The sequence below is a fragment of the Oncorhynchus gorbuscha genome, linkage group LG24 (genome assembly GCF_021184085.1).
Source record: "Oncorhynchus gorbuscha isolate QuinsamMale2020 ecotype Even-year linkage group LG24, OgorEven_v1.0, whole genome shotgun sequence".
NCBI lineage: Eukaryota > Metazoa > Chordata > Actinopteri > Salmoniformes > Salmonidae > Oncorhynchus > Oncorhynchus gorbuscha.
This window is the reverse complement of record NC_060196.1, coordinates 12,011,681-12,069,803: the sequence shown is the minus strand read 5'-3', so window position 1 is coordinate 12,069,803 and position 58,123 is coordinate 12,011,681. Positions and strand designations below refer to the sequence as shown.

General features: G+C 43.6%; 1 protein-coding gene across 3 annotated transcripts; it reads right to left on the bottom strand.

The window, feature by feature from the left end:
* Positions 1-1,808: 1,808 nt before the first annotated feature.
* On the bottom strand, positions 1,809-42,799 carry LOC124013200 (phospholipid-transporting ATPase ABCA1-like). Of its 3 annotated transcripts, none has more exons than XM_046327437.1 (48): positions 42,641-42,799; positions 40,483-40,588; positions 38,687-38,780; positions 35,017-35,158; positions 34,653-34,771; positions 29,153-29,274; positions 26,660-26,851; positions 25,042-25,131; positions 20,896-21,142; positions 20,423-20,562; positions 20,069-20,185; positions 18,558-18,752; positions 17,541-17,749; positions 17,113-17,289; positions 16,729-16,951; positions 16,387-16,608; positions 15,963-16,167; positions 15,633-15,740; positions 15,331-15,505; positions 14,866-14,997; positions 14,520-14,659; positions 14,272-14,409; positions 13,727-13,998; positions 13,370-13,442; positions 12,964-13,166; positions 12,764-12,821; positions 12,546-12,653; positions 11,990-12,138; positions 11,587-11,711; positions 11,228-11,314; positions 10,528-10,717; positions 10,315-10,409; positions 10,163-10,195; positions 9,922-10,027; positions 9,521-9,595; positions 8,802-8,971; positions 8,177-8,354; positions 7,353-7,468; positions 6,909-7,053; positions 6,431-6,554; positions 6,131-6,260; positions 5,775-5,958; positions 5,367-5,473; positions 4,958-5,099; positions 4,451-4,585; positions 3,906-4,102; positions 3,535-3,778; positions 1,809-3,274 (listed from the first exon to the last, which is right to left on the bottom strand). In XM_046327437.1, exons 2-48 carry the CDS (start codon positions 40,546-40,548, stop codon positions 3,131-3,133), a joined length of 6,843 nt encoding a protein of 2,280 aa, XP_046183393.1. In that variant the 5' UTR covers positions 40,549-40,588; positions 42,641-42,799; the 3' UTR covers positions 1,809-3,130. The 3 variants fall into 3 exon arrangements, with proteins under 3 accessions (XP_046183393.1, XP_046183395.1, XP_046183394.1); XM_046327439.1 differs by having other exon boundaries at positions 13,772-13,998; positions 42,641-42,798; XM_046327438.1 differs by having other exon boundaries at positions 40,483-40,653; positions 42,641-42,783.
* Positions 42,800-58,123: the final 15,324 nt, after the last annotated feature.

The following is a 58,123-nucleotide window of genomic DNA, read 5'->3' as shown; positions in this document are numbered from 1 at the left end:
ATTCAATATAGAGACTCCATGATACTAGCCTAATTTCATGAATATACATAAACATCTCTAGACAACGCCCACTTCAGTGTTTCCTCAAAGTTGCCGGGATGTCACTTGTCCTACTTATATCAGTAGAATCACAACAACTTTGGCATTATGAAACTTCTATTTGATCAAATAAACATCACGTAGCAAATTACAAATAAGCTATACATGTTTTGTTGACCGCATTTGATACTCATTGACTTCCATACAAAAACACCTTGCTTGGTGGGCGAAACACAACGAAAAAACACCTGCTGGAGGGAGACAGATTTTCCGTCGAGTTGGGCCTCTCTCTTCCTCTTCCGCTCTGCTATTACCTACCTGATGCAATCTATGACGTGTGATTGATAGGAGAAGATGTAAGGCAGGGTAATACGCCAGCAGATAGTCATGAAATGAAAAGCATGAAAAGCACACCCAGAAATATTTAGAGGTGCTGACTAACGGAAAGGTAAACTTGAGATACAAAAACGATCACAAGCTGGTGATTAGATGCAGCAGATTATCACTGTTTTGTTTGACTTCAGTGCAGCTTTTGACATTATCAATGTCTGCTGCCGAAACAATGTGTAGGTGTTGTGTCTTTACATCCTCTGCCGCAGCTAGACAGTCTGCTGTTAGGGTGAGACATGTATCTTGTCAGTATATCTATCATCTTTGGATAGAAGGGAAAAGTTGACATGTAAACAGCAGAAATGGTGCCACCTGTTAACATGAAGTTGTTTGACTTGAGTTATTGTAGAAATAAGGGCAAAATATAAGCGATGTATTTTTAGAAAGGATTTGGAAAACACTTTACCTTAAAGATATCCAGACTTGATCGTGATGAAGACAAGATCATTGTTAAGATTTAAAGAAAGCGGACAAACTACTATCTTCAAAATGTATCAATTTTTATTCATGTCAATAAGTACTGTACACAACAACAAAAACAGACACAAACATAATTTTTAATACTTCAAATGTAAACATATAATATTCAAACACAAGAAAATAACTACCACGGTACTGTCGGACACTTTCTCCTCAATTGTTTTTTCTTCTTTTTGTCGTGGAACAAACCAAATCCATTGTAGTTTCAGGTGTGTCTTCTGAAATCTGGGGCTATTCCAGTGTAAATCATGTACTGTGTAGATTAGATTACATAGAAAACTTCTATAAAGTGCTAGAAGGTGTCCACGTCACATCTTTGTGTCATCAGCTATTCTGTCCGCGTGAACGTAGTATTCATCGTAACGCAACCAAAACAGTGGCACTTTATTGGTCTGGTCCCTCTCAATTCGACTGTTGCCTTTTATCGTGTTTGTTTGGCCCTAAATCTGTATGTTAATATGGCAGACGGCTGGTGTAACTATGGCAGAAGTGTTGTGTGTCAGTAAATACAACACCGGGAGTTACAGAAGAGGGAGGTGTACATTTGGGGTTATGGTCAGGAATAATAATGCACAAGAAGGACCGTGGCAACGGCAACAGAAAGTACAATGATGATTGGATCGTTTGTGAGCAACACGTGAGACCCAGCCTCCATGTGTAGCCACGTGCTCGGCGAAAAACTCCAAAGATGGTGGCTGAACTACAGGAAGTCAGCTTTTCAAGGAAAAAGACAAGTAAAAGTGTACAAATAAGTCGCCCGCCATCCTGACTCAACCTCAACATAACGTTGACTCAACGTTTTGGCACTGGTGACAGTGTTATTATATATATATATATATTCTATATTGAAGATATATATATATTCTATATTGAAGATATATATATATTCTATATTGAAGATATATATATTCTATATTGAAGATATATATATATTCTATATTGAAGATATATCTCATCAACGTCTGTTCTCCTGTCACTTCACAATACATATATAAATGAACATGAAGAAAAAAAATGAATACGCAGTCCCATTTCTCCCGTGGTCATGTTAGTAATACTGCTTTTTAACACAGAATCTTGAAGCCTGCTGGGGGGAAAAACCCAGTAGGTTGTCCGCTATTAGAAAGCATGAAATGTAGTTCCATCCTCACACTTCAGAAAACCTGTCACAAATGTCAGACGGATGATTGTTAGCTCATAAACAACCTTTGTCATTATTAGACTGCACATTCACACACAGAGGTACAGAAATTGACACCTCACTGCCATAGGACAGTACATTTGAAGCAGTAATCTGACAAAAGAATCCCTTCAGAGTTCTAAAGAAGCTCTGGCCTTTTTGCTTCGTCATTCCAGAACATTCCATGGCCTCTCTTTTGGAGTGTTAACATTATCTCCACCATGATTGCAGGCACTGTGCTGGGCGTCATGACAACAACGACAAAACAGTCATCTTTAAAAAAAAATATAAAATAATACAACAAACACCATTAGGTTCCATTTTTTCAGATGCAAAACTAAATTGATCAATATACTGTATTCAAAATGTCTTTTATTTGGGATTGGACTGTCGTTGAAATTGATTCTTGTTCTTCCAGTTCATAAAAAAAGTACTTTTCCGTGGTAACAAAGCGAGGGAGAGAAAATAGACGTTGAATCAAAGTGACTGTCGGTTGGCAGTGAGCGAGTTGATTGGAACTACTTTTTACATTGTCGAGTGTGTCGAAGGTCCTGGTCGAGTGAGCACACAGAAACCGAGAACCCTTCATGCTCTGCCTGGGCTACAACTTTCAAAGTATATTCAAGTCTTTTCAATCTGGCTAGCGAGGGGCACAAGGCTGTTCCTTCGGAGAACACTTCATGAGGCTTGTATCATCTTTATTGATTTGCATTGATTTGCATTGATTTGCATTGAATTGCATCGATTTGCATTGAGTTTCAGTGTTGAACTTCTGCCGCTCGTTCTCGTGTCGCCCTACAAAGAACGCCAACGCTGGGCAGCCCACTGAGAAAGAATTAAAAGACCGCTACAATAAAGTAGAAAACCCTCCTCTCCAGAATGACCCGTCTACAGGGTCCTCAGCAGTTCATCTGGGAGAGGAACAGACACAGGGTTCGTCCATAACGGCACCCTATACCCTACATAGCGCACTTGTTTGACCAGGCTCTGGTCGAAGGTAGCGCACTACGCGGGGAATAGAGTTCCACTTCAGCCTTGGATTCACACACAGCTCTCCCTGGCCTTCTCGTCGGTGAGGAAAGACTTGAGCTGAGTAATGTCCACTGCCACCGCCTCTCGCTTGTGCACGGAAATGTCTTTTAAGTGGTCCTCGTCACTTTGGTCCTTGGCGAAATTGACAAACACCTGAAGACAAGAGAACACACACGGACCAGACTAATCAGTGTGCTATGCAAGCAACGTTGTTTAATTTGTACTTTGGTTTAAATGTTTATTTTTATTGTTCTGTTTTGTATTGGCAATGAAACACTCATTTCATCTAAACCTATGCAAGACCCCCCTCGAAAAACAACTTTATTTCAAAAAATATATATATAATAAAATAGTAATTGCTACGATAATCAAAATGGTTTACGACAACGTCTTCAACCAGCCTCAGTGCTTACTTGGTCTAGTGTTGTCTGGGAAACGGAGTAGTCCTCAATGTGCAGCCACTCCTTGTTCTTGGCCAGGATGCTGAAGATGCGTGCCAGGGAGGTTTTGGAGGAGGACAGCTGATACTGCAGCATGTTCCTGTGCTTCTCCTTCAGAGTGCTACCTGGAAGCTCCTTCTCAATAAACTCCATCACCGGCCTCAGGTCCGGGTCTGGTCCTGCCACCCGGAGGATGATGGTGTAGCCATCCCCAAATCTGAATGAGGAAACGCATAGGGATGATTAGCGTTAGCTCAATGTTGAACCAAAATGGCCACAGTGCTTCTTCAACAATGTAGTGATTCACTACTGAACATCCCATCTCTCCCCCTCTCTGTTCTTACCTGTTCTTTAAGTGCTGTACGCTGCCCAGGCAGCGGAACCTCCCATTGACCATGATGGCCATCCGCGTACACAGGGCCTCACACTCCTCCATACTGTGCGAGGTGAGAACCACCGATCGCCCCTCCTTGACGATACTGAGAATGCAGTTCCACAGAGCCCGTCTGGCCTTGGGGTCCATACCAGTGGTGGGCTCGTCCTGTCAGTCACAAAGAATAACAACACCACAGCCTGGTCAGACTAGGCCCAGGAACAAGTTGGTGTAGGAAACAACATCCTCTAGCGCCTGGTCTATTGTTGACATCCTCAATGGAGAGATTGGTTTCTAGGTTGGGCTGGGAGTTTTTCCAACTGACCATGACGTGATCAGGGAACACTCTGGGCCCTAGATACTGTAATAGGTATTGAACTTGAACTTAAAAGGTTGGTCCAGTTCACACACATTGCTATACTGTAACGTACCATGACTGAATAACATTATAACCACGTTTGGGTATATGAACAAATGATTAGTTAGTTAAAAGGCTCATAAAGTAGGCCTACTCACCAGGAAGACCACCGGGGGACCACCGATCAGTGCCATGGCCGTGGAGAGTTTCCTCATGTTCCCTCCACTGTAGCTCCCTGCTGCCTTGTCCACATACTTGATCAGGCCTAGTTTACGGATGCCCCACTCTGCCACCTGGACAGAGAGAGAGACAGAGAGACAGAGAGACAGAGAGACAGAGAGAGAGAGAGAGTGCCAAAGAAATGATTAGACAAACAAGATCACATACTATAGCCCACCAGGGCTGGGGTCAATCCCATCTTACTTCAGTAAATTCAGGAAGTAAACCGAAACAACCTGTCCTTAAAACAACAACCCGTCCTTAAAACAACAACCCGTCCCTTAAAACAACAACCCGTCCCTTAAAACAAAAACATGTCCTTAAAATGGACCAACAACAAGGTCTCCAAATAAAGAGCATAACATAAGTTACCTGTCCTTTGACAGGGCGCAAAATGTCACGGTTGTAAGAATGTTATTTTTTTGTCAAGAGGATAACACACTCACCTCACACACTTCCTTCTCGGGAACCCCCCTCAGGATGGCGTAGAACTCAAGGTGCTCCCTGCCAGTCAGCAGGTCATTGATAGCATCAAACTGAGGACAGTAGCCCATGTTCTGGTGCACCTCGTTTATCTCCGTCAACACACTGACAGGCCACACAGAGAACGCACACTGTCAGTCACAACAGCACACACCTCCAAACTATTTAAGACTCCGTTCACAGTACGCATTTCAAGACTATTGCGATGTACAACGGTCATGGAAGCTTCCGTGGGAACAAGGTCTTAGAGGCTATAATCAATCATGCATTTAACCATTAAGATATACTGTAAAATACGGCACCTGTGTACTGCATAAATCCCATAATAACGATTTGTTCAGCTTGTTTAATTGTCTTTACTATCCTTCTCACCTCTTTCCCGCCAGGTAAGCTTCTCCACTCGTGACTATTGAGTCTCCAGTCAGCATCTTGAAGGTGCTCGTCTTTCCTGCTCCGTTGACTCCAAGCAGACCAAAACACTAGAGAGAGGGAGAGAGAGGAGAGTTTCACTGGACTGAACCACCAACAGGATATGGAAAGGGGAGAATCTATGGGCAGGGCCAGCAACTTTTCCTGACCATCTGACCTGACCAGTAAAGCTAGTCTATTGAAGACCATTCAGGTGAAGTCATGTGACCAGGAAAACTAGTCTAGTGGAGTCTAATGATCATGTGACCAGGAAAACTAATCTAATGGAGGCTAATGAGCAGGTCAGGTCATGTGGCCAGGGAAAACTCCCGTCCCTATCTATGCTGTACAGTGGTGGCAGAGCCAGCTCACCTCTCCTGGAGGAATTCCCACACAAAGACGATCCACTGCTGGTTTCTGTTTTCTATTGTACACCTTGGTCAGCTGCTTGAGTTCCAGAATGTCAGACTGTCCCCCTCCTCCCAGAATCCTTTGCCTCTCTCTGGCCACGTCTTCATCCTCCTCACCGATAGGTTTCTGGTCGGTGCGCAAAGATCTGAGACAACCAATCAGATCAGGGAGGATATTTACAGCAGATCATTATGAATACAAAATATTTTACTGACTTGACAATTTTGATTTGTATTATTTTTTAAATAGAAAGTGGATAAAGGACACAACAAAAGAGTCCGATTAATCTGTCCAATGAAATGCAAGGCCACGCCTACCTGGCCTTGATACAGAAGCGGTATTGGATGAGCACGGTGATAGTGAAGAAGACCACGCCCTGCACAGCCATGGCGAACAGATTCTTGCCCACCATGTCCCACGCCAGAGGGGAACGGAACCGGTTCTCACCTTGAACCAATGGAAGGAACAGATGATTGTCAAGAAACAGAAGCACAGCATTGACAAATTAACAATAATAATAATTAAAAAAACATTAAATCACAAACTTGATTCATTGACATTACATTATTGTCCTAACGTAATAAACAACCTATGACCTATGACCTGAACCGACTTACCAAACCTCTCCAGAGCGTCGGCCATGGCCTGGTTCTTCACCATGTCGATGAGGCCTCGGCCCAGACAGAAGTGAGGGAAGATCAGGAACACGTTCTTCAGGATGTCGTTGATCCCTCCGATCTCCTGTTGTCACATAGTAGAACAACACCCAATCAGTCAAACTGTCACCTTAATTTCTAAAGTCCCCATTTAATTAAATTCCCTTTAAATGTTGTAATACATTTCGTGCTAAATTGAAACAGTATGTCACACGGATAAAAAGCATTTCCACTGAGATCTTTGATTTCTGCAGTATGGGTCCACCTAATGACTTTCGCAAGTTCTATGAAGCCTCATTAAGCCCTATAAGTCACTCTGAAGTCTAACGAAGCCATATGAAGCCCTATTAAGTCCCTATGACGTCTAACAAAGCCATATGAAGCCCTATTAAGTCCCCATGAAGTCTTAAGAAGCCCTATGAAGCCTTGTTGTACGCACGTTGCTGCCGAAGAGCTCGAGGACGAAGGTGGAGACGCTGCCGTTGATGCCGATGAGGATGTTGACGGAGGTGAGCACCACGTAGGCCGTGCTGGGGATCTTAAAGAAGAAGGACGCCGGGTACATCAGGGGTGTGATGGACCACCTAGGGACAGACATCAAAAAGGAAGTTAGAACAGGTACGCTGTGACTCCCAATCGTATATCGACGCAGCCTTGCATCGCTAGGACATATGGTGAGTGACGTGGTTTGTCTGCGACATATCTGAGTGTGCGACATATGTGCCTGCACGTTTTCTGCGTGTGTTTGTGTGTGTTTCTGCGTGTGGTGTGTGTTTCTGCATCTGTGTGCCTCTGTGTGTGGTGTGTGTTTCTGCGTGTGGTGTGTTTCTGCATGTGTGTACCTCTGTGTGTGTGTGTGTGTGTGTATGTGTGTGTCCCTCACCCATAGAGCAGCAGCAGCAGAGCCAGTACAGGCAGGTTGGTGGAGGAGACGTAGGCGTCTTGTTGGAAGCAGATGAAGATGATAATGACCAGAGTAGCAGGGACGATGTAGTTACACTGGAACATATACAGGAAGAGGGCAGGACATTCAGGACTTTCTCATACAGTCACGCACCCTTTCAGGGCAAAGGAACATGCTGCGTACAGTCCAGATACAGAGCTTTTCCAATGAGTTGACTTCAAACAACGGAGAAGATGGTGTCTCAAGTCATTTGCATTAAGTCTAATATACAGGTTATTGAAAGTGTACAGTCTTCACATTATGCTGATGTCAAATGACATCTAAATGGGGTGTACGTTCACTAGTCACTGTAAACTAATGTATATGGTATACTGTACATCCACACTGACCTCTCTACACTCTTAGAACTTACAATTCTCTGGCTGTTGTCGTAGGAGAAGCCTTTTTGGTTCCGGGTAGAACCCTTTTTGGTTCTAGGCCAGTGGAGGCTGCTGAGAGGACGTCTCATAATAATGTCTGGAAGGGAGTCAATGGAATGGCATCAACCACATGGAAACAACATTTTTGATACCATTCCATTGACTCCATTCCAGCCATTATTATGAGCCGTCCTCCGCTCAGCAGCCTCCACTGTTCTAGGTAGAAACATTTTGGGTTCCATGTAGAACCCTCTGTGGAAAGGGTTCTACATGGAACCAAAAAGGGTTCTTTAAATGGTTTTCCTATGGGGACAGCCGAAGAACCCTTAAAGGTTCTTTTTTTTTTTTCTTCCTAAGAGTGCAGGATGAGATGAGAAGCCTTACCATGTCCCAGATGAAGTTGGACAGCCAATAGAGGAAGGGCTGCACCCCACTGATGAATTGCATGTGTTTGGCCTTGTTGACTCTCTCCTGAATGAGGAAGACTACGAAGCTGGCCGGGACGAAAGACATGGCGAAGATCACGCAGATGGACACCAGCACGTCCACAGAGGTGGTCATCCTGGAAGGGAGCGCGCAGAGGGAAAAGATGCTTCTGAGTCATACATAGAACAGGTTAGAAAGCAGTATGCCTGGATGCTTTAAGTAAAGTGCTGCCATGCTTTTTTAATACAAAATAAAATAATGAATTAGTAATTAGGTAGGTATTTATATTTGTTCTATTTCACACACAGTGTGTATTATATGCATGTGTGATTTGGAAATGTGTTTTTTTGCGTATCCCAACTCTCTCTGATTCACCCCTCCATTGAGCGATTAGGATCAAGTGCCTTTGCTCAAGGGCCCACCAACAGATTTTTCACCTTGACGGCTCTGCGATTCGAACTAGCGACCTTTCAATTACTATAAGGAGGTGCAAGGTCATACTGTAGATTTCTTGCAATCGATGTTATTGATAGATGGGAAATGTATTTCATGGAAGAATTTGAGTTGTCGGCTAGGTACTTACAGTGCGACCTGGGACAGTTGCTCCTTGGTGAGGTTGAGTGGGTGGTTGAAGGCACGGATGCCGTACTTGCTGGAGTCCTGGCCGGCGGGCAGGCTGGCGCGCAGGATTCCGTTGTTCATCACGTTCAGGAAAGACCCGATGCTGTGCCACCCCTTGTTGTTGAACCAGATCTGGATGGGGTCAGAGGTTACAGGACAGAGGTTAGGAGGGAGGAGCTATTGAAACAAGAGGAAGGAAGAAGTGTTTTTGTGAGGTCTTAAAAATGGCGGAAGCGATAAATGCGAAAACTGACTAAGCGCAAAGGCCTCATCTTCTTCTTGGTAGAATAACGGAAGTGATGATGAGTGACTTTAGGTTCTAGAACAAAAGATCTTTGGTCTGGATATAATCAACATCGTTCAAGTTCCCTGAAAAACAGTGTGAGCGTTTCCTCTTCGTTCCTCAAGTCTCATTTCCTGGTCATGGCATTTCCGTCGGTCTGAACCTGCTTATTAAAGGTCAAAGTGCAGCCGTAGCAATTTTAAAAGCTTTTCAGCTGTGTAAGCATAGAAACCTACTGTGTTGGGTCTCAAACAATGTTCCCACAGTACAAGCAGGAACGAAGTTCAACATGTGATTAAATGAATCACTGTGCAATCTAAATTGTGCAACAAAAGACCTGCAGTTGAACCCTACATTTATACGAGTGTGGAAAATTTGCACCAAAGCACTAAACTAACCTTGACGTTGTTCTTAGTGTCCAGTCCCTGGATAAAACTGGATAAGCTGGCAAGGAAACGGTCAGCAGCAGTGCCCTATACAGAGAAAGACCGCAAGAACCAGTTAATTACGCAACCTAACCCTAACAACATTAAATGCCAACATTTAAACAAATAGCAAGTATTGGTAATCATAGAAATTGAATTGTTAGAAGGGACAAAGCCCCTCAGACCCTGATAATTTCAGTGGCACAGCCGTGAGTACACTCAAAATGGCCGCCGTTACACGCAAAACAGAACCTGGACTTGAACGTCCATTCTAGCAATTCTATTTCTATGTTGATAATACTGTACAGTACATTACAGTGGCATTGTTCCAGGGTAAGTATAGGGGATATTTAGTATGTAATGGTAAGGCTTACTCTTTCCAGGTGGAAGCGTCGTCTGATCTCAGAGATGGCCTGATCAATATCATCACCTGGTGGGAGGAGCTGAGTGTTCCTAGCGCCCAATGAGAATCCACCATATCTGCATAAAAAAACAAAATGGCATATTATTGAATAACGTGGTACAGAATGTTCTCAGACCACTACTGATGCCTATGGCACGTTCTAAAGACCTACAGTGTATTTAGCATTGAGAGATTGACGCCTGCCAGTTTACCTGAATTCATTGACCGAGATTTTGTTCTTCAAACTGTGAAAAGACAACATGTACAGTATTAACATAATGTTCCACCTCCTTTTTCATTGAAATCAAATGGAGCATTAAAATAAACATCTACATTTGTAATAAAATAATACTACCAATTATACCTTTTCCCGATAATCTGAGCATAGGTTTTGACCAGGTAATCTGAGATGTTTCTGCCAGTCAGATTTTGCAGGGTACCTTGGTCACTGATTTTCACCTGAAGAGAAAGAAAGAACGAGATTAAACTTTTGTGTATACTACATTATCTGCATTTCTGTGTGTTTTTTGTGTGCGTGTGTGTGTGTGCGCGCGTGTGTTTTCTTATGTGTGTGTACCTGTGGAGGAGGAAGACCACCAGCTCCCGCTGGGCATTCAGGTAGCATCTTCTTGCGTCCTTCACAGCTGCACTCACACAGAGGAGAGGGGTTTTCCATACTCCAGTTGCCATTCATAAAGATGTCCCTCACACTCTCCGGTACCTCAGGAATGGCCCACTCCTCATCCAACGTGTTACAAGGAGCGTGACTGTTGAGAGAGGTAGAGAGAGAGAGAGAGAGAGAGAGAGAGAGAGAGAGAGAGAGAGAGAGAGAGAGAGAGAGAGAGAGAGAGAGAGAGAGAGAGAGAGAGAGAGAGAGAGAGAGAGAGAGAGAGAGAGAGAGAGAGAGAGAGAGAGAGAGAGAGAGAGAGAGAGTAGAGAGAGAGAGAGAGAGAGAGAGAGAGTAGAGAGAGAGAGAGAGAGAGAGAGAGAGAGAGAGAGAGAGAGAGAGAGAGAGAGAGAGAGAGGTAGAGAGAGAGGTAGAGAGAGAGAGAGGTAGAGAGAGAGAGAGAGAGAGGTAGAGGGAGTTAGAGAGAAAGAGAGAGGTAGAGAGAGAGAGAGAGAGAGAGAAGGGTGCGGGGGAAAGCAAGAGAGAAAGAGTTATAATCACTCTTCAAAGCGACAAGTATTTAACTATCAACTCTTTTACAACCAGTGAATATCGATACTGTAGTTTAGCCTCACTGTACTTGGTTAGCAGGGGGGGGGGTCAGACTTACGGTGAGTTACAGAGTGAACCAAAGCCATCGTAGTTTGTCAGGGCACCCAGCAGCTTGTTAGTGTCTGCATCCTCAGGGGCGTCGTTGCTGCAACGAGATAATATTGTACAGTCGTCACGGAAACAGACACGGCACTACTTCTTTCAACCCAATGGGTGACCTTCATTGTATAGGTTTACATAACATAATTTCTCTATGTAAGAAACACTACACTTTGATTTTTGATTTCCAGGCTTTCTAACCTCGGTTCAAATAACTGAGTGAATGCGAGAAGTATCTACATATTCAAAGATGTATGAAAACAAAATAAACATTCTGTTGGCACTAACATCGCTCCATAAAGTTAGCGTTGGTCGTACCTGATGAAGGTGAACTGTTCTTCATACATGCCAGGCTCCAGCTCCAGACTGGGGTACTTTCCAAACGGAGGGACGATGAGACTGAAGACGAGGGCGATGCACACAAACACAGCAGGAAGCACGATCTGAAACCAACACAGGACAAGGCTCCGTTTACAACAGGAACTGATATTTGACGTTGAAGATCTACTTCACGACCAAATGAGAAGGTTCCAAGGTAAACAATTACCCACAATGCCAGTAAAAATATGGTATAAACTTGCACAGTACAATAGATGCAGAGAGGTCAATGTACCTGCTGCACCATTGCTAGATCATGTAATGATAATGAATTAAAATGTAACACTTAACAACTTTGATCAACTTTGATGTTATCTGTAATGCCCGAATGAGTCCAGTTTACCTGAGCGAAGAAGCCTTTCCTGGAGCGCCGGGCATACAGGAAGCGTTTCCATATCAATGCCACAAACTGCTGTCTAATCAGACGCCAGCCTTTGACCTGATACGAGCCTTTACCATCCGAGCCTCCCAGCCAGTCCGTCTCACGAGATTCTGGGGCAGGAAGAGTAGAAAGGGAATGAGCCTCAAGTGTTTGAGTGGTTTCCACTAGTTACCACAGCCACAAAGTCGAAATATCGTGAAAATTGCCAAATTGTAAAAATGAATAACATCTTTCATTTAAGGTTAGGGTTAGGCATAAGGTGTGTTTGTGTGATTAAAGTGAGGGTTAGGTTTAAAATCATATTTTAAGAAGAAAAATTGTAGAAATAGAATTGTAGAAATGTGGCTGTGGGAAATAGCTACGACAGTGTTCAAGGACAAAATGCACAAATATGATGCTTTAAAATGAGATGAGATCCTTTTAGTGAATTAACGGCGAAACGAAGAGCGCTTTGTTCCAATGGAATGTGAGAGGAGTGAAGTGATGGTTCATGGGTAATAAATGGTACATGGGTCACCTTCTGAGTCGTTGAAGTCGAAAGCGTCGTCCTCGGTGAAGGGTTTCAGGCAGCTCTGGTGGTCTCCGAACGCGTGTCTGCGGTGCCTACGAGCCGGGATGGTGCCATCTGAATGAAAGGCGACACAGAGGAGGTTGAGTCACGGACTAATAACGAGTAACGGAAATTAAGTATTTGCTATAAATGGGTTTCAATGGGGTAGTATGATAATGTCTCACCAGAGTTGGGAAGTTCAGCAGCGTCCACTCCACTGTCCTCTGCTACTTTCAGGAAAATCTGCAAAAATGTATTATAAATACGTTTTTTTTTTAAATAAAAGAACCAAAATCAACATACATGCACAATAACTCAATTACAAGAATATAGCATATTTGAATAACAAATGTGGAAAATCCAACTGCTTGGTTATTTGCCGCACCTCTTCCAGGGTGGTGTCTGAGATGCCGTAGCTGGAGATGCCGAGGTCAGACAGGCGGTCGTCGATCTCGTGGAAGAGCTCCACGAAGGCTCCACCTTTGGCCGCCTCGTAGGGCAGAACGTAGGTGAGTTCATGGCCCAGGTCCTCAACCAGCCTGGCGGCGGGGACGTGCTTGAAGATCACATTGGAGATCATGGTTACGTCTGCGAGGAGGAGATGAGGATCAAAAGGATTATCGTCAGCATCATTATCGTCAGCATCATGTTATTGTCATCCAAAAAAGGACGAGTACCAAACGGTTTAAATGATCGTTTATTGTTCCTTTCTGATCAAATTGAAAAGGTTACAATAAAACAACCCTTTTGTAGGGATCAGGGTGTGCTCGGAAGGCATTTTTATGACTTACCAATAGTGGTGGCTTCACTCTCAGGTTCACTACCCAGTCCAGCATCAGAGCTGCTCTCAGAAACACTGTCCCCCTGCAGAGAGAAAAACAACACTGGTTAGTCTAACTGAGATAAACAAAATCTCTTTAGCAAAAGGTGCATTTATCTTTGTCTGGCACAGGGCGTTTGACTTGGTTATTATGTGACTTAAAGATCAGGGCAGTCTAGCTGTGAGAAGAGTTCAATTTCTGCCATTTCTCACAACTGTGATGTCTTTAAATCTACCATTAAAAGTGAGCACCGCAGTTTATATGTGTCGGGAGGTGTCGGGATCTGGGGGATTTTCGTCCCTTCATCCCGGATGTGTTTCAATCTACCTTTAGGACTGTGAGGGCCTGAGGTTGCGGCTGAGGGAGGCCCACCTTCTTGCTGTAGGAGACAGAGCTGCTGCTGGAGGAGTTCCTGCAGGAGCTGAGGGTCAGGTCGAAGTCTCTCTTCACCAGGGTCAGGTAGTAGCCCGTCCCCAGCTGGGTCTTCAGGAACAGGGAGGAGCCCACGCAGCACAGCTTGCCGTGGGAGATGATGGCGATGCGGTCGCCCAAGATGTCCGCCTCGTCCATGTGGTGAGTTGAGAGGATGATGGTGCGGCCTGAGGGGGTGAGGAGAGAGAGGGGAGAGGGGGGGCAAGAGAGAGGGGGGCAAGAGGTGGGGAGAGAGTGCGATTGAGGGGGCAGAGAGAACCAGGGGAGGGTGTGAAGAACCAAGAGGAGGACATTAGATTGGATATAAAGCTAGCCTTTAGCCTATTTACACAATCATTTGCCTGTTTTCCATACATGTTTCAGAGCAATTGTTTGCATAATGACAGTCTCACTCCTCCAGCACAGGGGAAATAGTAAAAATGAAATGTACAGTTTGTTACCTGCACGATACTTCAGAAGCAGGTCCCAAATTCCCCGGCGTGCGTAGGGGTCGACTCCAGCAGTGGGTTCATCCAGGATCACGACCTTTGACCCTCCAACGAACGCCAACGCCACTGACAGTTTCCTCTGCATGCCCCCTGAGACCAAAACAAACAGGGTCGATCAGCTTCAATTATTCTCAGCAATACTACTATTCTTAACAACAGCTGATATAGTTGTTATATCGACAGGAAGGAGAGCCACTTACCGGACAGCGTGTTGCTACGACACTGGCGTTTGTGAGGCAGGCCGATGTCGTTGACGATCTGCTCCATCTCAGCCTTCACCTTCTCCTCAGACAGACCCTTCAGACGGGCATAGAACCAGATGTGCTCCTCCACCGTCAGCCTGGGACAGAGGAGGAGGAGGAAGAGGAGGAAGACACGAGGGCAAGAAACAGATACAGTCAGTCATAAACAGCTACAATCGTATCATGCAAATGAACTTGAGTTTGAAACTACTAGTCATTATGTTTTACTTGAACTAGTGAAGGACTAAAACGGTCAACCCCTGTCAGCATGTGTAACAGTCACGGTACAGTAGCGATGACTTACATGCTGAAGAGAACGTTGTGCTGCGGGCAGACGCCCAGGTTCTGTCTGATGGCGCTGAGCTCCGAACGGATGTCCTTGCCCAGGATGTAGGCGGTGCCAGAGGTGGGCGGGAACAGACCCGTCAGGATGGACCTATCAGAACACACAGCCATACCTGTCAATTAACACAATTTATACTCAACACAGTGTAGTCTCACACATTTCCGATGTACTCATATTGCATCGGACTGTTGTATTTTCAACGTGTCAATATGTTTTATTTGTATCTGTCCCGACGTTAAAAACGATCCAAACAAATTCATTTCAGCTGTTTAAAATGTCTAGATTGATAAAAGGTGTATAAACCCCATTAGCCGTCCTGCCACAGCTCTGTGAACCGTGGCACATTGAAGCATATGATTGGTTTAGTTATGTAAGGGATCGTAAGGGACCCCCCAAGACTACGCTCTTTGATCCTAGCCTTACATGGTGGTGGTCTTGCCGGCTCCGTTGTGCCCCAGGAAGGAGGTGATCTGCCCCTCGTAGAAACCCAGGGTCAACCCGTCCACAGCCAGCTTGTTGCCATGGCTATATACCTTCACTAGGTTCTTGATGTAAACACCAGGCTCGATGTGAGACGGCTCCTCTTCGATGCACACAGCTGAGGACGAAACCAGACACAATTAGCATCTGAAATATCTCAAATCAAAATCAGCCAATAAAAAAAAAAAAAGTTAAATCCATTTAAAGAAGAAGAGCAGTAAGCAGATTTTCTTTTTTAAATCTACCTTCTGCGTTTCCTTCCTTTCTTTCTTGTATATTCTTCCCTTGTTTCTCTCCACACCAGTAGGACTTGGTGAAGGGGAAGTACCAGGGTCTGGGGATCCCATATTGGCCTAAAGGGGAGTACCAGGCATCATACATGATGAGTACAAATACACACTCATTTATGTACAATATAATATGACATTTTATAATATGACATTTCTTTTCTGGTCTAATTTATTTGCCTAATACCTTTGGTAGACATAAGAAAACGTGTGTAGGTATGCTTGGGAACACATTCAAAAACAATACAGGTTCATCAAACGACATGACTTCCTCTGGCTGCTGCTTACCAGGGAAGACAGCCTCGATGTACCAGGTCATGACCCCATAGAGGAAGGAGTCAAACAGCATGAGACAGATGGAGGTGGTGAGGGAGTAGCTGTCCTCCTCCAAGGGGCTGGACAACAGGTTGGACCACTGGATTCCCACTCCCTGCTCCTCAAACAGGGCAAAGTACTCACAGCCGAACCCAAACGCCACTGGGGACAACAGGCTCTGGAGAAAGATGGGAGAATAGAACACAAGTTAGAAAAGAGGACTTGGTTTATGACAAAGAACAAACAGAAAAGTGACAAGGTAGATTCGAACAGTCTTCAGGTCTCGGGCAAGGTAACTCGTCATCACGTGAGAGGGTTTCACAAAGCCACCTCCATTACAATCCCCATTCCAACATTACCACGACAACAAAAGAGTGTATTAGCGATCTGAACTCACCACAATGACTTTAGCCCCGAAGCCCACGTAGTCCTGCCAGGCCACACAGAGGACGTAGGGCAGGTAGAGGGTGAAGTAGATAATTCCTCCGCAGGCCGCCGCCAGGTTGGCACGGGAGAAGATGGTACTGATCAGGAAGCACTGCATGATGGTTACCACAGCGAAGGAAGCCAGGAACAGGAAGACAACACAAGGGTTGCTGTAGGGAAGCAGGTTCCCCATCTGATCGGACCAGAGGAGATGGATGAGATTGTGAAACATGGTGAATTGTGTGTGTATGTGATTGCGTAAGGGTTCTGTGCGCGCGCGTGTGTGTGTGTGTGTGCTTGCTTCCACACACACCTTGAGTATGACCACCAGCAGCGAGGCGGAGATGAGCAGGGGGATGAGGCTGCTGATGAACCAGCTGAGCCACAGGATGCCGTTGTCCAATCCCATGATCCTCATGGTCTCTTTGAGCCGCGCCTCCTTCTCATAGACCACGCCCTTGATGATGAGGGCCACAGAGTACATCCAGGCCAGGGTCATGAAGAGAGGCATGGAGCGACTCATCACCCGCAGGAACCTGGAGAGGAGGGAGCACAGAGAAATCCCGAAACGCTGAAAATGATTAAAGATACAGCGTACTTTCGCAGGCAGTGTTAACAACTAACTGGAGCTTGTAGCCTCATCTCTATGCTCAAAAATGTCTACTTCTCATCTCCAAGTCTCCGCAGGGCTACTTACATATCGTCCACGTAACAGGGGTAAGGCATCTGTTGGATGTAGACTCCCGTCTTCTCCTTACTGCCTGTCACCGCCCTGACGATGCCCTGTTCTATAACGTCCTGCAGGTAGGAGAAACCGCCCCAGATGTAGCGCAGGTCCTCAAAGGGGTCCGCCCGAGGACCAGGGTCCCAGTAACTACAGAGAGACCAGGGTAGAGGGTTAGGAAGACGTGTTTATATACTCTATGTTCACGATTGGCTTCTACTACCTTGTTAAAACATACGGGACTCTTTCAATGACTAGAATAACTAAAAGCATAAAATACATTAGAGTCTACAGCAGGGGTTGGCAACAGGTGGCCCACGGGCCAAATACAACCTGCGAGCCAATTTGATTTGGCCAGCGAGAGTTGTCGCGGTAAACATTTTTATGAAATGGGATTTTACCCGTCCTTGATCTTGTTGGTGCGCTCCACGTTGTCGATGTCCATGCGGATCTTGTAGTTGACGTTACCCGGCAGGTCAGAACTGTTGCTACGGGCGATGTCCGGGAACACTATCCCAGCCCAGAACTTCTGGTTGTCCAGGAGACCCATGGATTTGTTGACCAGTCTTTCCTCATTGGCCACTGGCTCGAGTTTATCCAGGTTCACACACTGTGGAGGATTACAAAAAGGGTTATCAGGCTTTTAACACACTGTGGAGGGATACGAGAAGGGTTGTCAGGCTAATAACTGCTCACTTGATTTCCTTGTTTTGTTCATTTATTTATTACCTGTATTCACTCCCTGAACTCGCGTCCCGACTCGCAGCGTACAGCGTTGCCGGAGGAAATGTGTTAAAGTAATGAGCTGCACTAATACCGGAAAAAATCCTGATTGCGTTACAGGAGCCGCAAATACCCTTACAAAAAGCGTAAGCTATTCAGCATGACTCTTAAAGGTTTTGGGCTCCAGCTTTTTGGGACTCGTATACTTTGAAGGGACCAGAGTCACCAAGCCACGGCCTATATGGTCACCCTAAACTCTTTTCAACCCCTACAGTATGTGTCATGTACGATGATCTGGAATGGAAAAACCATTCGTCATGGCAACAACAGTTTCCCTTTCATTGGAGCCATTCCAATGGATCGGCATTCAGCTACAGAAAGCAGGGTTACGTAAGACACTGACAAACGGACCCAAAGTCTTAAACTGTATTGAATTGATTCGATTTGCAAAGGCATGGTAACTGTGATGTTCACGGGGAAGCCCAAGGCTTAGAATTACCACGATCGATTGGTGTTCAGTGTCAACAGAAACCAACCACGGGCTTATTCGTTACCTTACGTCCTTTACCTTGAACTGAGCTGACAGAATTAGATAGGAGTGTAGACTATAGAATGGGGCCAATTCCACCGGCGGTCTGTAAATGAGCTTGTTAGTGTCATCTAAGCGTGTAAATGCCCTTGAGAACGGCGCTCACCTCCATAAAGCGGGAGATGGTCCTGATAGCGTCGTCGGTCTCGTTGAACACCTCTCTCCAGGTGTAGGCCGAGCCGGCGGGGCGTTTGTCCTCGGCAGTCTTGGTCAGGAAGCGGGCCACGTCCTCCGCCTTCCACTCTGTGCCAGCCAGGCGGTCGTTGAAGAAGCGGGCGCTGGCGTTGTTCTGAAGCAGCGTCTAAACAGGAAGGAGGTAACAGACGGATATAGATTCAGGTATAGACGTCGTGTTGGCTGCCTGTAGTTGTTTGTGTAGTGTGGAGCTCTCTTATAAGCATTTCCACCAGTTCAAAGGCAAGAAATGGTCTGTGTTTGTATTTTGTTTCCTTCAAATCGTTCATCCATCCTATCCATTAGCCTGTATCTATTATCAGGTGTCTCCTACCAATAGCACTCACACCACAAAGTATTATGTAATGATAATTCAATTACAAGCCATTGTGGTTAATGGAAACATTAGCTGGAGAAAATGGAGAAAATGCCTCTGGGAGTTCATTTTTGTCATATATTTTCGACCACTGTGTGGCAGTATTGGACTGGTGATATACATGACTGGTAGGACCATGGCCTTTCTCATAGCACGAGGAGGAGCCATGTTAGGTGGTTACCTCCATAAGAAATGTAAAGATCCTATCACCTACGGTTACCTTAAATTAACGTGAATCAAATAATGTCATTTCATCGTTGATTGTCCCTTTCCTTTCAACTGCTTGTCAGATTCTCAAAACGATAAACCTGCTGTGTGTACACTGAAAACAATGTCCCCTCTTTTCTAACCCCTTACAAAAAAATATTACAGTTTTGAAACTGCAGTAAAAGTGCAGCAACTGCAGTCGGCTGTGGTATTTTGGACACCGTAATTGCAGAATATACTGCACTGCAAAATTACTGCAGTAAAAAATGTATTTTTATTTTGGACACAGTATTTGCAGCATACTGCAGTTATACGGCACTCTAACCGTAATTTTGTTTCCGTAAGGGACACCATAGACCACGTTAGTTACGGTGATCAAAATCTTGAACAACATCTTGTCCATAAATAATTATAAACCACACAGCAAATGATATATCGCTTGGACTGCCTGGGGGTTCTTTCACTTCAAATACTTTCCCCACTTTCCTAGCTCTGACTTTGCTGATAGCTACTTCATTGAGGACAAATGTACTTACCATGACTGTGATATGTGGTCATCCCACCTAGCTATCTTAAGATGAATGCACTGACTGTAAGTGGCTTTGGATAAGACAGTCTGCTAAATGACTCAAACGGCAATGTAAAAGGTCTTCTTTTAGGCTAATAGGAACCATGATAACAGTAGCAGACTCAAACGCTATCGACACCAAACCTATGCGTGGAACCTTATCTGGTTCTCTGTTTTCTGTTCTTCTAAAGTGCCCGATACGATTGGTATCATGACAACCGATCTGTAGCTACTGTATACTGTAGTTACAACTGTGAATACCATGAGATCAGATGAGAGAGTAGAAACTCACCCGAACCAGGTGCATCTCATCACTGCTCTCCATGAAGGTCCAGACGTTAGGCCTCATCTCCTCCCACATCCCACCCAGGTCCCTCAGGAGACCCAGCTCCTGGAACGTCTTGTTCATCTGGGGAGGTGGGGTGGGAAGGGAGAGAGAGAGATTGGAGAGAAAGAGAGAAAAGTTGATATGAGGGAGAGAGAGGAGAGAAAGAGCGAGTCGCGAAAGAGATCAGAGAGAGGTACAGGAGAGCGAGAGAGAACGGAGAGAGATGGTTCAAATGGCTGCCTTGTCCCCGATGCCGAGTTAGCGGAGAAACATTTATATGTAGGTTCCTTTGGTGTTCCTTCCGTTAGAGTCTCTCACCTCGTGTATGATCCTCTGTGTGGCAGGAGTGTCGGGGGTGTAGAGGATCTTTCCCATGAGGAGAGGCTTCAGGGCCCTCCAGATCATCCTGGAGACGGGGCTGGCTTCCAGACTCCTCATCATGCTGTTACAGTACGGAGCTGAGGGGCGGAGGACAGACGGACACAGGTTAGTATCACACCACCGTAGGCGGAGTGTTCCGTAGCCTATACGCTTTGAAGAGGGTTACTGTGGCTATCTCTGTCATGACACCAGGAAGGAATAGACTGGTGTCCATACATCCTGTACCCCCCCCCCAAACTGTTAAAATGTTACAAAAAATTACAAAACAGAATTTGCATCAGATTGAAGTGCATGGAGACTCCCCTTTTCTACTATTAAAATGACAAACAAATTGATCCACGTTTGATATCAGTAAAAACTATGAATTAATAATGTAAGAGTTCAGATCAGGGAGTTGACCAAGGACTCACTTGAGGTGTTGTCGTAGGCGGACACGGGTTGGTCGTCGCTGCCGTTGCCGCCGTGGTTACCGAACAGGGCCTTGTAGTTGTTGTCCTCGTACCAGTTGAGCGACTTGATCTTCAGTCCGCCGCCCTCGGGGTGGCCACAGACGATACGGGACACGGCCTGGTACATGTGGCTGGGGGAGCCCGTGGCGTTGGCCGTCAGGTAATGGATCTCGTTACGCATCTCCTTCCAACTCTTCATACTGGCCAGCTGGGGGAAGAGGAGTGGGGTGTGTACGTTTAAGACACCACGGAATACATCTTATGAATCGTATTATTGAGTTTTTTCGTTTTTATTTGATGCTTTTGTCTGGTACCGATTTATTGTACTCTTGTATTAATGTATTGTGTTCTATTGTGTTTTGTGTATGCGTAAATTAAAGTATTTTCAGAGTACAGTAATATGTGTCAAGTCAACACATGATTACACCATGTGCCAAAGACATGTTTTTTTTTTTTTTACCTTTATTTAACCAGGCAAGTCAGTTAAGAACATATTCTTATTTTCAATGACGGCCTGGGAACAGTGGGTTAACTGCCTGTTCAGTGGCAGAACGACAGATTTGTACCTTGTCAGCTCGGGGGTTTGAACTCGCAACCTCCCGGTTACTAGTCCAATGCTCTAACCACAAGGCTACGCTGCCGCCCTAACATGTTGAGACATGTTCTAGAACTGATGTACTGTGTGAGTTCAGAGAGTTAATGAAAGCTATTCCAGGTAGGAGCCTTTGGCTGCAACGGGCCCTGGTCAAAAGTAGTGCACTATATAGGGAATAGGGTGCCATTTGGGAAACAGACTTTGTTAGACTTAAGGTGAAAAACACTTGTCCTAACTGACTGCGTAACAGCCTGGGACAAATACAGCGACCGTTCTTGGTCGCACTCACTCAACATGACACGGTAGCCTGAAAATGTTGAAAACATGTGGCTTGTGTGATCTATTGTGCAACCACCCCTCCCATATTTTCAATAAACGATTTTTTAAAAACAGTTTGAATACTCAAATCCTTATTCTTTTTAAGTCCTCACTACTTGTGAGAATTGTGTGTCCGGTAATAAATTAGAATAGCAACGGGTTCACTGTGCACTCTAGGTCAGAAATGCTGACAATGCACAAACATTTAAGACCCTAAAAAACTTCTATGAGAGTATAACTTTTTGTTGTTGTTGTTGTTGTTGTTGTTGTTGTTGTTGTTGCTGTGTGGACCCATCACACCTTTTTGCTTATCTGAATTCCCAGGTTTTGGGAGAGCGTGATGCTCCCCTTTTAATTGAGTCTATTTAGCTATTCTGGGCCTGTAGGTGTGTAATGTAACGTTACGAAAACCAGGCCGACCTGTGTGCTTGAGAGTGCGACAGGCCCTGTGCGTGTGTGTCAGTGTTTGCACAATGGAGAAAAAGAAAAATGGCCGAGAGTAACCTAAGAAAGGAGCCACAGTGGACTCACCGCACAAGTGGCTGGTTATCTTAGAAAAACACTTTGAAGACGGTGGACGGAGCCAAAATGAAGGCACCGATGCATAACAAGGTCTTTTGTCATTTAAGACGGAGAATAGAACAGGTAGGTCGGTGATTATAACCCAACTCAGCATCTTTCTGGAACTATGAAATATATATTGGTTTTATTACCTAACCTTGTTGCATAATATCTTGTGATACGCGATGAAATGCAACAGACTGGATATTGTTGCACGGTTCCAGTAGTTTTCTTCCACAAGGAGACGACTTCAGACCCTCCGACACGTAACATATCTTCATTGACACTGACCCTTTAATCAACAACCCTAGTTTTCCTAGAGCTGCCCCCTTTTTGACAAAGATGACAACACGTTCTTAGCATTTAGAATGTTGTCATCGTTTAGAATGGTGTAATCGTTTAGAATGGTGTCATCGTTTACAATGTCATCGTTTAGAATGGTGTAATCGTTTAGAATGGTGTCATCGTTTACAATGGTGTCATCGTTTAGAATGTTGTCGTCGTTTAGAATGGTGTCATCGTTTAGAATGGTGTAATCCTTTAGAATTGTGTAATCATTTATACAGCCAAGTTTCTCATAACAAAGACAAAGAAATTCCAGCAAACTCCGAGATCCGCCCTCAGTGTTCTGTGGTTGCGGCTGATTTCGGGAGCCGCCTCAGCAAGTCACATGCTTCCTCACCGTCCAAAAACACACAAAGATAGAACAGGGCAGCCAGTGGGAGGACGAGAGGAAGAGAAGTCTTTTTCTCCTCTTCCACCACCTTTCTGTCTGTGCCTGTCTATCTGCCTCATGCCCCGCGGGCCAGACATATAGCACGCAAACAAGCCGAGTCATTTGAGGAAGGCTGCGTCTGTTCCAACACCTCGTGCCTCCAGCCTGAAGAGAGGTTACTAGAGGTTACGTCTCCGTGCCAAGGCAGGTCAGTTAGCTCCGAGACTAACTAAACGTCTTCCCTCTCACACCAGGGAACAAAAGCAGCTAACGGCAAAAAGCTGTGGTTGAGGTTAACTAAAGGTGGAAAAAGGCGTATTTTTCTGTTTATGAGGCATTTATACCGGGAGCTTCTCTTGTCTTGTAACATTGCTGCTTGTTTGACTTGAGTAGGGAGGGGATCATTCCATCATTCGTTTAAGGGACTTATCTTTGTCCATGGATTTCCTCTGATGACACATACAGTATGCCAGGTGGATATACAGGGACATACAGTTCTGCCAGAGAGCGTATGCTGAACACATCAGTGGGAACGACCTCTCTTTCCCACAGCTGACGGCTTCCTTATGTTCCGCCAACTCAGCAGTGCTGTGGCTGGAGAGAGGGGAGGTGGTAGGGAGAGGGGGCGGAGGTGGAAGGAGGAGAGAAGGGGGGAGGACAGGGAGTTGAGAGTCTCGTGACAAGGTGATCTATTGTAGTCTTTTTCCCCTAGTACATCCTGCTAAGTCTCTCAGCGTTTCCCAGCCATGTACTGTATTGGACATTACTTTTATTTTTGTACTTTTATGTCTTTGTACTTTTTACCCCTTTGTCTCCCCCGATTGGTACGTACAGTCTTGTCCCATCGGTGCAACTCCCGTACTGGCTTTGGAGAGGCGAAGGTCGAGAGCCGCGCGTCCTCCGAAACACAACCCCAACCAAGCCGCACTGCTTCTTGACACACTGCTCGCCTAACCCCGGAAGCCACCCGCGCCAATAAGTCGGAGAAAACACCGTACAACTGGCGACAGTGTCAGCGTGCACAGCGCCCGGCCCGCCACAAGGAGTCGCTAGAGTGCGATAGGAAAAGGAAATCCCGGTGCTGTCTGCCCGGCCAGCCACAAGGAGTGCGATGTGCGATGGGAAAAGGAAATCCCAGCCGGCCAAACCCTCCCCTAACAACGCTGGGCCAATTGTGCGTCGCCTCATTGGTCTCCAGGGCGCGGCCCGGCTGCGACACAGCCCGGGATTGAACCAGGATCTGTAGTGGTGCCTCAAGCGCCACTCGGGAGGCCCCCATAGTGGACATTTCTATTGTAGCTAGCACAGATTTGGTTACTCCAGAACTGGGTCTGATATGTTGGGGGCAGTTAGCTATGTTGACAGTGCAGATGCCACAGAGGGATAGCATTACAGTTTGGCCATTTCCTGACCTGGACTGGTACCAACTGGACTGCTGACACTAAACAGTCGATTTGTTGGGAAAGACTAACCTTGTGTACAAAATTGCAGGGTTACAGCCATTTGAGGTGGCCATTTTGTGAGGGCCAGAGCACCAAGCTAGCTTTTTTATTATTGAGGGGACAGATGGGTTTTGTTTGCACATTGCGGTCCAGAGATGTGCAGCGGGAGGACCTGTTTTTGTCAGACCACTGCTACAACTGATGGCTTTCTCTTTGTGGTTGTTTTCGGCCTACATTCAAATGAGTTCACGGATAAGGCAGGTTGATTCAAGGGTTATTTAAGACTATCCAAAACAGATGCAGACCCAGAAATGTACGTTGAAACATACATGTAAGTGTGTGTGTGTGTGTGTGTGTGTGTGTGTGTGTGTGTGTGTGTGTGTGTGTGTGTGTGTGTGTGTGTGTGTGTGTGTGTGTGTGTGTGTGTGTGTGTGTGTCGCGCGTGTGCGTGTGTGTGCCTGACAGACAGCACCTACCTCTACAGCCAGCGCTCCCAAGCTCTCTAGCAGACCGTCGGTTGCCGCGGATACCTTCTGGACGACCTCAGGGTCGGACTTCACGTCCTTCTGTTGTGGGTGAGGAGGAGGAGGGAGAAAGGGGAGAGAGGGGGAGGGGGGATAAAAGACATGAGAACAAACACTCTCCAGGGACACTTCAGAGAGGGGTTCCTGTTCAACCTCATCTGTTATTGACTGTCAGAAGAGGGCCGCTGAAATGTGAGCTGCTGCACTCTCACAGCTGACCCCAGACCTGTACTTAGTGGCTAAGGTCCATCTGAAATGGAACCGGATTCCTTATATGTTGCACTACATAGGGAAAAGAGTGCCATTTCAGACGCACCTTAGCCACTAAGTACAGGTCTGGGGTCAGCTTTCCTTATAGGTCCAATATTGCTGCGTTCCATTGTCCATATTAGTGTACCACTTAGAACACAAGCCTAATGCAAGGCTTAATTTGATGTGCAGTTGTAGGATGTGGATATTGGATCAGGGCCTATATCAGTACTCAAGAGCGGTCGGTTACTTTATACTGTATTCAGAACATGGGGTATTTATTCAAACCCGAGTCTAATATCCCTGATCTGTTTTGTTAGGGAGGGAAACCTATTGGTCTTTTTCAGAACAAATAGTATCACCATAACACCGGTTTGAAATTACGGCTGATTCAGCAGCATGATATTTCAACAAATATTTACTACATTTTCTCCCGTGTTAGTTGACCATTGCGACAGCATTTTCATTGGCAGACTGTTCTGTACACTTTGGCACCTTCCAAAAGCTTGTCCCAACAAGACTGAGAGTTCTGACTGAGCCAACGCAACTGGGTCAGCTAAAATGGATCAATCCTCCATTTGCATCCAAGTGTGATGGTTATCTGAAGTGTACAGTGATTATATTCACTGAGTCCTATTATTGTTGAAATTAACACACTGTATTTTTCTGTGTGTGTGTGTGTGTGTGCGCGTGCGTGTGTGTGTGTGTGTGTGTGTGTGTGTGTGTGTGTGTGTGTGTGTGTGTGTGTGTGTGTGTGTGTGTGTGTGTGTGTGTGTGTGTGCGTGCGTGCGTGCGTGCGTGCGTGCGTGCGTGCGTGCGTGCGTGCGTGCGTGCGTGTGTGTGTGTGTCAAAAGTCTATATTCAGACATCTGCCACAACAGGGTTCACGGCCTCTCCAACTCCCATTACGAGAAAGAGACAAAGGGACGCGTTCATTGTCAAGCTAATGTTTTGTGACAGGAACAGGATTTCTAAATCTTGTACAGAAATATGGTTTGATAATTCCTGACCTAACTAGTAATCATGCCAGGGAACATGATGCTCTCTTTATCAGAAGAAGGAAGGCTTGGTGTCAGCAGGTTAAATTATCCCGCCATAAAGTGTGCTTTGTGTGAAAGTGAGTGCAAAGGGAATAGCTTATTCAGTTTGTCTGACTGACTAAAAGTGTAATAATACATTCATTGAACAAATGACGATTGGCTAGGACTATGGAATTGTGTTATTAGGCGTTCACTGTTAAAGCCCCCAGTGTTAAAGCCCCCAGTGTTAAAGTGTTCGGTGTTAAGTTTTAAAAAGTGTTAGTATTTTAAGTGTTTCTTACCCGTATGGGTTTTAGGAAGTCCAGGTTGGACAGGAAGTGGTCCTGTGCCTTGTTCAGCCAATCAGGGGAGGCCTTGCAGATGATGTCTTGAGTGAGCCGTGACACATTCTTGTCGGAGATGGTCACAAACTCCTCCAGAGAAGTGGTGTTACACATATCTCTAAGATGGACGCCGAAACCTCCAATCAGGACCTGGTAGATAATGTGAAATTGTATTTCAGGGATCAAGTTCTCGCAGTCGAGAAACAAACAAATAAATGTGTTGCGAGGATGTCGGGGATAATTGTGATGTCGTGTTTTAACTGTAACAACTTTTGCAATGAATGCCTAGTCAGGAATGATTTATGCAAATATTAGAAACAGATGTTTTGAATCATATATCATCACAGAAAAGCTGTTGTCATATCTCTGCTGTCAGTACTACTGCCTCCAAGGCAGCGTTTCCCAACACTCAGTCCTGGTGACGCGTTTTGTTTTTTTCCCTACATACACAGCTGATTCAAATAAATGAACTCATCATCAGGCTTTGATTATTTTAATCAGCTGTGTAGCGCCAGGGCAACAAAAACAGAACGTGCTCCAGAGGCATTACCAAATGTTCCTATGACTCAACACAAACAAAGATGTTTGGGGAATGTTATTTCTAACCTATCAGTACCACTCTGGAATCCCAGTTTTAAAAAATATATATATTCCAGGGAGGTATTTGCTTGCGGAATGACCCATATTTGTTTTTATTTTTATTTTAGAATTCTACATTTCCACATGGTCATAGCTATCTCACTACATGGTCAACATCTAAACATGTGAAAAATGTGCATTGTGCAGCTTTTCAGTCATGCATGGGAGAGACTTGTTTTTCCCACTTAGGGAGGCATAGCTCGAAGGTCCCACCGGTCTGAGGCGCATACAGTGCACATGTGTCCAGACTGGCTGACTGAGGGAGGGAGGCAGAGGTAGGGAGGGAGGCAGAGGTAGGGAGGGAGGCAGAGGTAGGGAGGGAGGCAGAGGTAGGGAGGGAGGCAGAGGAAGGGAGGGAGGCAGAGGAAGGGAGGGAGGCAGAGGAAGGGAGGGAGGCAGAGGAAGGGAGGGAGGCAGAGGAAGGGATGGAGGCAGAGGTAGGGAGGGAGGCAGAGGAAGGGAGGGAGGCAGAGGAAGGGAGGGAGGCAGAGGTAGGGAGGGAGGCAGAGGAAGGGAGGGAGGCAGAGGAAGGGAGGGAGGCAGAGGAAGGGAGGGAGGCAGAGGAAGGGAGGGAGGCAGAGGATGGGAGGGAGGCAGAGGAAGGGAGGGAGGCAGAGGAAGGGAGGGAGGCAGAGGAAGGGAGGGAGGCAGAGGTAGGGAGGGAGGCAGAGGAAGGGAGGGAGGCAGAGGATGGGAGGGAGGCAGAGGTAGGGAGGGAGGCAGAGGAAGGGAGGGAGGCAGAGGATGGGAGGGAGGCAGAGGATGGGAGGGAGGCAGAGGAAGGGAGGGAGGCAGAGGATGGGAGGGAGGCAGAGGATGGGAGGGAGGCAGAGGGAAGCTGCTGCGGTGAATAACAGTGCGTCCTGTATTACCACATCCAAGCTGGGATGAACTAAATAATAGCCTGGCTGAGACAGCTTCAGGACATTCTTTCTGTGTAACTGTAGAGTGGAGTGGAGGAGTAAAGAGTTGACTCCCTTAATGACCTTGACCCTCAGCATCACAGGTTACTTTTGAACCAGAGACAAACTGTTAGATAACTGCACTACTTGGTACCTATGGGTATTAAAGGTGTCACTGTTTTTTTGTGTGTGGATAATACTGCTAAATCCTTTACCAAACCAAATATCCCTTACGCAAATTGATTTCCTTGATTATTTTTTTTTCTCATGTCAGAAGAAGAAATGTATCTCAACAGAAAGCCGGACTAAAATCCCCTGAACATTTCTACAATGTACTGTAGGACCTTCCCAGACTATCTGTGGAAAAAGGCCAGAGAGAGAAGGGGCTGATGGGTAATAAAACATCCCGGGGGGGGGGATACAGTTAATAGACCCACCGCGTGTGAGTGAGCCCCCAAAAAAGCCAGAGAGAGAAGGGGCTGATGGGTAATAAAACATCTCCGGGGGGGGGGGATACAGTTAATAGACCCACCGCGTGTGAGTGAGCCCCTCTCTGCACATGCTCACTTTGAGGCAGACAGAAGATGGAGGAGAGACGGAGGAGAGACGGAGGGCGGAGCTAAATCATGTGACTACTGCCCTCCAACTACAGACAGTGATGAATTGTGCTGAAACTGAGCCAAATTATTTTCCATGAGAAAGAGGATGATATGAGCCACAGACTTGGTTCTCTCCGCAACAGCACCCCCCTTATGATATATATATATATATATATATATAGTTACAGCGTGTTAGATGCCAGCAAACCAAGGTCATGGCATGCATGACTGCCTTTAAAAAGGTACATGATGTGGTGACAAACAGAAAGGAGAAGCCTTCTCTTTTCTCCTCACACAGTGAATATGTTTACCTTCTCTAGGTTGAGGTCAGCCTCCACAATCTGCTGGACGGCGTGATGGGATAGGGAGGCGTTGCGATGCAGGAACGACGACAAGGTCTCCTTATCGCGGAGAAAGTCCTTCAGCTTGAAACCTTGAATGGGATGATGGAATGCACATTCAACAGACTGACTAGGAACACCGCGCTGCATACTTAGAAACGGATCTATTTAAAAGACAGAAATGTGTTTTTATGGATACAATTGTGATTTAGCATCGAAACTCATCGTCTTGAATAAAGAAATGATAGTCTATTATCTGGGGAAACTCCAAATACACAGTGTTCTTTGGATGAAAACTGTAAAGTTCTCAATAATATGGTATTGTAGATATATTATACTAATATACTGGCATGGACAGAATGGAGTGATACAGTGAAGGGAGAGATATCATGGACCCAGTTTACCCTGAGGGCTATTGTGTTCACTGGGTCAAAACATTCCAGAGAAGTCATCTCCGCTTAAAAACCAGTTGAAGTCAGCTCAGCACTCTGCTGCTTCGCTCTCCGTAGCCGGGGTTACTCTAGGGCGTTCCACTTTGGCCCAAATACTAAGCTAGAGTCCTGGGCTCCTCACTTTTCACTCTGTTCCGTCCCTCCCTGCCCAGCTTGAATTTGTAATCTTCTTACTTAAACATTAACGTCTCTGTGTTTGTGTTGCGTTAGTTAGTTAGCACAGTGACAAGAGTAGCTACCGGATACATGGTAAAGTAGCAACATTACCCCTTGGAGGGGAAGGGGGGGGGGTACTAGAAGGTAGTTTCACCCATAACTAGGGCCATAACCCTGTACTATTTGAAGACAACTTATACCTACAACTTTGTCTGTCCCTGTAGGAGAACCCTTTTGGGTTCCAGGTAAAACTCAACTGGTAACATTAACTAGACAGGAAACACTTAGCTGCCCCAGAGGCTCCTGGGAGCAGGTCAGGGGGGACGTGGTATGTGTTGAAGAGACGTCCCCACAGCATAGAGACCACCCCAGTGCATAGAGACGACCCCAGAGCAAATAACCAAGGAGTGGTGACGAGCTCTAATCATCCTGACTTCAGGAAACAAGAGACTGGAGATGTGCCTTAGCAACAGTACTGAGTGAGAGTACTGCCATGAAAGACCAGAAGGATAGCCCCTAAAGGTACTGTCTGTCTGCACTTGGCCCCTAACTACTGAGTGAGAGTACTGCCATGAAAGACCAGAAGGATAGCCCCTAAAGGTACTGTCTGTCTGCACTTGGCCCCTAACTACTGAGTGAGAGTACTGCCATGAAAGACCAGAAGGATAGCCCCTAAAGGTACTGTCTGTCTGCACTTGGCCCCTAACTACTGAGTGAGAGTACTGCCATGAAAGACCAGAGGGATAGCCCCTAAAGGTACTGTCTGTCTGCACTTGGCCCCTAACTACTGAGTGAGAGTACTGCCATGAAAGACCAGAGGGATAGCCCCTAAAGGTACTGTCTGTCTGCACTTGGCCCCTAACTACTTAGTGAGAGTACAGCCATGCAAGAAAGAGGGATAGCCCCTAAAGGTACTGTCTGTCTGCACTTGGCCCCTAACTACTGAGTGAGAGTACTGCCATGCAAGAAAGAGGGATAGCCCCTAAAGGTACTGTATGTCTGCACTTGGCCCCTAACTACTGAGTGAGAGTACTGCCATGAAAGACCAGAGGGATAGCCCCTAAAGGTACTGTCTGTCTGCACTTGGCCCCTAACTACTGAGTGAGAGTACTGCCATGAAAGACCAGAGAGATAGCCCCTAAAGGTACTGTCTGTCTGCACTTGGCCCCTAACTACTGAGTGAGAGTACTGCCATGAAAGACCAGAGGGATAGCCCCTAAAGGTACTGTCTGTCTGCACTTGGCCCCTAACTACTGAGTGAGAGTACTGCCATGAAAGACCAGAAGGATAGCCCCTAAAGGTACTGTCTGTCTGCACTTGGCCCCTAACTACTGAGTGAGAGTACAGCCATGCAAGAAAGAGGGATAGCCCCTAAAGGTACTGTCTGTCTGCACTTGGCCCCTAACTACTGAGTGAGAGTACTGCCATGAAAGACCAGAGGGATAGCCCCTAAAGGTACTGTCTGTCTGCACTTGGCCCCTAACTACTTAGTGAGAGTACAGCCATGCAAGAAAGAGGGATAGCCCCTAAAGGTACTGTCTGTCTGCACTTGGCTTAGGTGGTGACTATGCTTACTTCTCTGACCTACCAAAACAATAACAAGTAGGCTACAACAATACGAGGCAGACTGGCATCCAGGCTTGTCACTACTGGCCCTGGCTTCTGGTGAGTAATACTTGATAGACCTGAGGAGACTGATGGTTCACCTGTTCCCAAACCTCACTGACTCAACAAACAACCTACAATCAGACAAACAAAATGGCTGCCTTTTTCCAAGACTTACAAAAGACAGTTGGCTACAGATAACTTCAGGTTGATAGAAGACGACGTGGAACAAAGGTACTGCACTGCGTCGGGAATAGGACGCAATTTGGGACACGGAGGACGACTGTCCTGACTGACTGAGTCTAATAACCTGAGAGAAGGAAGCTGCCTGTGGTGTTATTCAACAGAACCAAAACGGGAAATGAGAGTCTGGCTGATCTGGAACTTGACCGACCGACGGGGAAAACAACAAAGAATGTGGGAGACGAGGCGAGCCAGACCACTTTGAGAAGGAGAATTGTGCGTGCGTGCATCCGCGCGTCAGTGTGAAGAGAATAGTTCTAGCGACCTTCGACAGAACAAACGACCCACCTAGGAAACCCGTCAGTCAGTCAGTCTGGCTGACACATCAACCCATTACATTAAAGCTAGTTTTTGTTACAAACCCGAAAAGAGAAACGCAATCGGCATCATATCGATATAGAACATACAGTGAGAGAAGAGAAAAAGTCTGTGGATTTCGTGAGATTAAAGAGAAGTGGATATGTTTCATGAATAAGATTAAAGTGCTTCTGCTGTGACACGAGGCACTAATTCTAACAAAATGAACTTTCTCCCCTTTGACATAATGGCACTCCACTGTAAGGCTTTATATAAGGGAAGGTTTTTATAGAGGGTCAATGCAGAGCTGTGATCTTCTCCGAGACTCCTTTTACACACTGACGTAACCAATTTTAAGACTGGTATTTTTAACACTGACACCTTTCTCCTCGTTTGGCCAGACTGCTCACGTGACTCGTTTTAATTTGCCCACAACATAATTCTGCTGGAAGGAGCTGTTACGCAACAGTGTTGACACGGTCTTTGTGACCTGAATTTCTCAGGTAATATCTTAACTGTGCTCGAGTCCTCTGGAAGGAAGCCTAGGTGGGAAGTTATACCGCAAGAAGTAGATAGACGATAAATGCATGTTGGAGTGGAAATGTGAAATACTTTTTCACACCTTTTCTCTATCCCGGCCATAGTGGGGTCAGTGAGCTCTGTTCTGAAGCGATTCATCTTTTAGTGGTAGGCCTATGTCAGTCTCGGAACTACTCTTTGGTTAGATATAGAATCGCGATAGCATGGTTACCACAGATACAGTTCATTTATGCTCCTTTATGTAATAACGAATGACATTTGTTATCTTCAAAATGCGTCAGCTCGATGGTTTAACAGCGGTCTTAGCGTTAACCTCGATGAGGTGCCATGAGGCTCATCCAGCAGTTGATGTGACATAATAAGCCAATTCAACCAAAAAAAAAAGTCAATTAATAGTCAATGTCAGTTGAACGTTGAAATATGACATTTTGCCCGGTGGGTAGACAATATGTATGGTAAATATGTAGGTGTGTGGGGACTGGGACACCTCAAGACTCATGCAAGGGAAAGATACTATCATCAACCTGATATCCTCGAAGACCTTTCCCCCCTCTTCCTGGGCCAAGGTCATGACATCCCCATGTACCTTCCACTCTGAAAATGGCCGCTCAGCAAGAGCCAAAAGCGAACATACAGTACCCATTAAATCTGTGGAGCAGTGTGCAGGAGGTTCTTTTCCATGGTATTCAGTTTTATCATGCAGTTAATACGATTACTTATTCACCATCTAACATGAGATGGACAGTAACGCGAGGGGAGACGAGAGCACATAATGATCCTCAAACAGGATGTAGTAGACACATTCCAAGCCCAGGGTTGGTCCAGTTCAGACACAGACACAGTAGTCAAAACATTAAAGGGCCACTTAGTTTAAATCTGTATCCTGTTGTGATGGGTGGGTCCAGGGAGGTCTTCCTGACATTTAAAGAGATAGGACAGGACATGGGCGCTGCCCCCCCCCGTTGGTTCAGCAGCAACCTCCCCACCCCAGGACTGGCATGGACTGATTACACCAGTGCTATGCCAACCATAGAAATCTAATTACTAGAAGGGACAAAGCCTGGTCCCATATTTGTTTGTGCCGTCAAGCCAACTCCCAGCAGATCTGTGACCAGGCTAACAAAGCCCCTCAGACCACCACGTGTTTTGACTGGATCACTCATGGGTACACTGAATCATAGGACATTTACTGGAATGAGAACGTCCATTCTAGTCATTCTATTTCTATGCTGCCAACCTGCACCCATTGCCCTCCATTATGAGCCAAAAGGCCCCATTTTGATTAGGGGCTGTATGGTCCCCAGTAATCTGCTTTTCTTCGCATTAGGAATTTGGGTTTTCATGGAGGCCATTAAAATCTAAGCATGGCATTTGCTCTGAACTCTCTGCACCGTACGGCCCCAGGAAATCGAGGACTGAAACCGTCAAACAAGTCTCAAGTTCAGTACTATGTGCTTCAAGTGTACAGCGTGTGTCCTACGTCTATTGCTAGAAGGGATGTACAGATAGGTGATCATACCTACCTACTGAAAAACCAGGCTAACCAAACTCAGATCAGTATGCGTGCAATACGTCTATGGCCCAGGGCCTATGTATGCAGGTGGGTACAGGCTTAGGATCAGATTCAGTCACATCAATGTACATGCAGAAACATACATAAAATGTGATGTCATGCAGTACTTTAAACAATACGTACAAATATATACATCAGCGTAATTTTTTCTTATTTTTTATTTATTTTATTTTTTACCTTTATTTTACTAGGCAAGTCAGTTAAGAACAAATTCTTATTTTCAATGACGGCCTAGGAACAGTGGGTTAACTGCCTGTTCAGGGGCAGAACGGCCGTCCAAATATATGGACGGTGCATCAATATCCATGTACATCCCACTGGGCACCGATGTCATTTCAACGTCTAGTTACCATTTACATTTGGTTAAGTTGTAAACTAGCGAGAATTCAATGTGAAATCAACAACAAAAGAAAAAGACAAAAATTCCCGTATGTTGTTGACATTTTGCAAATCCAATCAGTTTTCCACATTGATTCAATGTCATCGCATTGCATTTACTTTGTTGAAATGACATGAAAACAAAGTGGATTCAACCAGTTTTTGGCCCAGTGGGATGCATCTTTACGTCTGTAGCTCAGGGTCTATGTACTGTGATCTGTCCTACCTGCCGTGTTGCCCTGTAGTTTCCTCAGAGCCCGCACCAGAACCTTGTAGCCCTCGAAGCTCTTGTCATTCTGGCTGTAGAGGAGGATCTTCTTGGCATCGATGAACAGACGGGAGATTCTGTGTTTCATAGAGAGGCGAATAGACGATGTGAGGAACAACGGTGGTAAAAGACACATGCGGATCCTCTGGGGTTGAGGATCTGAAAGCAGGAACAATGCTCCTTGTGGCATGGTCCATTATTTACATGTTTTAATGTCTTAGCTTACACTGTTTACTTGGTTGTTTGTCATAGACATGACTAATCAAATCATTCTATCAACTCGGGCAATGATAAAGGGTTAGTTTACCCGGCATGAACTCACATAGAATCGTTGAAGTTGCCCACCAGCCCTGGGGTCTCTCCTGGTGTGGGGTGGCGGAAGCAGGGGTTGTTGGCGTTGCAGATGATCCCTTGTACCCAGGGCAAGGTGCCCGCCGAGGGCATGGCCTTGTTAGGGAAATGGCCTGGAGGGGGTGGGGGATGAGGGGGGGAATAGAGAAGTTCAATGATCGACACCACTCTATGTCACAATATCTCCCTATGAAACTGCCCAGACGGGCACTGAAGTCAAATGATTAGGTTGGGTAATTGTGGAACTTCAGTCAGTCACCCAACATTTCACAATGGCAGAGCAAGGAGGACTGAGTGAAACTCCATTTCAGCTTGGCTCAATTCAGCAGATCGAAAGAACAGCCAGGCGTGGACATCTTGTTTAGCAAGAGCACAGTACAACGGGGGAACCTGGAGTGGGCACAGGTTCCTCGTGTTCTCGGAGGAACTGTGTTATCTAGCAGAGAGACCAAGGTTGCGTCCCAAATGGCCCCCTATTCCGCAGGTGCTCTGGTCAAAAGCAGTGCACTATGTAGGGAATAGGGGGCCATCTGGGACGGAGACCAAGAGAGACCGCCATTGTCCGCAACCCCAAACTCCGTACCATAGACAACAGTCAGACCCCCCGTGGGGGTATCTGGTGAATAATTGCCTCGGTGAACCACATGACTCATGTGACCTTTGGATCAGCATTCACTTTCAGTGACGAGTCAGAAGAGGTTGTCAGTAAACCGTTATCTGCTACTGTAAAGCCCGGCAGATCGTGAAGCAATCACCTAGAGTGGGACGATACAGTGTGACCCAGTCCTGAGGTCAATACTGTTGAGTTGAGTGGGTGAAGTCAAGTATTGCTATCTACGGCCGAGTTGACTAGTGACAAGTTTGACAGTCAACAAAATGGTGACGTGCACATTCTGCAAAACAAGATGTTATAGAAGTATTCACACTTTACTTTTTTGTCAATGTGTGTGTGTGTGTGTGTGTGTGTGAGTGTGTGTGTGTGTGTCTGACAAGCCTACTGGATTTTTTAAAAGCAGTGCCATTGTAGTGACACTTGAATTGTCCTTTCACAGTCCACAGTCAACGTATCATACACAGAGTTTAATAGTCCAGCCTACTGGCCTGCTGTACAACCTACACTGAGTGTACAGAACATTTTGAACACCTGCTTTTTCCATGACATAGACTGCCCAGGTGAAAGCTATGATCCCTTATTGATGTCACTTGCTAAATCCATTTAAAATCAATGTAGATGAAAGGGAGGAGACAGGTTAAAGAAGGATTTTTATGCCTTGAGACAATTGAGACGTGGATTGTGTATGTGTGCCATTCAGAGGGTGAATGGGCAAGACAAAAGATTTAAGTGTCTTCGAACGGGATATGGTAGGCACCAGGCGTATTGGTTTGAGTGTGTCAAGAACTGCAACGCTGCTGGGATTTTCACGTTCAACAAGAATGTGTATCAAGAATGGTCCACCACCAAAAGGATATCCAGCCAACTTGACACAACTGTGGGAAGCATTGGAGTCAAGATGGGCCAGCCTCCCTGTGGAACGCTTTCGACACCTTGCAGAGTCCATGCCCAATGAATTTAAAGGGGGTGCAACTCAATATTAGGCAGGTGTTCCTAATGTTTTGTACACTCAGTGTATTATATATTTATTTTTATTTTTTTATTTCACCTTTATTTAACCAGGTAGGGAAGTTGAGAACAAGTTCTCATTTACAATTGCGACCTGGCCAAGATAAAGCAAAGCAGTTCGACAGGTACAACGACACAGAGTTACACATGGAGTAAAACAAACATACAGTCAATAATACAGTAGAAAAATAAGTCTATATACAATGTGAGCAAATGAGGTGGGATAAGGGAGGTAAAGGCAAAAAAGGCCATAGTGGTGAAGTAAATACAATATAGCAAGTAAAAAATAAAAATAAATAAACATTAGAATGGTAGATTTGCAGTGGAAGAATGTGCAAAATAGAGATAGAAATAATGGGGGTGCAAAGGAGCAAAATAATTAAATAAATAAATACAGTAGGGGGAGAGGTAGTTGTTTGGGCTAAATTATAGATGGGCTATGTACAGGTGCAGTAATCTGTGAGCTGCTCTGACAGCTGGTGCTTAAAGCTAGTGAGGGGGATATATGAGGGCAAAGGTATAGCTTTCTGACCTGGTGAAATACAGTATGTACATCCCAAATAGCACCATATTCCCTATGGGCCCTGGTCAAAAGTACTGCACTATATAGGGAATAGGATGCCAATTGGGATGGAACCAAGATCTTTACTGGAGACCTGTATTGACAAGATAGAGATAAGGGGGGCAATAGACAGTATAGTAGCTATACATCCTTCCACTCACGTCCATACTGTATTGATGTAAACAAACATACTACACAGTCCAGTGTTGTTGGAGTCCTACTGGTATACATTTGAATTCAGGAAGTTAATTTAATGGAGATTAATTTACTATTGCTTTCAGGTGAATTTCGCAATGATTCAATTTCATTGCACTCTCTGACTTTACGGAAATATACAATTCTATTTTAGCTTCTAACTTTGTCAAAACAGCTTTAAAATGTCAACAACGGGTTTCTCGGAGTTGACGTTTTCTAAGAATTACGATCATGTTCTCCTTAACATTCTTTGACCGCGTTAATCAATGTGAGTTTGCCCAGATACAACAGGTACACGTTGAACACTGGTCGTTCCAGGAAAACGGCTTTTCTTGACCGACTCCATTGAATCAATGATCAATGGGTCTTTCACAATGTGCAATTCAACGGAAGTAGAATTGCACTATAAATTAAGTACCCTCAAAGTTGAGAATATATTATCTGTGTAAGTAACAAACTCTTCCCAGCGCTGTTATGGTGTACTACAGGAGTTTTAAAGGCCAGTGGGTCAATATATCAAATATTGACCAACTGAGTGGGATATTGACCAACCGAGTGGGATGTTTTTAAGAAAACAGTATAGAGGGAGGACCTTGGCTTGGGATGAGGAATGGCAGACAAGGCCATTAACGTACTCTTCTCTGCGTTGACATTTCTTGGACCATAAAAATATATATATTCCTTTCCAGGTATTTGTAACATTTCCACAAGTGTTCACTAAGTCTTCCCTTATCCATTGTTCTAGATTCTAGAAAAATGAAATCCATTGAGACACATTTCTTGTGGGAATCTCCTGCCTTCCACTGTTCTGTTGTGACTAACTGTCTTTGATACGAACAGTAATGTCCTTTAAACACGGTGAGCTCTCTGTTTCCCTGAAGTATCTTTTGTCTGTATTGCTTTGCTTTCCAATGAGTCTTGGACTCAATAAACAATAGTGGCTGATGATATAAAGGACAACTGCCTGGAATCCTGTTGTCCTCCATCTTGTGATCTCTGACTCATCTGACTACAAAGAATGGAAAATGGGAACAAATGATTACGGGCAACAGTATTCGGACCAAATGTCATGAGGCCTCTAGTACGTCACTACTTACCCAGTCGAGACACTAACATTATTCTTGAATTGCCTCATTATAACTGTGCAAATACACAAAGCTTGATTTGAGCTCAATTCAAATTCTAAAAGCTTTATTTAAATTGACATAAGACAGAAAATAACACACTGTGAATCCAGGCACTCTGTATGTGTGGGCTACTCACACTCATGTTGCTCGTAGGGCGGGTAATGCATCCTCACAGATATGAGGATGAAGAAGATGAAGAGCGGCCATATTATCTCGATAACTAGCTGGAGCTGAAAGGGAAGTTCAGAAGGTCGATGAGAGACTGACAAATTCAGTCAGGACAAACAGCATTCAAACAGTGAAACCAATGCCATAGTAAGGAAGTCTGGTCTCCCTACAGAACAACCCATTTGGAGATTTCAATCATACAATCATGTGGAGTTTATCCGGGGCAAAACGACAGATGAGGAGGAATCTTTGAACCTGACATTGTTTGCAAAGTAGGGTGGCCAATGGATGTAAAAACAATTTGACGCAAAAAAATACTGAATGTTTCAGTGTCTTAAAGCAGTGGCTCCCAACCAGGGGTACTAGGAGAGGTACTTGATTAGACTCATGAGACCATAGGCCTACTGGTAAAGGGGGTACTTCAAGGGTACTCCGGGCAGAGCAAAATGTACTTGGTGGTACAATAACTGAAAAGGGTTGGAAACCACTGTCCTAGAGTAGACAACCCACCTCTAAGCTTCTTTGTGTACAATCCAGGTTACCAATTTCTTGACTATGTTGGATGGGTCATTTTGATTCTAAGAGGCATTTCATCAATTACTTTTAACTTATTATTTTAAAACCTAGGATCCCCTTTAGAATGGACTGGTCCAGCTTTTCAGTGGAAGTGGGTCATTCCACAAACCCTTATTGGGGTGTCAGAGGCAGCCATTAAGGGGTTTATCAGCTGTTGTTGGTAAATATATTATAATCTTTATCCTAGCTAGGACTGGGAGTGGGAAGGGAGAGGTGTTGGTTGGGTGGACATATGTTCACAGCAGCTGCTGTCCTCCCAGCCCCAGACTCACAGAGCATCGGGATGGGGGATGAAAGGATGATTGGTCAAATGGAGGCCGGGGATATGTTCTATAAATGTATCTGGTTCTTAGATTCTTCTGAGAGATGTTGAGGTTTAACAGTTGGATGACATTATAAGACAAGGTGACAGTGTTGTTTAAAATGTTCCAGAATCCAAACCCTTTGTGTGGAAAACGTGCACTTGAGAGAGCACTTAAAACTCCTCCACGCTACGAATCACCATCACTACTCTCTGCTACATTGACATCCTCTACGGTTTGAACATCCTCAATGAGTCAAAGGATCAAGTTCATTCAAGTGTTTTTTTTAACAATCTCACCCTTTTTACCAATACATAGACTATGCTATTATTTCTGTGTGCATTGGCCACACAGACGACAATAAATCAAATCAAATCAAATTTTATTTGTCACATACACACGGTTAGCAGATGTTAATGCGAGTGTAGCGAAATGCTTGTGCTTCTAGTTCCGACAATGCAGTAATAACCAACAAGTAATCTAGCTAACAATTCCAAAACTACTACCTTATAGACACAAGTGTAAGGGGATAAAGAATATGTACATAAAGATATATGAATGAGTGATGGTACAGAGCGGCATAGGCAAGATACAGTAGATGGTATTGAGTGCAGTATATACATATGAGATGAGTATGTAAACAAAGTGGCATAGTTAAAGTGGCTAGTGATACATGTATTACATAAGGATGCAGTAGATGATATAGAGTAGAGTATATACGTATACATATGAGATGAATGAGCAATAGTAACACATTGTATATTCTACCAAACTTCGTAGCCAATAAACCTTGTTTTTCCCCACGGCAACTTTCCTTGACATGCTCCCCTTATCTCACAGAATCTACGTGGGGTTGGTGGACTTTTCTTTTGTAGTAGCTACTTACTGTCTGTCTCCGTCTGTAGGTGAAGTTCTTCCACAGCAGTAAGCCCAGTTGAGTAGAGACGGCCATCTCGCCTCAGGGACCTATCCTACAGCCGTCCAGCTCCCAACTGCAGAGCACAGTGACAACACAGTGAGACTCGGGGACCTTTTCTACAACTCTTGAGCTCCGCATCTGCAGACAACACAGCACAGTGAGACCAGAGAACAAGGCTGTTTGAGTCCACTGGACACCACGCCACTCATAGGTCAAAGTCTAACCAAATATAACCATCAGATCTCCAATGGATACTGGACTGTATTAACCAATCAGAGCAGTTTCCAGGATTGGGAGATTCAGTGTCTGTTACAAAAAAACACACTGGGACTTTTGGATCTACAAACAGTCACTGGATACTTGGATACTTGGCAAGTGAAAGTGTGCCACCCACACAATTGCACAAAAAAAGACTTTAATATCTAAAGTACCAAATGTCCTCATGACATTTCAATTTAATCCAGCTATTGCAATGCAGAAATTAGCAATCACTCAAATAGCAAAAGGCAAATGCTGTTACTATCTATTTACACAAACAGCTGTATTGTTAAATACTTCCAGATGCAACAGAGTTTTTGTGACACAAATGGGTCCCGTGTGGCTCCGTTGGTAAGAGCATGGCACATGCAACTCTAGGGTTGTGGGTTCAATTCCCACGGGGGACCAGTATTCAACAACAACAAAAAGTATGAAAATGTATGCATTCTCTACTGTACATCGCTCTGGATAAGAGCCTCTGCGAAATTACTCAAATGTAAAGCACTTGCCGTTCAATCAATTATGGTGACGCAACACTCTCTCAAACAATTATAATCCCTTTTTTCAAGACAAAACTGTATGAGACGAGTGAAGGACCAGTAGACTACGCACGTAACATTTCATCAGTGATGTAGCCTATTCCGGGTGGGTGGGTGGATTGATAGCCTATTCATTACGAAACACGTTCAAAAGATGAATTGGGCAAAATCTGAATGATAGTCTACCTCAGGTCCCAGCGTAATGAAACAGATTTTCAAATGAACCGATCGTATATTGATTACATTTAAGGTTGTTACCATGTTTTTACGTTGTTTTTTCATTCAGCTTCATCACATAACATAACAAACCACTACAGTACAAATTGTAAACAACAGCCTCCTCCAAATGAATCAATGCGGTTGCCTGGTGCAGAATTGCTGCGGGCTCCTCTAGTGTTTTAATGTGATTATTGCCATTTTTCACTCGTTCCAGATCCATATCATGATCATCTCTTTTCCCCAACAGAAGCTTAGCCTGTTCTATTTTCAACTACGGTCTCAAAACATTCAGAATACGAAAATCTTACAAAGACCAAGAACAAAATTAATCAGCGCTTTGATGAAACAGGCTATGAAAAAAAACAAAAAAAACGAATGAATAATGATATGACAACCACTATGGTCAACGATGGGCCGACAATAAAACATAATTGCTCATCCTTTTTGGCAAACATCTGCTACCTTTAACTACAACATCAAGCCTGCATCAATGAATCAGAAACAAACATTTATTAAAACAATAAAAACATAATTTCACAAACTAAAGACGTTGCATTCTTTCATTGTACTCGAATGTCAAACATATCAGTGCAATATAATAATAGAAATAACTTCAGAACTTCATGCTGGATGTTTCATTGTTTCAAGAGGAAGAGGTTACTCTCGGTCATTCAGCGCAGCGTACTCTTCTATACAATAAACCGCAGCAGATGCTGTAGTGTAGCACACACACTGTATTCATCAAGCACAATACGGTCATATGCGATAAAGGACGTAACATACACTACCCACACTTTGTCATCTTACCCATCCGACCAAAACATCATAAATGCATCTAAGTTATTCAATACATTTAATTGAGGATAAAAACTAGAAATCATGTGTTGATTGTTGTGAACGACGTCGCGTCCTATACAAGTGCGAAGGCAAAGATGCGCTTTTGTTTTGAAAATATTTACAAACTGAATCAAACATGCGCGACCATGTACATCCCTTCTGTAAAGATCAAATAAAACAGTTCCTTTGGGATGATGCAGGACACAATGCATGTCACCCACTGAGCAACTTCACAAAGAAACAACAAAAACGAACAAATAAAAACAACCGACCTTTTTCCCTAATGCTGCGCAAATCCAATTCTTCAATGTTCATCAATTGTAATTCCTTGAATTGGAAAAGGTCAAATGGACGCTTTTTTATTCGCTTTTTTTTTTACGACCGTTATTGTCTTCGCTGCTCTGTGTCTCTGGTTCTGCCTTTTTTCTCCTCCAAGCTTTTATAGTGGCAGCCAATGCAGCCGCTTTCGGAAGGGGAAAGGTAACTCGCGGTCAAAAGGATACGAGGCTGTTTGTGTTGCTGTCTCCTTAAACGGGACACACGTGTCGGGCCCCAAGAAAAACAGCTCTTAAGAGGGCTACGGTGCCCTATACAGATATATTTAGGTATTGAATCCGTCCATGCAACGTATACAATCATTTTATGATTGTGTCATTGTCATATCTGTATAATAGCCACATTTTGGGTTGAAATCAAGTGCTCAGTCTTGTCAGTGGCCAGTGGGGACATAATCGAGGTCAATAAATACCATCATTCTATGACAGACTCTAAATGCAGGTTCAATCTGAAGGCATATCAGTTCCACACTTTATAAATATAGAATTATGCTTTACCCTTTTGAAATAGAATTCTAGAAGTGTTGGAACTTCAGATTGAACCTACATTTAGAGTCTGTCATGTCGGCATATTGATATTTATTGGCCCAAACGCCATTCCACCTCAGTGACTTTGACTAAACAATAACTAGACACACAGGTTTGACGACCAGGTTCACTGGTTAACTAACTACACAATTACTGTCCAACGATGCTGCATCCGTGATGACTAGGGCCAACATCACTGTATCATCAACTAGACTACAGGACATAATACACTCTGAGCCTGGGCACAAGTTGAATGTTGAAGACGTATCACAGATTGTTGAGTAGAGTAATCCTAATTGGTTTGTGTCTTTTGTCTTTAGAGGATGGGTGCAAGGACATGGTAGCATCTCTCTGCCAAGGGATCGACCATCTGGTGTTCAATCTTTAAATAGCTTGACTAGTCTCTTCGGTTTAGTCTTACTGTATTACAGTCTTACATGCATATACTCTTGTATTCACATTCAATATACAATATGGACCATAGAGTTCATGAACCCTGAAGGTCTTCATTTGTTGACTTTAGAGGGCAACACAAAGGCTGTTCCTTACAGTAGTCTATCTTTGTAGGTTTCAAATCAAATCAAATTGTATTTGTCACATACACATGGTTAGCAGATGTTAATGCGAGTGTAGCGAAATGCTTGTGCTTCTAGTTCCGACAATGCAGTAATAACCAACAAGTAATCTAACTAACAATTCCAAAACTACTGTTTTATATACAGTGTAAGGGGATAAATAATATGTACATAAGGATATATGAATGAGTGATGGTACAGAGCAGCATAGGCAAGATACAGTAGATGGTATCGAGTACAGTATATACATATGAGATGAGTATGTAAACAAAGTGGCATAGTTAAAGTGGCTAGTGATACATGTATTACATAAGGATGCAGTCGATGATATAGAGTACAGTATATACGTATGCATATGAGATGAATAATGTAGGGTAAGTAACATTATATAAGGTAGCATTGTTTAAAGTGGCTAGTGATATATTTACATAATTTCCCATCAATTCCCATTATTAAAGTGGCTGGAGTTGAGTCAGTGTCAGTGTCAGTGTGTTGGCAGCAGCCACTCAATGTTAGTGGTGGCTGTTTAACAGTCTGATGGCCTTGAGATAGAAGCTGTTTTTCAGTCTCTCGGTCCCAGCTTTGATGCACCTGTACTGACCTCGCCTTCTGGATGATGGCGGGGTGAACAGGCAGTGGCTCGGGTGGTTGATGTCCTTGATGATCTTTATGGCCTTCCTGTAACATCGGGTGGTGTAGGTGTCCTGGAGGGCAGGTAGTTTGCCCCCCGGTAATGCGTTGTGCAGACCTCACTACCCTCTGGAGAGCTTTACGGTTGAGGGCGGAGCAGTTGCCGTACCAGGCGGTGATACAGCCCGCCAGGATGCTCTCGATTGTGCATCTGTAGAAGTTTGTGAGTGCTTTTGGTGCCAAGCCGAATTTCTTCAGCCTCCTGAGGTTGAAGAGGCGCTGCTGCGCCTTCTTCACGATGCTGTCTGTGTGAGTGGACCAATTCAGTTTGTCTGTGATGTGTATGCCGAGGAACTTAAAACTTGCTACCCTCTCCACTACTGTTCCATCGATGTGGATAGGGGGGTGTTCCCTCTGCTGTTTCCTGAAGTCCACAATCATCTCCTTAGTTTTGTTGACGTTGAGTGTGAGGTTATTTTCCTGACACCACACTCCGAGGGCCCTCACCTCCTCCCTGTAGGCCGTCTCGTCGTTGTTGGTAATCAAGCCTACCACTGTTGTGTCGTCCGCAAACTTGATGATTGAGTTGGAGCGTGCGTGGCCACCAGTCTTCTTTCTTTTCTCTCCAAAACTCTTGGCGCAGTCGTGGGTGAACAGGGAGTACAGGAGAGGGCTCAGAACGCACCCTTGTGGGGCCCCAGTGTTGAGGATCAGCGGGGAGGAGATGTTGTTGCCTACCCTCACCACCTGGGGGCGGCCCGTCAGGAAGTCCAGTACCCAGTTGCACAGGGCGGGGTCGAGACCCAGGGTCTCGAGCTTGATGACGAGCTTGGAGGTTTACTGTACCTTTACTGTAATATGGTGAATCTTTACTGTAATATGGTGAATCTTTACTGTAATATGGTGAATCTTTACTGTAATATGGTGAATCTTTGCTGTACGATGGTGAATCGTTACTGTATCTTTATGTATGTCTAAATATATTTTTAAGTGTAGATTACAGTTTCTATTCTCATTTACTGCACAGGAGGTTGGTGGCACCTTCATTGAGGAGGACGGGCTGGTGGTAATGGCTGGAATGGAATAGTATCAAACACATGCCATTCCATTCACTCCGTTCCAGCCACTATTATAGGCCTCCCTCCCCTCAGTAGCCTCCAGTGATCTACTGTATCTTGAAGACAGTTTACAAAAGTATTTATTTTTTCTAATAGGGGTTGTAGAACACTTCCACACAGTAGGGGGTTTCAATTAGACAGCAGTTAGGAGAGATTAGACACACAATCCATGAAGAAATATGATTAATTTAGGTCAAACAATAACGATGAAGGAGGATCATGATTAAGAGAGACAACTGTATTGAAAGCTCAATTGACTTGGTGAAGTTCAAGCTGATGACATTAAAGGCCCATTGTGATATTTGTACATTTTTTGTATTTAAATGACTGATCCTACCCATTGATTCTTGATGAATATCACTTACACAGCTAATTGGCCAGTGTTATCTCGTGTTGATTTTTCAGTGTAACATTTCTAGTGTTGATTCAGGAGTTACATTCACTTTGTAAGTGGTAAATGGTGCAAAATAATCCCAGTGTTGGTGTTTATAAACACAGTTGCGTGTGAGAGTGTGATTGTGTCAGTTTTACTCTGTGGAGAGTAACAAATTCCCATCAAAACCACACTCATCTTTATCATATTTCCCAACGTGCTCTACTGCAGGTAGATTTTGGGGGATTGTTGTTATTATTTGTGTTTTGCATGCACATTGATTGATTAATCACATGCTACACAACATATTTTTTCTAAACTAATCAAATCAGTCAGATTTATTGCACCCATTACTGAAATGGTTGTTCCAGTTTAAATGGTAGTCTCCTTTATCAGTGTTTAGAACCCAGGCAGCCATTCTGAATGCAGGTTACTGGTGAATGAAAATGCCAACTGTTGGAATGTACACATCACTTTGCAAGCCAACATAATGTGACTTGCAGGCCTGATGTGGCCTGTAAACAATGAGTTTCAGGCCACTGTATTACTAAAACTAGGCATCGAAATAAGGCCTTACGAGATATGTAACGTCATAAAGATTTGACTGATAACATTTGCCTAGAAACTCACTTGGTGAACGAATTCAACTACCATGTGTCTGTTACTAATAAATACAGTCATGGGTCAATCGAAAAGGCAATTATAACAGAGGCGTGGCTTAGTGGCTTTCAGTTAGATATTCTTGGCCAACCTTGAGTGGAAGTGCTGTACCAGTTTAAGTGGTCTATGGTTATGTTAATTAGAGTTGGAGTACATCCACTACCAGATCTGAAGTCTTTGTAAATATTTTGATTAGCGCATGTGTCAGAGGGTTGTAAAGATATTTTTTTTATAGAAAAAAACAACTATTTTTGTAACAGTTAAAAACATTATATGAAGTGTTATTGCATAATATATATATGAACAGTGCATTCGGAAAGTATTCAGACCCCTTGACTTTTTTCACATTTTGTTACATTATAGCTTTATTCTAAAATGGATTAAATAAAATAAAAAGTCCTCAGCAATCTACACACAATACACCATACTGACTAAGCGAAAAACAGGTTTTTCTAAATGTTTGCTAATTTATTAAAAATAAAAACAGAAATACCTTATCTACATAATTATTCAGACCCTTTGATATGAGACTCGAAATTGAGCTCAGGTGCATCATGTTTCCATTGATCATCCTTGAGATGTTTCTACAACTTGATTGGAGTCCACCTGTGGTAAATTCAATTGATTGGACATGATTTGGAAAGGCACACACCTGTCTATATGAGGTCCCACAGTTGACAGTGCATGTCAGAGAAAAAACCAAGCCATGAGGTCGAAGAAATTGTCCATAGAGCTCCGAGACAGGATTTTGTCGAGGCACAGATCTGGGGAAGGGAAACAAAACATTTCTGCAGCATTGAAGAGCCCAAAAACAAAGTGGCCTCCATCATACTTAAATGGAAGAAGTTTGGAACCACCAAGTCTCTTCCTAGACCTGGCCACCCAGCCAAACTGAGCAATTGGAGGAGAAGGGCCTTGGTCAGGGAGGTGACCAAGAACATGATGGTCCCTCTGACAGAGCTCTAGAGTTCCTCTGCGGAGATGGGAGAACCTTCCAGAAGGACAACCATCTCTGCAGTACTCCATCAATCAGGCCTTTATGGTAGAGAGGCCAGGTGGAAGCCACTCCTCAGTAAATGGCCCATGACAGCCCGCTTGGAGTTTGCCAAAAGACACCTAAAGACTTTTAAACCATGAGAAACAAGATTGTCTGGTCTGATGAAACCAAGATTGAACTATTTTGCCTGAATGCCAAGTGTCACGTCTGGAGGAAACCTGGCACCATCCATATGGTGAAGCATGGTGGTGGCAGCATCCTGCTGTGGGGATGTTTTTCAGCGGCGGAGACTGGGAGATTAGTCAGGATTGAGGCAAAGATGAACAGAGCAAAGTACAGAAAGATCCTTGATGAAAACCTGCTCCAGAACACTCAGAACCTATGACTGGGGTGAAGGTTCACCTTCCAACAGGACAACGACCCTAAGCACACAGCCAAGACAATGCAGGAGTGGCTTCGGGACAAGTCTCTGAATGTCCTTGAGTGGCCCAGCCAGAGCCCGGACTTGAACCCGATCAAAGGTCTCTGGAGAGACTTGAAAATAGCTGTACAACAATGCTCCCCATCCACCTGACAGCGCTTGAGAGGATCTGCAGAGAAGAATGGGAGAAACTCCCCAAATACAGGTGTGACAAGCTTGTAGTGTCATACCCAAGAAGACTTGAGGATGTAATCGCTGCCAAAGGTGCTTCAACAAAGTCCTGAGTAAAGGGTCTGAATACTTATGTAAATGTGATATTTATGTTTTTTATTTGTAATAAATTAGCAAAAACATTTGAAAAAACTGTTTTTGCGTTTTCATTATGGGGTATTGCGTGTAGATTGATGAGGGAAAAAACAGTTGAATAAATTTTAGAATAAGGCTGTAACGTAAAAATGTGGAAAAAGTCAAGGGGTCTGAATACTTTCTGAATGCTCTGTATATATACAGTAAAAAGTTTTGACACGCCTACTCATTCAAGGGTCTTTCTTTACTTTTTTACAATTTTCTACATTGCAGAATATTAGTGAATACATCAAAACTATAAAATATTATATATATATTCAAATATAAGCAAGGTTTGAAATTATTCTGTTCTAGTTAAATATTATATATTTTTGGGCTTCTTGTGGTCAATCTGCAGTTGAGAAATTATTTGTCATTCTGTTCTGGTCCCCTGACCATCTGCTCAAGACAAATAAATTGGCCCGCGGCCGAATCTATTTGATGATCCCTGTTGTAAACACCTCCTTGTGTTAAATATACTATATGAGATGTTATTGCGTAACACTAAAAGTTTGAATTACCTAAACACTGACAAAGTGTAATGGTGTCAGCACTTAATTTAACACTGAAACATCTAGACCCATTACACACTGGCTGATTGCTAAAAATGTAACAGTGTTGATTCAACAGTGGTGAATTTTCTGTGTATAAATGCCTCATGGTCCAAGTGCATCGGACACAATAGCTGTTGTGGCTAGCACAGTGTGGGGCTAGACTAGACATTATGTTCGCGGTGGAAGAGAATGGCTGAATGAGTTGGGTGGCTAGCTAATCCTCTTTGGATGTAAAAAAAAAGCCCATCTGTGAGTGCCTGATCATTCAACTGTCTCAAAGCAGAACCTTGCTGTGAGATCTGGTTGTCTTCCTGCAATCTCAGCCACCCAACTCCTGTAACTACGTCAGCGACTCAATATATCTGTCCATGAGAAATGAGTCATTCTGTTAATTAAACAGCAGTAGCCTTCTTATGGAAACCTACACCTGCAACAACTTGAATGCAAAGCATTAGCAAAACAGAGGAAGTATGTGATAGGCTTTTCTGACAGTGAAACTTCCTTTGCCAAGGTTAAAGCATTGGCTATTTTGTTCTGGCTCATACAAGTGATCCATAGACTTAATTGTTTGTTCCATCTGTTTAAAATTAGACGAAGGCTGGAATTCAATTGAAACCACCCTTACAACAAATATTTCAGTTGAAAAAAAGCTGCAGTAACACTGCAGTAATTGCAGTTGACTGCTTTATTTTGGATGTGGTAATTGGAGAATAACTGCAGTTACACTGTAATGTTACTGCAGCAAAAATTGTGTTATTTTGGATGCAGTATTTGCAGTATACCGCAGTTATACTGCACTCTAACTGCAGTTGTTTTTTGTAAGGGCATGCTTATGCAAAGTGTATTGTGCACACACACTCTTATATAAGCTATAGTAGCCAGTGGTGTAGTGGAGGGTAAAGACGTAAACGCAGTTAACCCACGTTTTGCGAAAAAACGCATTGAAAGTATTTGTAAGTTGTTTTTTTACCAAGTTTACCAACCCCAAGTTTACCAACCCCCCACACACACACACACACATACACACACACACAGTGGCGTTGCCCTTTTAAGAGCGAGCAGTTATGTGGTGGTCTATGGAGGGGGCTACTTGGTCTAGAGCAGAAAACCAAATTCACAGAGGAAACCGCAGTCGAAAGGATGGTGCATACTGAGTGCCTTTGGAAGAGAACATATTTTTTGATTGTTTTGGCTTTATCTTTACAAATATGATAGACTTCTGACTTGTTCAAAATATCAAACACATGATGAACATGAGCAAAATGACCATCATCTTGAATGATAAACATTCGCTCATTAAATTAGCCACAGAAAATGTTGACCACTAAAATGAATAACTTGCGTTGTCTTTATTTGGGGTTTGAACAATTGACGTTGCCTCGATCTGCAATGAGTTTCTCAATTTGGCAACACCGCACAAGCAAGATTGTGCTTCCTCAATTGCCTAAATACCTAGGCAACTTCTAAAAGCCATAACCTATATATAGTAGACTGCCTGTCTGTAAGTTCCCATTATCCTAAAATTACGTGTTACAGAATACAGCAACACAGTTGTGTTGAAAACAAAGGCACGCCTGCCTGCCGGTATGCAACGTAGACAGCATAGTTGATGAGCGGATGAGGATGGTTTGTCCGATAGTAACCTCGGAGTTAGAAAATGAGGGGGTTACGTGGTATATAATCAGTTGGCTATATATAGAACGGCAAATCATTCATTGTTATATCTGTACCGTGCCCTGCAATTATGAAATAAATAACATTTCCTCCTGGACCTGAGAAAGTGTATATTCTTGTCTCAAAATATGCATCACTCATTCCTTTCTCTGTCTGATATTTTTCATACAAAACCAGCCATCAATGATCAGAACAATTCCTCTGAATCACACATCGTTTATCGGACAAATAACCAAAGAAATATAACCTATGAAATAACAATGTTGACCAAAACATAATAAAGCTAAACACAAATGTTCGAATGTTGAGAAACCATTGCATCGTATCGAAAAGATAACGCTAGAGAAGAGAAACATCAACTCGAGTCGAGACCACATCCGCTCTGCTCTCCACTTCGCATGAAAAGCAGCTTTGACCGATAGTAACCTCGCTTCGCAGCCGGCAGGAACTAGGTGAAAGGGGAATGATGTCATTGGGCTGTGGAGGAGAATAGCATTGCTTGACACAGCAGAATATCACGATGGCTATTTGGTTTTGGGTTAATATTTATAAGAACATGGTCATGTGTGATTTACTGCACAGAATGCTGCAATATGTTACTTTTTGGGCGACCCGACCAAATTGACAGAAATGTGAGCTATAGACCGGTCATAATTTCAACCAATCCTAAGAAGCGTAGATCTGTTCTATTTGCACTATTTCTACTCGTCCCATTCTAAGTTTCGTTTTTACACATTTTACTTTTGGTTTTGTATACCAGCCTCAAACAGCTGAAAATACAATATTTTTGGTTATTGAAAATGTGTTTCACAACTGCTCTGTCACAAACTGAAATTATTTCTGCAACTTTTCGTACATTTATTAAAAATTCAAAACTGAAATATCACATTTACATAAGTATTCAGACCCTTTACTCAGTACTTTGTGGAAGCACCTTTGGCAGCGATTACAGCCTCGAGTCATCTTGGGTATGACGATACAAACCTGGCACACCTGTATTTGGGGAGTTTCTCCCATTCTTCTCTACAGATCCTCTCAAGCTCTGTCAGGTTGGATGGGAATCGTCGCTGCACAGCTATTTTCAGGTCTCTCCAGAGATGTTAGATTGGGTTCAAGTCTGGGCTCTGGCTGGGCCACTCAAGGACATTCAGCGACTTGCCCCGAAGCCACTCTTGCATTGTCCCGAAGCCACTCCTGCATTGTCTTGGCTGTGCGCCTAGAGTCGTTGTCCTGTTGGTAGGTGAACCTTTGCCCCAGTCTGAATTCCTGAGCGCTCTGGAGCAGGTTTTCACCAAGGATTTCTCTGTACTTTGCTTTGTTCATCTTTCCCTCGATCCTGACTAGTCTCCCAGTCCCTGCCGCTGAAAAACATCCCCACAGCATGATGCTGCCACCACCATGCTTCACCATAGGGACGGTGCCATGTTTCCTCCAGACCATAAAGGCCTGATTGGTGGAGTGCTGCAGAGATGGTTGTCCTTCTGAAAGTTTCTCCCATCTCCACAGGGGAACTGTGGAGCTCTGTCAGAGTGGCCATTGGGTTCTTGGTCACATCCCTGACCAAGGCCCTTCTCCCCCAATTGCTCAGTTTGGCCAGGCGCCCAGCTCTAGGAAGAGTCTTGGTTGTTCCAAACTTCTTCCATTTAAGAATGGTGGAGGCCACTTTGTTCTTGGGGACCTTCAATGCTTCAGACATTTTTTGGTACCCTTCCCCAGATCTGTGCCTCGACACAATCCTGTCTCGGAGCTCTAAGGACAATTCAACCTCATGGCTTAGTTTTTGCTCTGACATGCACTGGCAACTGTGGGACCTTATATCGACAGGTGTGTGCCTTTCCAAATCGTGTCCAATCAATTGAATTTACCACAGGTGGACTCCAATCAAGTTTTAGAAACATCTCAAGGATGATCAATGGAAACAGGATGCACCTGAGCTCATTTTCAAGTCTCATAGCAAAGGGTCTGAATACTTATGTACATTTGGTATTTCTGTTGATGTTTTTTTTTAATACATTTGCAAAAAATGTAGAAAAACCTGCTTTTCGCTTTGTCATGATGGGGTATTGTGTGAAGATTGTTGAAGGAAAAAAATATTTGATCCATTTTAGAATAAGGCTGTAATGTAACAAAATGTGGAAAAAGTCAAGGGGTCTGAATACTTTCCGAATGCACTGTATATCAACATTGCGATATGCATAGATTGTTGTGGAACTCATACACTTGTGCAAGACTCTTTGACGCCTCAACAGAGTCAATGTTTGACTTTAACACGTGATAACAATATAACAGAACAGATTAACTGGAATAACATTTACTCTCATGGGTGGCCAAAAATAAATATCTGAATGCCACACCCCAACTAAACCACGACTCTAGCCTTCTGAGTTAACCCGCTGGGTGATATCTCAATAACCCGGCATCAAAAACCCAGTACCCAGCATTAATACCCCTGAATTTTCTAAAGAAAACAACCAAACTAAGTGACCCAACACCTGCAACCCAGAAGTTGGGTCAACCAAACAACCCAGCATTTTTTTTAAAGAAGTTAAGCTTCCTGTACTAGAAAAAAACTGTATGGAAAAAGTAACTGGATCTACTAGGGAAAAACTAGGGTCTTCAAGGGAAAAATAAGGTCTACTAGAGGGAGGACAAAAACAAGTTGATATTTTAGGGAAAACTGGATTAATTTGGGGAAACAGATTCCACTAGTGAAATGGGATCTACAAGGGAAAACTGGATCCACTAGGGGAAACAGATTCCACTAGTGAAACGGGATCTACTAGGGAAAACTGGATCCACTAGGGAAAACAGATTCCACTAGTGAAACGGGATCTACTAGGGAAAACTGGATCCACTAGGGGAAACAGATTCCACTAGTGAAACGGGATCTACTAGGGAAAACTGGATCCACTAGGGAAAACAGATTCCACTAGTGAAACGGGATCTACTAGGGAAAACTGGATCCACTAGGGAAAACAGATTCCACTAGTGAAACGGGATCTACTAGGGAAAACTGGATCCACTAGGGAACACCTCTTCCTCAGCAGAAGAACAGGAATGACCTGTAGACTTAAGCATCCCATGCTATGTGGTCGGTGTCATGAGAGCTGACGTCTATAGAACCAATGACTCAGTATTTACATCAGCACACAAAGTTACTCGTTTTGGTGGTGTGTTCAAACGTGTGTTAATATGCTTGACAAATCATTCTTTACTTTCTCACTCTTTATAATTATTTTGATTAATCCGACATCACCCCCCCACACCAACATTCATACAAATAGCTGCTTTATTGAAGGAAAATGTACTTCCTATGACTGACGTGTGTTTGTCTCACCTAGCACTAACTGTAAGCCTATGCATTGATAAAGTTGTTATGGGGGTGTTTGTCGTTAGTACGGTTTTGGAATTAGAAAACTATATTTATTATGTTGTCCAACATGTTGATAGTTTACACCAAGTAGTATGTTACATTGCACTGTAAGACTTATTTACACCGTGCAGTACAAGCCTCCTCTTGATGTGGTTGACATTCAAAAATAAAAATTAAAAAAGATTAAGAGCTATGAGCTGCATTTAAATCTATTATAGAAGCTGTTTAATACCTAGTGTACAAATGTTTTTATCCTTTCTGGTAAAACGCTTCGTAGAATGAATGAATTAATGTACAAGGGAATATTATAGGAAATAGCTCAATTAATACACCTTATCAAATTATAAGCTTATGGAAGGACACTGTATTAGTTACTTTAATTCTGGAAAACAAAACTGTAAAAGTTTTGTATGAGAATGTGGATTTTCACGAGTAGTCCAAAAACAACTGACAAGAAAATACACTGCTGTTCAAAAGTATGAGGTCACTTAGAAATGTCCTTGTTTTTGAAAGAAAAGCACATTTTTGGTCCATTAAAATAACTTGAAATTGATCAGAAATACAGTGTAGACAGTGTTAATGTTGTAAATGACTATTGTAGCTGGAAACGGCTGATTTGTAATGGAATATCTACATAGGCGTACAGAGGCGCATTATCAGCAACCATCCCTCCTGTGTTCCAATGGCACGTTGTACTAGCTAATCCAAGTTTATCATTTTAAAAGGCTAATTGATCATTAGAAAACCCGTTTGCAATTATGTTAGCACAGCTGAAAACTGTTGTTCTGATTAAAAAAGCAATAAAACTGGCAAAACACCAGTCTCAATGTCAACCGTGTAGAGGCGACTTCGGGACGTGGGCTTTCTAGGCAGAGTTCCTCTGTCCAGTGTCAGTGTTCTTTTGCCCATCTTAATATTTGATTTTTATTGGCCAGTCTGAGATATGGCTTTTTCTTTGCCTCTCTGCCTAGAAGGCCAGCATGCCGGCGCCGCCTCTTCACTGTTGACTGGTGTTTTGCGGGTACTATTTCATGAAGCTGCCAGTTGAGGACTTGTGAGGCGTCTGTTTCTCAAACTAGACATTCTAATGTACTTGTCCTCTTGCTCGGTTGTGCAGCGGGGCCTCCCACTTCTCTTTCTATTCTGATTAGAGCCAGTTTTGCGCTGTTCTGTGAAGGGAGTAGTACACAGATCTTCAGTTTCTAGAAATTTCTCACATGGAATAGCCTTAATTTCTCAGAACAAGAATAGACTGAAGAGTTTCAGAAGAAAGTTATTTGTTTCTGGCCATTTTGAGACTGTAATTGAACCCACAAATGCTGATTCTCCAGATACTCAACCATTATAAAGAAAACCAGTTTTATTGCTTCTTTAAATCAGAACAACCATGTTCAGCTGTGCTAACATAGTTGCAAAAGGTTGTCTAATGATCAATTAGCCTTATAAAATTATAAACGTGGGTTAGCTAACACAGTGTGCCATTGGAACACAGGAGTGATGATTGCTGATAATGGGCCTCTGTACGCCTATGTAGATATTCCATAACAATCAGCCGTTTCCAGCTACAATAGTCATTTACAACATTAACATTGTCGACACTGTACTTCTGATGAATTTGATGCTATTTTAATGGACAAAAAATTGCTTTTCTTTCAAAAACAAGGACATTTCTAAGTGACCCCAAACTTTAGAACAGTATCATTATTATCCTCCCCATTTCAATTTGAGACACTCCCACATATGTGTTCTGCCTGCCTGTCTGTGTCTCGTGCCTGCTGACCAACCAACCAGCTGCAGCCCACTGCCACATAAAGGCCCATGCAACCCCAACAGCTGGCTACAACACTATGCCCTCTCTCTTTATCTCTTGCTCTCCATCTTTCATGGTCAGCGTGGTGGTTGCCCCTCTGTTTTTCATGACTATATCTGCTTGGCCTTGAGTACTTTTCTCTTTCTCTTGCTGTTTTGTCTAAACAGACAGTTTGCTGTTGTTTCTTCTACCCCAGCGTGTTGGAGGGTAGGTTACCGCTCTCCCAACATGGGCCCCTGACCAACACTGTCGCTGCACTGCTGACTGTTGATAACCGCATGTTTCACTTCACTAACTTTGTGTTGAGAACATGAAAAACAACCGGTTATGAACTACTGAATACATACTGGTCGGAAATGTACTCACTTCTCCTATAGTTATGGCCATGAGTTTATACATCCATGTGACCTGATCGGGAAAAGCTCTAGGGCATAGTTAAAGGCTGTTCCTTAGGAGTTTTCCTGGTTCCTTTCATATGCTCAAGAAAAACTCCTGGTCCCTAGCAGGGTTGTTAAAAAAAATGTATTGCATAAAAATATATGAAATACACTGTATAAAATAAAATAAATACTGAAAGACTGAGCGTTCATTCTGTTCCCAAAGGGATCACCCAGTCTATGTCAAGCAGGCCCTTTGAAGTATTCAGATTCAGAGGCTGACGATGTATGTATGAAAGACCTATTTTAGTAACAAACAGGGTTTCAATTGCAAGATTGCTGGGGGGTATCTTGGTTGGCACCATGGACACACCTTCACCCACTGTAATATTAACACGGGCATCCCTATAGATGCCCTGTTTTTCAGAGCACCTCACTACATATGTATGACTGTGTGTAATTCAATCCCTTGTATGAAATGAGTCTGGCAATGAACCAATCCTCAATATAAGTTGAATATAAATCTCAGGTGCATTCGGGAAAGTATTCTGACCCTTAACTTTCTACACATTTTGTTACGTTACAGCTTTATTCTAAAAGTGTTTTAATTTTTTTTTTTATATCCTCATCAATCTACACACAATACCTCATATTGACCAGTGGTGTAAAAAGTACTCAATTATCATACTTGAGTAAAAGTAAAGTAATAGAAAATGACTCAAGTAAAAGTGAAATTCCCCCAGTAAAATACTGCTTGAGTAAAAGTCTAAATGTATTCGGTTTCAATTATAATATGACTTAGGTATCAAAAGTAAATGTAGTTTCTAAAATATACTTAATTATCAAAAGTTTAAAAAGTACAAATAATACAAAAATCCTTATATTAAAGCAAACCAGATCGCACAATTGTATTTTTTATTTACGGATAGCGAGGGTCACACTGCCAGATCAGAGTCAGTAGAGATGACCAGGGATGTTCTCATGATAAGCGAATTGGATCATTTTCTGTCCTGCTAAACATTCAGAATTTAACAAGTACTTTTGGGTGCCGGGGAAAATGTGTGGAGTAAATAGTATATGATTTTCTTTAGGAATGTAGTGAAGTAAAAGTAAAAGTTGTCAAAAATATAAATAGTAAAGTACAGACACCCAAAAAATCTACTTAAGTAGTACTTTAAAGTATTTTTACACAAGTACTTAACACCACTGATAATGACGAAGAAAAAAAAGTTTTGACATTTTTGTAAATGTATTCAAAATATAAAAACAAATTATTTATTTACATAAATTTTCAGACCCTTTGCTATGAGACTCGAAATTGAGCTCAGGTGCATCCTGTTTCCATTGATCATCCTTCTGATGTTTATACAACTTGACTGGAGTCCACCTGTGGTGAATTCAATTGATTGGACATGATTTGGAAAGGCAGGCATGCAAGGACACATTCTAGAATTCTCTCATTCTTCAATGATAATTGTAATTCCACTGCTTGCGTAAGCGTGACTTGACTGTGACACTACTGAATAGCATTTTCTCAGCCCCTCGACCTTGGGGGCTGAGCAATGGTGATAATGACTTGAAGGAGACGAGGCACCGACTCAAACCCACAGCTGATAGCAGGCTGATCAATCCCACTGGAGAGCAGTAGCAGCACACTCACTGCAGACACGTGAGGGAGAGGAAGAGGGAGCCAGTGTGCTAATACCCACTCCCTAACCTTTTCAGAACAATGTCTCCCCTTTGAACAGCCACCCATATATACATACATGCACTATATATATATATACATACACGCTATATATACATACATGCACTATATATATATACATACATGCACTATATATATACATACATGCACTATATATATATATACATACATGCACTATATATATATACATAAATATATATATATATACATAAATGCACTATATATATATACATACATGCACTACATATATATATATATATACATACATGCACTATAT

Excerpts from the sequence above, each read along its gene's own strand:
- LOC124013200 (XM_046327437.1), bottom strand. The coding sequence starts at position 40,548 with ATGGCCGTCTCTACTCAACTGGGCTTACTGCTGTGGAAGAACTTCACC. Across the intron at positions 7,054-7,352 it reads CTGCTGCTGCTGCTCTATGG|GTGGTCCATCACACCCCTGA; the intron begins GTGAGGGACACA and ends GTCTGTCCCTAG. Across the intron at positions 5,474-5,774 it reads TGGGAATTCCTCCAGGAGAG|TGTTTTGGTCTGCTTGGAGT; the intron begins GTGAGCTGGCTC and ends CCCTCTCTCTAG.